The following is a 72,089-nucleotide window of genomic DNA, read 5'->3' on the forward strand; positions in this document are numbered from 1 at the left end:
GTTAGGAAAGATTACACTTCCACTGTGTTTCTCAACAGGTGTAATTCTATTTTATGCAACTTTATTTACGTGGAAAGAAATCTAGGTCAGACTTCTTCCTCAGAAGAGTAAATCCTCTGTAGGAGACTGAATCTGATGTCCGCCTAAACCAGCATTTTTATCTTATAGTATAAAATAGATACCTATATACCCATGAATTCTGTTCTTGGTGACAATTTGCATGATATGCTATATTTCCTATTCTTCAGCCAAGCCCATTTCAAATAGATTGATCTACTAAAGATCTGATATTCATCCAGCCCCCTTCACTTACTTGCAGCAAGGCAAATATCATTTTTAATGAACAGTGTGGTTGTATCTCTTCACCTTTCCTTATCTCACCAGAACTTTTGGGATCTTATTTTTATCTTTTCTGTGTTTTTATTGAAACATTTAGGAAGTAGGGATTTCAGCATTAGGAATTTCAAGCACAAGCTGAGAAAACAAGCATAATTATCAGAACTATGGAGTCTCTTCATACAACCTTGTTCATTATTCCTATATTGATGGTATTATGTCTGAAGTAATTTGATCTCTTGAGTTTAATGCCAAGGCAGAGACAAGCAGAGTGGATTCCATGGTGTGGTTCATTCTAGTGTCTGTCAAAAACGGTCTGTGTCAAAAATGTGCTAATTTTGTTTTATTTTAATCCCGTAGTTATAGCATAACAGCAGTTGGAGATGGAACAGACTTACAGTCTTGCTTCTGATTTGTAGCCATGGACCAGTACAGTGTGTTTATCATATATTTCATGAGTCTTGTCCTCTCAGATTTTAAATATAGCCTGATTGGTGTCTAAGTGTTGTCACTTGTCAAATTTTTAAGAGTTGTTAGGGGCAACGGCAATTACACAGAGGAACTGCAGTTTAGAAACCTGGTGGGAATATTTCTATTTTGGGCTCCTGTAGACTTTCTCTGCTAGAGGAGGTAGACGAGGTTGACAGTATGGAAGAACAATTACAGAGCTGGAAGGTGTTAGAAGGTCCAGATTTGTTCCTATAAAACCTGTCAGTTCAAGAGATTGATGTTTTCTTTCAAAACAAGCTCCATGAAGCTGTGAGTAGTCTCTCTTTTCTAGCATACCCATGTGCTCTTGAGAAAGAAAGAGAACCACTGAACCACAGAACATAGTTAAAGACTTGTATACACTCCAGCACCATGGCATGGTTTACCTTTATACAGTCCATTTCTCTGCTTAAAAAGAAGAACTCAAAACTGAGGCAATCGATCTTTGTACATGGTACTTTAAGGGATAAATAGTGCAATAGCTTTTCTGAGTGAAGACATTTTCGTGAACATGAATGGTACATTATTAAATCTTTAGATGATTTATTTTGATTTATTTTGAAGTGATTTTTTTTAAAATATGACCATATAATCATGCATCTATTTACAGTGCATTGTTTTCTGAAATCTAAAGGCACAAACACAACCACATAGCAGTGACTCTGCGAGGATCACTGACTCAGGGCTATGCACAGAGATTTTAGAAAATGAGACCTTGGATGTTCTTATATATGGTGAGCCCCTTATCTCATGCATTTGGTAGTGAATCCATGTGAATCCCTCTGTAATCTCCTGTCTCTGATGCCATGTGTCACAGTCTCCTTTTGGTTCTAACACCTACAAATTGTCTGACAGCAGCATGACTAACACTCAGTTCTGGGACCAAGTTTGCCTTCTGATGTGAGCTGAGTCTCTTGCCTTCTAATCAGTCAGAAAACATCTCCTGGGGTGTAGGAGATGGGAGCAAGGATGTGGCTGTCTTTTCTCCAGGGCATCAAGTTCTCACTAAGGCAATGCCTGGACATGGGAACAAGGTTTCATTAGTGTAGCTGTAGCATCAGTCACTGGTTCCTCTAGGCTCTCCAAATGTGTTTGGTTTTAGGGTTTAGAGTAGAACTACCCTTGGTTTAGATTATGCGTGTGCTGAAGAGTGCTGCTGGTGGGCAGAGCATTCTGTTCTCCATAGCACCGAGACACAAACCAATAAACTAATTTAGCATATGAGTCCAAAGGGCTTCAAGGTACCTATTCTTATGACAAAAGATAGGTACATTCTGAAGCATTTTGCTTAATAAGAGCATTTTAAAATATTTTTTCATATTTCTTGCACTTGAAAAACCATAAGCAAAGCTGGTAAGGCTAAGAAATAAAAAGGAAAAACCATGAAAGAAATATGTAAGGATATTTGGGATTCTAGACATAAAGTATCTGCAGCACTTATTTTATGCAGCCATGCCAATTTTCACATGTGTAAAATGGGATTTTTTTATTGTATTTTATGAATTGACTGTAGACTATGTAATACAAGCAGAACATAAAAGAATAATGAAAAGAACAAGACAAAACTGAGTAAGTCTCCTAAAAGTTTTTATGGCCTTTGTCACAAGAACAAACACACTTTACTTTTGAACTGTCATTACCTTCAAACAAACATACAATATTAGAACAAAATCTGTTCAGAATTTTCTTTCACTTCATCTCCACAACAAAAGCATTAGGATCAGTCACAAAATGTATACAATGATGCTGGTTACAAACGACACAAACTGGCTATTCATTTTGCTAACTAAAATGGGAAGTTGAAGGGGTAAAAGTTTAATTATTTTTGATGCCAAGTATAAATTCTTGCACCTTGTTAGTATTTTAATGCTATTTTACTTGAATAATCCTGTAATGATGCAAAGATAAATGGTAAGAGTATGCTGGCTGATGAGCATAAAAAGAGCTGATGTTGTAAGAAATATACAGCTTGGGGATGTGGCATTTGTGTATAAGTCCATTTGGTGGAAAAAAAGCCCATCTTCACCACAAAGCCATTTTAGCTTTGCTGGATACAGGAGCAGTTGAATGATTTGTGTGATATAGTCAGAATACTCTATGATAAAAATGAGGTATTGATTCGAGGAGATTTTAATTTAGATTAGTTCACTTAAAATGAGTAATAAATTGAAATGAACTCTACTGAGTTCAAGTTTAGAATGAATGGTCTTGCCACCTCATTGAAACCTTAGGTAAGGAATAGTTCTTGTTAAGACCCTAACCCAAAGCATCAATTTTAAATAAGAATTGTACAAATAATTTGGACAAGAGAATGACTGAGGTGGTATCTGATTTGTAAATTAATTCTAGGGAAAGGAAAAAGAAGAAAAAATTATTTTCCTAATATAAATCAGAAGCAAAAATGTTAGTAATTTCAATACTATGCTTTAATATTAACAGTTCTTCATGTATCAAATGCTGCGTTAATATTTGATAAAGACTTGCATATTGATACTAGTATTTCTTTCCAATAGTACTTTTTTTCTCTCTCTCTTCGTCTTTCTGGATAGGATTTTTAATGAGTTATTGCTATACTGAAGCCTTTTACAATAGCTCACAGTTCGGTTTGCTAAGAAGTCTTTTGTTGATTTAACCTATTTTGCTTTGCATATGGTTTATCCATGCTTGTTTGCAATGGGCATATTCACCATTCACACTCAGCCTTTCAATGGATCTAAGCATGCGTTCACACACTTCAGTATATGATTTTTTTATTGACTCATTTCTAAAGCCTCCAGTTCTCTGCTCTTTTTTTATTGTAGTTTTGATTAAATTTTTTTTCTATATTCATTTCCCTGTATATTGCTGAGTTCATTTTCTACATTTGTTGAGTTGGAAATACAAGTTCTAAAGTAGATAACAGAATTGAATAAAAATAGGATGTATTTTACTTCTTTTTTTTTTTCCTGTAATAACAGCTTGCTCTTTGATCTCCATCTTATTTATTTTATGGGATTTTTTTTGTTGTTGTTGGCATTGCTAATAATAAGTTTTCATCTTAGAACTGATGGTCTTTGTCTGAGTGTCTTGGTTTAAGCCATACAGCCACTTGCTCACTCCCCTCACAGTGGGATGGGGGAGATAATCAAAAGGCTAAAAGCGAGAAAACTTATGGGTTGAGGGAAAGACAATTGTCTTTGTCTCAATAGGTAAAGCAAAAGCAAAGCAAGGAATTAATTCACTGCTTCCCATGGGCAGGCAGGTGTTCAGCCATCTCCAGGAAAGCAGGGCTTCATCACACGTAACAGTGACTTGGGAAGAACAGTGCTATCACTTTGAATGTCCCCCACATCGGGAACACACTCCAGGGTTGGGGCATCCACTGGGCCCACCATCCTCTGGGCAACCTGTTCCAGTGCTTACCCACCCTCACAGTGAAGAATTTCTACCTAACATCTAATATAAACCTGCTCTCTATCAGTTTAAAACAATTGCACCTTGTCCTGACTCTATCTGCCCATATAAAAAGTACTTCTCCCTTCTTTTTGTAAGCTCCCTTGAGATACTGTAAGGCTACAATGAGGTCTCCCTGAAACCTTCTTTTCTCCAGGCTGAATAACCCCAGCTCTCTCAGGCTGGCTTTGCAGGAGAGGTGCTGAATCCCGCTGACCATCTTCGTGGTCCTATTCATGTGGCTTATTTCCAAGTAGTTGCAGAGAGCAACAAGGCCCATCTGAACCTTATCATAATGCATGTATAAGAAAATATACATATTCCACTGTCCATAGCATGGTTACTTTGGTCTTTTCCTGCCTGTATGTGATCACCCTCAGCTCCCAGCTCATCTCTGCTTATGGAGCTGCCCTGCTATTGCTGCCCCCTGACAATGGGACTGGGATGTGATTGACTTCAAAACAGTGCTGACTTCACTCACATGTTCTCATGCTTCCACAGACAAGCACCAGGAGTTACATATACTGGTGGTCTGTCCAGCACCAAAGATGCCTGAGTTCAGGTGGTCTGTCCAGGGTTCCTAGTGGAGGACAGGACACCATCTCTTGAGTTCTCATCTTGTCTCCTATTTTGGGAACCATGTGCTGATTTCTGCATGTGCCTTTCTGTACTCCTTCAGGCCTGATGGTCCTTTGGGTCTCCACCCCATCCCACCTCTCTGAGTTGTCAGTATTTACTCACTGTTCTTTGCCACCTGGGTGACTTGTGAAGCTGTGCTTTTCTACATGCTAAGATTATGATGAGCTGCTGATCTCTAGGTGTCTTTAAAACATGGTCAGATATTTCTATTTATTCCCTGTTCACACCAGTTGCAACATTCCTATTACTTTTCTCTACATGTTCTTTGTAGGTTTTTTATGGACTGAACTCTTGCAGTGGTGGTCAAATCTAAAAATGTATCAGGGTGCCACTTCTCCTCCCCATGGAATAAATCAAATGGCAGTAGCAAATTTTAGACACTTTAATTTAAGAAGAGATACATTTCCAGAAGCAGAGATAAAGGGAAAAATTAAAAAATTTTCTCAATGTCACAAAATAAATTCAGGTCTAGACTTAGAATGGATTGTATTTGGCAACAGAAAAATACCATCTTTACTGTCTGACTCAAAGTCTAACAAGGATTCTGGATGGGGAAAAAAAGCCACTAGCTCTTTTGACAGCAGTTTCTGTGCTGCAAATGCAATATTCCATGTAAAAAACAGCATTACAAAGAAAAGCATTTATTTTAAAAATTGGCATCCACTTTTAACAAGATTTTTAATTGGGATCCAGTATAATTTGATCCTTTCTGTACCAGAAAGTGGATGCTATCAATCAGCTTTACAGTTTGTGTTATTTCTAGAGAATGTTATGTTTCTCTGAGGAGTTTGTGACCATACAGGTAAATTAAATATGTCCAGGAATATTCTTTTCTACTGAGGCCAACTGCTATGCCATTACCTGCACCCATCATTCCCAAAGCCGATTAGCCATGTGCAGACTGCCCATGGGAATGACTGCTTGGCCATGTCAACTTTTGAACCTTGCCTGGGAAATATTTAGGAGGAAGCTAACTGGCTTTGGGCAAAATCATGGCAGAGATTTGTTCTAAGAGTTTACCACTGTAAATGAAAGAGTTGTCATTCCCAGGACTTTTGGCACAATTTAATTTAGCAGTATAGACATAGTCAGTGTGGACTCAGTTCTTTGAAAAAACACAACATATCTCAGCATTTAGTGTCAGAGAAGGGGGAAGACATTTACTTCACTGTGTCCAGATGTATTGTTTCTAGTTAGTTGTTCTTTTTTTCCTCCTCAGTGTCTGCTTCAGTCATATTATCTCCAGAGTGCATATAACACTATTTAATCTTCCTTCCAACTTTCTTGCAGGAGATTATTTAGTTATTATTTAGGTAATAATTAGATTTTCTCTAACATTAGATCAGATCCAATGTTAGTAGATATAACTTTAATTTTAATAAGAAAATATTCCTATTTCATAGATAGAATGAGCTAATTAGTAGAGAAGATCATAAAGTCAATACTTTTGAATCCCTTCCTCAGATTTTATTAAATGCTAATTGCAGAACTGCCATTTGCACATGAGAGTTAATAGGAGGTTTAACCTTGCATGTTTCCTAAAACTTCAAGCTTTTCTTAATTTTTTTTCCTGCTTTTTTCCCTTCCAGACTAAATCTTAGCTGCAGGTAGCCAATCTTCATTCTACTGCCTTCATTATTTAACAGAGAAGCAAGTAGATCTGAGATTTTTCAGATCTATATTTGACAAATAATTCTTTCTCCCAGTGATAGCCTGAAAAGTGTTTTGAGAGTGATTTGGAGACAGAGGTGATGCTTTGCTGGGACTGGGGGAAAAAAAATCTGTTTTTTTCTTTTTAATTCCTTTTGTTCATTTGCTCTTTTTAAACTTCCACTCCTCTTAAATCAGAAATTAGGGAAATTACTGTACTTACTCATCCTCATCTTCCAGTGCCTCAAACAGTTGGATGTATTTCTTAACAGAATAAATCCTTATTTCCTAGTAGTTTTCCTCCAAAACTCAGAACATCAGCAACAAGGAATGTATAAAGTCCTTGCTAGGTTTGGTGATAGGAGCAATAGACTCCACATGTGTGGCAATTAGAGTAGCACTAGAAAATGAGACTGGATATATAGAAGATCTGTTCAGTCTCTTCAAGCTATGTGAGCTGCCAGATATAAAATAACTAATGGAGTTGCCAAGATACCAGGATCAGGTCATGATTCATGCAGCAGACAGCCATATTAGGAAATACCTTTAAAAATAACTGCAATTTGAAGGAGGGATATTTTTATCTATAATAACAAAACAACAGGTTTGCTTGTTATTTACCCTGAATGATTTGCTAAAAGACTTCAGCTTTCTGTGAGAATAAAGCAGAATTAACTATAAAGTCATACATAAAGTCAGTTCACAACAGCCATCTGTGAATGGAAGACTGACATCCACAAGAAAATTCAGGTGTCTGGATAAATCTAATGGAATCCAGCACCTTCCAGTTGATTCCCAGACATCTGGTAAGATTTTTTTGCACGCATATGGATATACAACATGATAGATATTGTTTCTGCAGGCCAAGGTTCATTTGTACCAGAAGTACAATAGAAAAATACCTATTTTTGGTCAGGAATTTCTAAATAATATGATGATTCATACTGGGGAGAGGATCTGCAGCTGCAGCAGAGCTCTGCTGAACGACTTCTTGTGTTAGCTGGGCGTTAACCAGTTCGAGTGCCTTCTGTGCTGAGCTCAGGGATTAATGGCCTTCTGGGATGGTTTCTTGCTTTGGATGCAGGATGGATGGTGGGTATGGTGCCCACCCTGCAGGCCATGCAGCAGAAGGGCTTGTGGTGAGGTTGTGTTGCCTTAGCAGAATGAGTAACTGCCCCTGATTTTGTAAAAGCAGCTTCTCAGCCTTGTGGGCACTGCCCGCTAGGAAGCTGCCAGGCTTGGGCAAACATCATTGCAACTGTCTGCATCGTTTACAAATGAGGCTTTTAGGCAACTGTGCTCATCCCATGGCCAGTGGAGAGAGAAAAGCACTGGAAGAGGCTGAGCTGTGTCCTGTCACATGTGCTGCTGTCATCAGAGGGGAGGAATGAGATGCTGGCCTCAGGATCCCCACTTCCCTGGGAGTGTTGTGGGGAGCTATTCTTGTACTTTCCACTTGGCACCTTCTGCTGATCACTTCTGGAGACACAGTAGAGGACTAGGTAGTTTGTTTGCTTCTCCCTGTTCTTAGAGTTTCATTTACTTATGAAATACCTCTGGAATTTCTATCTGTTTCCATTGATTTTATACAGCACTGAAGTGATTAGCTTAGATTACATGCCTTAATTTTAGATACAGTCAAATTATATCAATTCTTCCTTAAAATCTCAACATTTCTACTCTGGGAAAAGCAAACATGGAAAAGGTTTTCACTTCTTAACCTGCAAGTAAATCGGTAACATCATTGGGACTCAGCATGCATTTAAAGGTTCATTAGTGCCTTAATAACTAAAATGATGCTGAACCATTTTGGCAATTATGATAACACAACTGTGCATGAATAGAATATTTTTCACCACACTATGGTGTACACTACAATATGCTTTCAAAGTAAACCTCCTAATACTTGCTGCTTAACCTTTCTCATCTCTGAAATTTGTAATTAGTTCAATCAGGGACTTTTCTGTTTACTTGAACTGGCTTTGATTTGAACAGTAGTTAAGATAGCATTACGCAAATTCATGGCAGATGTGCAGAAAATTACTTTTCCCCTGTTAAAATATTTGTCCAATTCCTGTCTTCCTATTCCTAAAAAATACCTATTTCCTTTTTCAACATTACCTTTCTTTTCCCAGCCCTCTAGATACATTTTAAAAGAGATAAAGAATTGACTTTTAACTAGGGAAATAATTTTCCCTTCCCTGCCCTTCAAAATACCTGAAATGCTGGTCTGCCAGCACCTTTTAAAAGAGTTCTCTGAGATGGAGCCCTCCTGCTCAAAGTTGTACACCAGAAAAGTACACAGAAAAGTGGGAATTCCTGGAATCTGGTTGTCAGAGACCTGTGCCGCTTCTGAAGTTACAGCAGAAATGCTGCAGCATGAAAAAAATGCCATTTTCTATTTAGAGGTAGAACAAAAAGTCTGAATCCCAAGTTAGTAATCAAATCCTTCATATGATGAGTTTGGGCAGGTGGTCTTCATGGATTTATGTTCAGTTCATACTTATAGTACTTAGAAAAGAATTTCAGTCAGTGGGAAATAGTGCTCAGCTATTACTATCAATTGGATACTTTAATTCTTTAGCCATTTGTAAAATCAATTCCCATATGTCTTGGTAATTAAATGTCATTCTGCCAACCAAAGTAGTGGTCATACTGCAATGCAGTGGAGGAAAAATATAATGTGCTGGTGTAAGGAAAATTTGTCTGGCTTCACCTTCCTCTTCACACAAAGTTTTGAAAATATTGTACCACGATTCTAATAAAGATCCAGAGTTATAATGCAGATACAATATCTCCAGGGGTGTTCTCATTCTGGTATTATAAGCATTAATACCTGTGTAATAGCTGGAAATCTTGGAAAAAAAACCCCCACAATTGAACATGTATGTCAGTGTACTTTGCTTCTATTGCATCTCTCCTCTATGCAAATGTGTATGTTTTCATCAAGAAGTTCCTTGTGCACTACAAAAAATTTATCTGCAAGATAATCTTTTCCCCTGATGTCCTTTTGCAAGAGCCCTGAGAAGATTCTTTCTGATGTCTCTCATTTTAAAAAGTAGCTTTCTAGTGCAACAGAAGCATTCGTGGAAAACATCTGCTTTCCCTCAAAGCCTGTTTTTACTGTCGGGAAATGAAATCCACACTCAAAAACCTTTAATCCAGAAATCCAAAGTTCATCTGATTTATGCAGGCATATATTTACACAAAGTTCATATCCGTAGGTTTAAGACACCGCATAAGCACTCAATATTACCATATCCCATGGAATTACCAGCCTCATTCCTGTTCATTCATGATATATGGGAATGAGGCATCTTTACTTCTGCAGCTTCTGTCATTATAAACATCAATTGCTGCTTTCAGCCATATCTTCTTGTTATTTTCTTGCTGTCGTCTGTAGTCAACAGTCCATCCATCACCGTTGCCTTGATGATTGCCAGAGCCCCTGCATCAAGACCACACTGTCAGTTTGACATCCTGTGTGTGGAATAACCTTCCCACTGCAGTAGGGATTTCCAGCAGCTCAAGTGCCGAGGGAATAGGCTATTCCTCGGTGAGGATAAGCATGCAGATGAAAAAGCCTCTGATCTTCCCCGTGTTACTTTTGTGTTTTGTTTTATTATTGTCCATTTTTGTTTGTCTTTCTGTTCATTCTGATTTTTCTCCTATGCTTGTGTTGCTACTATAACACAATCTTTCATCAAGGGATACCTTTAGGAAATAGTGAACATGATTTTATTTGCTCTGGTCGACCACAGTTAGCAGCAATGTGTGATGCTGTCTATATTAGGTCTGATTTCTCAGTAAATACCATTCAAATGGTGCTGTGAACGCTAACTCTCCTCAATTTTCCTTAGTTTACATCAAAGCAGTTTTAAATAGCATGTTTGAACAGCACATTTGCTTTCATCTTTTCCCATATGAGTAACCCCCACACATACACCAACACCTATATGTATAAAACTACTGAGTTATATACACAAAGCAGGATAAAGCAAGTCATGAGGCATGAGTGGACCTGACACAGAAGTAACCATACTATGTCCCCTGGCACGGTTTAGCTTTGGAAATGGCTTTGTGCCCTTGGGTTGCTGGGAATTCCTCAGTGAGGGAACACTATGAGCACTGTCTCTCTACCATGTCTGTACAGCTTGGGACATGCAAGTAGGCTCTGAGGGTTTCCATTGTATTCACTCACAATCAATTAATGCATTTATGTCTTTCATTACATTCTTTTGTTTAAAAATAAACAAAAACACCCCGTGCAACCCAAGCAACAAAACCAAACCACAGATAATTTTTAAAAGTTATATTTTGGTATAAAATACGTTCTTTTTTCCCTACTCCCTAGTGTATATTTGTGTTTTTGAAAGTCTTATCTTGAACAGCTTTTTTTTTGTACTCAGAGCCTTATACTCTTAAGTTACCTAATTAGTCAGTCCCACAGCACGGGAATAAAACTTCCTAGAACATAGAATCTTGCAAAAGATGTGTTTCAAGAGCATCTTCCCTTGCTGCATATTTGTTGCATTTCTCATTGATGTAGTCCAAGACTGCTCAGACAACAAAACTTTTCTGTTTTGATGTTAGGGGAATGGTGTTGCCACAAAGGATTTGCATATTTCCCACTGTAGCAGGGGTTTTCCTGATGCAGTCAGCATGATGCACACACAACAAGGAGATTTACCATTTTTCTTACTCCAGAGCAGTCAGCTGATGCGTGTAAAAGTGAGGAAGCTTGAACATCTGCTCGGAGATGATAAAAATAAAAGTTATATTGGGATAAGGCTCTGCTTTCTACTTTCTGTTATCAAAAATTATAAGAAATCAGGAGATAGTCACTCCCCTTATAGTTACAGTTAATGAACAGCATCATCACAAGTAAAGCGAATACCTGCTCAGTTTATAGTTTTCCAAGTACACCTGCAAATGAAAAGGCCAAGTCCTCCAAGTAACAGAAAGTGTTAAAGGAACTGATAAGCAGTTTCTGTACAATCTTGAAGACAGTATTTGACACAACACAAAGATGAAGAAGTCTCCAGGAGAAAAAGTATTTTGGAAAGGAAATTCAATCCAAATGTTGAAAGACGCTGAATTATGATTGTGCTAATGAATACAATTTGATGCAACTATCAGAAAGGAATATTACATTTAATACCTCCATGGCAGAAAGTGCACCAGAAAATAAAGGAAAAACTGCACTTCATTACTGGAAAAACGAGCAGACTCATTTCCTTAAGAGAATCAATTCCTGACCTACCAATAAGTGGTCTGCCTGTGCCCATGGCATCTGTGCATGCCAGGAATTTATCAGTTCCTCTCAGAAAGTTTGTGACTAATTCTGCCATTACTTGGTCAGGTAAATTCCAATTTTGGTAAATACATGTCATTCAAACATATGAAATTGACAAAAAAACCAAAAAATCCAGCAGCACAGATGTCAGTTTGCAGTAAACAAAAATGTCAGTCTCTCCAGCCCCAAGTTGAAGCTGGTGTGTCCAATTTTGGCTAAATCATCTGATGTTTTATGAGGAAGAATCCCAAAATAGTTTTGATGCTTCTTTTAGAGGCATGAGAAAGCTCCCAAAAGGAAAGTCTTACACAGCTGTAGAGTGGGGATCTGCACAGGTGCACAGGGTGGGAGCAGGGACGGAAGTAATGAGATGAGGGAAACCTCTCCCACTGTAGCAGAACCAGCCACTCATGCAGATCTGGCTTTGTGTGTAAGCAGAGCTGCATGACTGCCAGAAGAAGGAAACTACAAGAAGAGAGAAGAAATCAATTCAGAAAAAGGAAAATGGGCATCTCCTATGCAATCACCTGATTCTTTTTAATATAATTTTTGCATTAAATGCCCCATGGGCCAAGGATACGCTGACAGCTTGGAAGACAAATTGCCCTCAGAAGAACGAAAAGGACAGAAGGGCAACGCCTATTGCGAGATTCTATTATTGCCTATCTCCAAGGTCATGCTCAAGCTACAAATACTGAGACTGGCTTGAAACTCACAAGACTGAATGAAAGGTTAGATTTGTTATATTACTACCTGACTCCTCTAGTAAGGAGGCATTTGTGTTACATTCCCAAATTTTTTTATGACCATTAGGGTTGGACCTTGTGGCTGCCTTTATTACTTTTACAAAGAGGGGCTGAGATTGGCACTGAGTCACCTATTTCCAGAGGTAAATTTCCAAAGATAAACTATAGACTATTTAGAAGAATCAATGAGATGCTGACAGTTGTCAGCACCAGGTATGCTAAAAAGTGGCAGTAACCTGACTTTGGCTTTGCAGAAATAAAAAAAAGTGCAATTTCAAAGCAAATAGGACTGGGAGCAAGCAAGGCTTCTGTCAGATCCACGTTCTCATTTCCCTATGGCTCTCTCCCTCTTCCCAAATGGCTGTATTTCTTTTCTTCTGCTCAAAGAATTTTTAGATAGTTTGAAGAAGAATATTCTCCTTTATCAGCAATTTTTTCTTGCCAGGTGTCTTTTGCTGAGGAATTTTTGCAATATGAAAGTTTCTCTGTGTCTATAGAAGATATCTTACAGAGGGAGATGTTTTGTTTAACATAAATTCTACCACAGGCTTAGGAGTTTGGACTTAATTTGCTATCTAGTAATCCAATAATAAAGACATTTCATGGCATCTGGGGCAGAAGGCTGCCCTGACAGAATAATACTTTTTTCTGTTCCCATTATTTCCCAGATATGAACCAAGACCTATTATTGGTGGTGGTGGTCTGAGCCCAAACCAGTTTTGCTGAAGTGAAATGCAGTGGTGCACTGATGCGAAGGAACGCATTTCAACTCACTTCACATTAATCTATTAATCTCTTATTTTTACCTTTCATTACTTTATTCTTTTTGGGTGCTTGTCAGCATGACTGCGGCACTTGCAGAGTCCTGGTGATGTGCTGCAGCAGGAGTTTCACTGAGCAGTGGCCCCGCTTGGCAGAGCCTGGCGAGGCACCAAGGTCCGGCCACATGCTGTGCCGATGACACTGACTGAGCTCTCCTGTGCCTGGCTGCTGTGGATGGGGTCAGTCAAAGGGCAGGGCTGAGACAAAGGGTTTATTAAAGTTTAAATGACACGGTTGCTGTGAAGATATCTTTTATTTGTTCTGACATCTCTACTGTCAGCAGGAATGACTAAGTGCTCATCACTCACCTGCTTTCTGTAGGGCTGAGGTAAATGGAAATCTGGAAGGGTTTGCTTGGGGCATCCAAAGAGAGCCACTGAGTTTGATGGTGTTATGACAAATGCTAACAAACAGGCAAGGCAAGGGGTGCCAAAAGAAAGCTTAAAGGACACCAAGACACCTTCACTACTGATGTCCACAAGATGCCCTTCTTAGGGAAACTTTGTGGTATGTGGTGAGGGCCTCCAAGCAAGAATCCATTTTGGACTTGCCAGGAGGGAATGGGCTCTCCAAAAGACAACCAGATCCCTAATATTCACTGAAACCTGTGGCTCTGAGGATCAAAAACTGAATTCTCAGTGCTAGGAGAATGACTGACTACAACTGTAACAGTATAAAACAACTTTGTTTTTTTCACGTCGTTTTTGTGCTTCCCCAAATTCTCACTTACTCTTGTGTTATCTCATTCTCATCCAGTCCCTCACCAAGAGGTTTCCTGAGGTGCTTAAACATATTCGTCAAGCTTTCTGAGGTAGAAATATAAAACTGAATGTTGTCAGGATGCCCTTTAGGCCATGTCTCCTCTGAACTAAGATGAACATTTGTAAAAGAAAAATTAATCTGGTTTCTCATTAAACCTCTGGGGCTGAAGAGAAACTGTCCTGCCTTACCCCCAGGCTTTCTCTCTTCAAGGCTTTGCAAGTCAGTAAGTACCATACCACTCCTAGCTCCAAAGTTTTTGCTAGATCAAAGCAAGGAGATTTAAGGACTAATTGGAATTTCCTTTGTCTCTAGCAAGAGATGCTTCTTGCTCTCAGTCATGCAAAGCAGCTGGCAAATATATGTATTTCAGTAGATAGCCAGCCAAATGCAGATGTCAGAGACTGGGACTTGTAAGGCAGAGATCTTCATTATGGGTGCTTTTCTCCTGTTTCTTGCTAAGTGCCAGCAGTGAAACTACAGCCTTAAATTGAATGATATTTTGCCATCACCTTGAAGAATGTAAAAATTTCACCTGCAGAGTTTGAGACTTTTCTTCTCTGCTAATATGGGCAGAGAGGGAAGGGTAGATTTCCTGAGGAACCAAAGTGAGGAATGGTTTTCCGTTTAAAAAAAAAAAAAAGAGCCTCTTCAGTGGCTTTATAAAGCAAATTTAATCTCCTGTTTGATACCCTGGCCATGGAAAAGACAAAGCAGTGTATACTGTCTGTTTGCTATTGCTAGGTTAGATCTGTCACTTATTACAAGTAAGTGACTTTAGATGAGGATTTTTATAGTGATAACAAGGCATGTACTAGTTATTTGGGATGTCTTGCAAGTAGATCAGACAAATAGGATAATCTTGTATCTTGACCCTTGTTATTTGGTACTGTAAGAGTTAAAGACTTAGATACTTATTCTGTTCTAATAAATAAATAATATTTTGTATCACATCACAGTTACTGTATGAGCATTTAGATGACCTTTTACTTTTCTTCATTAAGACACAGGACATATTTGACTGTAGCTTATTGAGATCAATAAATGCTTAATGTGTTAACTTCTGAGTCTAATTTTATGTGACACCTTGCTGAGCTAGCAAAAGGAATGGAGGACAGATTGGGATGTGCAGTGATATCTGAGAGGTATTTATATACAACAGCTATGGATTTGTGGCATGTTTGCTAGGGTTATTAAACTACTTTCACATTGCTAAGTCCTCTAACTACCTATCCATAAAATGAAGAAAGGGTCGTTTTGCAGAACTTGATTTCAATAGATCAGAATTTAGTTCCTATCCATGCTATAGATTTTAACTGTGACTTTGGGCAAATCACTTATTCTCTGCCTCTCACTTCTCTGTATGCTAAAGTAGGGATAATAACTTAAAGATGAGAATGAATATGCCAGTGTTCATGTGGCATTCCCACTGTTATTCAGCTCAGGGTCCTACCTCTGCCTAAGCTAAGATGGAGTTGACCAAATTATATTTAGCTCACAGTTTATTTCAAAGTGAATTTTTTGCTCTTTTAATTTTTAGACACAGTCATAGATGGTGATTGGCCTGAGACTGTTCCCAAAATGGTCAGTCTGTACCCTGACAGACTTGAACACCTTTGTTCACCCTGCCTTTGTTGTGCAGTCTCTTCTTTCCCAAACATTAAGCCAGATTCTAACTCATTTCAGAAGCTGAAGTCTTTCTGGCTACCCAGCATTGCCAAATAGCCACCAGAAGGACTTCATTTTATCGGTGTAACAGGGCACAGTTGGAAGGCAAAGAAGACCCTGGATAAGGAATTCTTTGTTTTTTCTTCAATGTAAATTCTACATTGCTGATGATTTACATAATTCAGTCTGGTCTACAGCATGCCAGGGGGCATGAGTATCTGCTTACCTGCACAGTAGTTAGCCCAGGTCATCAGCAAACACGTATCAGAGTTATCTTTTATTAAAAATGAAGACTGAATCTTCTTCTTCTAAAGGCACACAGAAGCCCAAAACGTTGCTGTTGAAAGGATTATCAAAAAGCCTTTGTATAATTGTGGTGTGCTATATGTAATCACTAGGATGCATTTGCTGCTGTGATGTAGTTCCTTGCCATTTACAGCTGGTGTGGGCTCATCTGCGTTACCTTTATACAAAGTCATCTTCATGATCTTATGCATCTGGAACAGGAGTTGTTTAGTATCACTCTGGATCTCTTTCCCCCCATGACGTGGGGCGGCCCAGTTCTAGTTCCATTTCCATCTGAGGAACCATTTCCAACGGCTTAAGTGGATAGGGGAGGAAACTCCAGCGCCAGGGGTTTCTTCAGGTCCTGAGCCTGGAGGGGAGAGGTGCTCTCCCCTCCTCCCACCCACGTGGCTCCATGGCAGGCACAGAGACAGCACACCGGCGTGGAGAGGAGGCAAGAGAGAGTTTATTGTTGGGGGGGTTACATTTGTAGGGTTAAAGGACTCACAGAGTAACCAATTAGAAGTCTCAAAGGGCTTACAGGAACACCCAATCACAGGAAGGGGTTAACAAGGTCCAATGAGAACACCTTAGGACATCTTCCCAGGACATTCCTGCATGGAATAACACTTGTCATGGGGGGTCTTGGGAAGAAGAAAGCATGAGTTAGCAAAGAGACTACAAAAAGCCATTTTGAAACATATTTAAACCACAGTTTTCTCATATACTGCAGATTTACTGCCACATATGACTACATCACAGGGCATGGAAGAGACCTAGGAAGTCATACCTGCGCCCTTCTCTCCTTTTCTTTCTTCATACTTGATAAATGGCTCCTGCAGATTGCTTCTCTTTTCCTTCCCCAATGGACATGTTCCAAAAGATATTTGAGTAAAATCAGCAATATTTCTCCATAGCACCAGGTCACAAACACCCACCACATGATAACTACATGATAAAAGCCCCAGCAAACCCCTAGATTTGCCATATGCCATTGCATATCAGTGATAGATGCAGTGATAAAGCAAATAATATTCTGGTAAATATTTTGCATTTAAAATCCCAGAAAGCAATGAAGGCAGCAGGAAACATGCTGCTCTGATTCTGTTAACAACATAGTTGCTGTCTCTTGTCCATCACAAAAGCCAAACTGCCTCAGTTACCCATTGAGTGAGCCCTCATGTTACCTGAAGTGCTAGCAACTAAAATCTGTACACTCTGAACCGAAGTTGCGTTTCTTTTAATGCCAGGAAAATAAAACAACAAACCAAACCAAAATAGCAAAAGTCATATTGAATCCATCAGCCTGCCTTTGAATACAAGTACACAGAAAATTCCCAACAGACATTGGATCAGTGCAGAGAGCAGCACTGGAATTACTGAATATAGCTGGCGAACTATAAAAAAAGAAAAACTGGAACCAGTTCTGTCTGTGTTATCTCAGATGAAACCATCTTTTCTGTTGGAGAAACAAACTATCTAAAAATGAAAACAGAGATTAAAAAAAGATATATTGGGCAAGAAATGAGCACCATTCAAGCATATTTCATCCTGAAACAGGAGCCATGATTGGTAATTGTTTGTTATTGGCAGTTTAAGTTTTTTAATTAGAATCAAAATCCCATTTTACTGGATTCATAAAGGGAAACAAAGAGCTTAGAGCTGTCCTGAGGCAATTCTGTGGTCTAGAGTGGCTCAGGGGAAGTCTTTAGAAGCACCCCTAAAATTAAACAGGAGAGTATTTCTGCAGAGAGGACTATTTACATTGACGGGGACAAAGCGCTTGTTGAAACTGTTCAGATTTACAGAATGTAGTGTAAAAGAAATGGTTGTGAAACCAAATAAGAACTAACAAGTACAGTTTACCAAGGGCAAACTAGATGTTTGGTCAGCTCCAGCCTGTGCCAAGACTCTCAGAGATGCAATCCCTACGTCCTTTTGTGTTTCAGAAGCAATAAAAGGAGAGCTAAGGAGAGTCTCCATTCTTTATTGGATGTGGGGGAAAGCATAGTGACAAAGGATGAGGAAAAGGTTGTTATTTAATGCCTTCTCTGCTTCAGTCTTTTACAGTAAGACCAGTTGTTCTCCAGGTACCCAGCCCCCTGAGCTGGAAGACAGTGAAACAAAGCCCCCATAATCCAAGATGAAATGGCCAGTGACCTGTGATACTACTTAGACACACAAGTCCATGGGGCTGGATGGGATTCACCCAAGGCTACTGAGGGAGCTGGTGGAATAACTCACCAAGCCTCTCTCCATCATTTATCATTGGTCCTGACTAACTGGGGAGGTCCCAGCTGCCTGGAAGTTAGGAAATGTGACACCCATCTACAAGAAGGGCCAGAAGGAGGATCCAGGGAACTACAGGCAGCCTGACTTCGGTGCTGGGGAAGGTGATGAAGCTGTTTGTCTTGAGTGCCATCACATACCACATGCAGGAAAACCAGTGGAGCAGGCTCAGCCAGCATAGGTTTAGGAAAGGCAGGTCCTGTTTGTCCAACCTGATCTCTTTCTATGACAAGATGACTTGCCTGGTGGATGAGGAAAAGGCTGTGGGTATTGTCCAGTTGGACTTTATAAAGCCTGTGACACCATTTCCCACAGCATTCTCCTGGAAAATTGTTTGGACTGGTGAGCAGTTTCTTGGGTGAAAAACTGGCTGGATGGCAGGGCCCAGAGCGTGGTGGTGAACGGAACTAAATCCAGCTGGCAGCTGGTCACCAGGGGCGTTCCCCAGGGCTCAGGATTTGGGCCAGTTCTGTTCAACGTCTTTATCAACGATCTGGATGAGAGGACCAAATGCCCCCCCCCAAGTAAGTTTGTAGCCAACACCAAATTTGATGGGAGTGTTGATCTGCCAGAGGGTGGGAAAGGTCTACAAAGGGATCTGGTCAGTCTGGATTGATGGAACAAAGCCATTTGTATGAGCTTTAACAAGGGGTAATGCATCAGGTCCTGCACTTAAGCCACAACGACCCCATGCAATGCTCCAGACTTGGGGCAGAGTGGCTGAAAAGGTGCCAGGCAGCAAAGGACCTGGGGGTGCTGGTCAACAGTGGATGAATACAAGCCAGCAGTGTGCCCAGGTGCCCAAGAAGGCCAACGGCATCCTGGCTTGTATCAGAAACAGTATGGCCAGCAGGACCAGGGCACTGATTGTCTCGCTGTACTAGTCACTGGTCAGGCTGCACCTTGAATCCTGTGTTCAGTTCTGAGCCCCTTACTACAAGAGAGACATTGAGAGCCTGGAGAGAAGGGCAATGGAGCTGGGGAACGATCTGGAGCACAGGTATTATAAAGAGCAACTGAGGGAGCTGGGAGTGTTTAATCTGGAGAAAAGAAGGCTCAGGGAGGACCTTCTCATACTCTACAACTACCTGAAAGGAGGTGGAGGTCAATCTCTTCTCCCAGGTAATAAGTGACAGGACAAGAGGAAATGGCCTCAAGTTGCACCAGGGGAGGTTTAGATTGGATATTAGGAGAAATTTCTTCATGGAAAGGATTATCAAGCACTGGAACAGGCTGCCCAGTGGTTGAGTCACCATCTTTGGAGGTATTTAAAAGACATGCAGTTGTAACATTTAGGGACGTGGTTTAGTGGACTTGGTAGTGCCAGGTTAACAGCTGGACCCAAGGATCTTAGAAGCCTTTAGCAACTGATTCTGTGATTCTGAAGCTGTAATATGGAGGGAAACGGTGACCTTGCTACTTGCAGGTAAGCTGCATGTTGATGAAACTGCTAATGGTATTAGTGAGAAAAGTCAAGACAGCATCTTCTGAACAAGTACACTTCAAATCAGCCTTTGCCTTACAAAAATAGACTGAGCAAGTATGCTGCATCAGGTCCCCTCTAGTCCTTTCAGTAAATTTGTGACTGGAGAAGACTCTGCCCTCATCTGTGAAGAGTTTGCTTCAGTTAAGCTTGGAATAAAGATAAGGAAGCACTTTGTGTGTGTTGTGTCCCCTGAGGGAGAACGGTTGATGCACATAAGAAGATTAGAGAAACAACTTCAGTGAATTGATGTGGGTTACATTCATCTTCATACTAAACTTTATATTAAGGCCCTAATTTCAGCTTCCAATAAGAATTAGTGTGTAAGGTTGGTGCTTCTTAAAAGCTGTACTCCAGAATGACAAATACTTATCTTAACCTGTTAAGATCTTAGTGCTAGGATAGGCATGTCCTGATATAAGACTAAAGAAAATTTTGATACAGGATCCCAAAGTTCCTGCTGAGATTTCATTATTCTTTCACAACTGATTTCTTTGGTCAAAGTCTACTTTGTGTTCATGATTTCAGACTCCCAAATACAAGAAAGACATTTACAGACTGAAGCAAGTCAACGGACAGGCCACCAAGATGGTCAGGGGCTCAAGCATATGACTAGAAAAAGAGATGGAGAGCCGGATTTTTTCAGCCTGTAGAAGAAATACCTCAGAGAGATCTTGAACTGCCTAATGGGAAGGTACAGAGAAATCAGAGAGACTCTTCTTGATAGGATCAGAGGGCAGCAGATGCAATATAAAATTTGGGAAATTCCTCTTTGATATAAGGAAAACTTCTAGCATTACAGCAATCAAATATTGCAAAAAGTTGCCTCAAGAGGTGTGGAATATACATCCTGGAGAGATCTAAAACTCAACTAGAGTTGAGCAGCCTACTCTAATTCAATCTGCATTGAGCTGTATGTTGGACTAGGTGATCTCCACAAATCCCCTCCAAGTTAGATTGTACTGCGAATTTATGAGTCACATCAAGAAGATGTTTTCACTGGTGGTTCAAAAGCTTGTGGTTTCCACACATTGAGATGTTGTCTTTCTGAAGTGTCAGAAGAGTGGAAATAGGAGGGGGAAGTTGTAAGCCTTGCTCCTAGCTTCTGTTACAGTGGGTACGAGCATGACCTGCTTGGATCCTTATAGTCCTGAGCAATACCCAGACCACACTCAGGCAGAAGGAAGGGGCTGAATGGCAGCACCACTGGTGATAACTAAATTCAGCATTTGGAGTATAAAACTTCTGTTTATTTAGCCCCTTAAAAGTTTTTATTCAGGTCGAAGGATAAGGTTTTTTGGAGGTCTTGTAAAATACTGCATATTTCAGGTGCAGCTGCTGGTTCAGACCCTTAGGAGGAGCAGAGAAAGTGATTAAGGCCATTTAGTGCAAGTGTGATAAAATAAAAGATATAAAAACACTGCTAAGACCAAGCCTACTTCTGAAGTCTGACAGAAATATGTCAAGTGAGGTAAATGGGAGTAGATAAGACCTGAGAGCATTTTCCTGGATTTTCCTTTAAGGACTAAACAGTACTCTGTTTTTCAGGTTAATCTTGGTGCTTCATCTCATTCCACACTGTCATGTTCAAGGAAATATTTATAAAGCAGAATAATTCACAGCACTCTTTTCTCTCCTATATGAACCTACTTCTTATTTTATTCCTTTTCTCCACACTCCCCATATGCATTCACTAGCCCAAATTGTGCTTGTTACATAACCTGTCAAGTTATCTGTGTAATGTTGTGGTAGGGATTTAGCTAGACAAAAAAATTCCCATGGTGTGTAAGATTAGAACAGAATGTGTATGTGATGGATTTGTGGACTGAAAACTCATTCAGTTCTAATTTGATTATGAAGGCAAGGTTAAATGTGAACTATATTAGCAGAGTATAGGTATGACTCTTCAAAAACCCATGAACTTTAAAATCTCTCCAAACCTGTGTTTAGTGAAGCAATATCACATTAAAAATGGTATGTCCTTCCTCTCTATTTCTTCCCTTAAGCAACTAAAATTACTAAATACTTCAGTAATCAGCTTTCCTAGTGCTATTTACTTTTCTCAAAGCCAAATCTTCTGGATGTTCTCACAAGAAGACTTCATGTGCACTTTTTGGAAGACTAGAGAGAGTAAGACAATTACTCTCATTAATGACACAATTACTCTCATTAATGTCACAACTTACTGTCAGTGATACCAATGCCACAGAGATACACTGAAACTTTCCCAGAAGTGTCCCAAGCTCTGGTGTCTAGTCTGGACATGGCAAAAAACATAGGCTGGTGCAAGAGACTATGCAGTAGCAGGGAGTCTGAAGATCACTGAAAATGCTCTCAAGCCCCTGTCTCCTCTTTCTGCCTTTGGAGCAGTCAGGAAATATAAGCCAGGAAGGACAGGCTTAATGTCATGTATTCGCCATAAGATTTATTACCCACAGCCATCCTCAGACCAAAGGTGTCCTGAGCATGGAGAGGCCACTAGGGTCAGCTGTGAATGGGGCATGTATGACTGGGTGAAACACACTTCCCATCCAAATGTCAGGTCTATAAAGGAGAGCAGTGTAATTAAGGCTGCTACGCCATATTTCATGTTGTTTTCAGATATAAAACCAATTCATCTGGGGTGGTCTCCTAAGACCAAATTCCCCACAAGTCTGATGATGAACTGACTAAACTTCGAAAAAAGTCTGGATTTGATTCCACTGTAGAAAGAAGTAGGTTTAGATAGTAATTTTAAATAGACCCTTTCACATAATCAGAATCAATTATTCCAGTCTGCTGGCTATTGCCACTTAAGTGACTTTCTGCAGGTATTTACCTCTAAATAGCAGTATGCATTTCTCTGTTAGAGAGCAGCATGACCACTGACATGGGCTTCAAACCTCTTTTACATATTCCACTACAAGAAAAGTGAGTAAATAAATCAGTGCTTATGACCTCATGGTGGTCATAAGCATTTCCTGGTGTGCTCTTGTTAATGATCAAGAGTGATGGAAAAACATTTAGCAAGCAAACTGAGTCTTAAAGTCTTCTCCCTGCAAATCTTATTCTCCAGGTTTCTGTGGGAACTAGACTGCATTGTGCTCTTTGGCTGTTGGAATGAAAGCCTTTCAACCAAAAAGCCTTTGCACTTTCAACACCAGTCAGAGTTGTCAGCAAAGTTGACATGACTACTGTTAGATCTGCTATAACTCTTTTTATCTTCTGCTCTTGTGGTGTAAGGGATTGTTTGTAAACTGGGCTTGAACACTGGCAGCCCCAAAATTTGTACCCAATATGCTAACTGCATTGTCTCATTATCTGTATTTTTGATGGCAGAGATTTCAATCTCCTCTACTTGTCAGAAAGTTTGGTCATGTGCAGAGAGGGAAATATGATACTTCTGTGTGGATTCACTGTCATTTCATGTCAGAAAGCATTGTGTTTTGAAATATCACCTATTGATCCTGGATCGAGGGCAAATTCACACAGCTTTGTGCTACAGATTGTGCCTAGGTAAAGAAGCTTTGTTAAACACGTTTTATTTTCAGTAGGGAATAAATAATTGGTGACTACTACAGCTCTTCTACCAAGTGGGGTAAGTGTTAAGCATCAAGGGAGCAAAGCCTGCACTAAAACAACAGCATAAGTGGGTATGAGAGACGGAAGTTCTTTCAAGTGCTGTTACAGGCACCTGGGAGATGCTAAAAGACAGAGAAAGCTCTACCTGAGCATCTTAAGTACTGGCAATTGCAAGACAGGCAAAATATATTTTCCAGGTTGTGTCTAACTGAACAATAAGAGGTAGGTTGACACATAACTGTAAGCTTCAGCATCATCAAAAATAAAGCTGCAAAAGCATCCCTTTGAGCAACCTCATCAGTATGTTTTCTCCGCATTACTAACAAACCCCAGAGCTAGTTCCTGCTATGAACTGGTCAAAGCTTAAGAAATGTTGGCATCTCAACAGCTATTCAAGATGTGAGCATGTAAATGATAACACATGGGTCATGACATTTTCTGTTCCTTCTGGTCAGCCTGATATTCCAGTAAGAGTATGAGAACTCAAGGACTTAAGAGCCTTTTGACAGCACGCCAGGGTTGTTGAATACCCAAGTTTTTGAGTAGTATGACAGAATTCAGAGACACAGAAGTTTTTTTTGTTTGTTTAAGAAATAAGAGCAATATTAGACTGGGTTTTCTCAGTTTATCAGAGCATTTTTAAACCTCATAGAATTAAAGGCAGAGAGGTTGCTGGAATGCAGTAGATTTTTTCCCTTATCATGTGTTTTAATATAACAAAGCAAAGCACAATTTAAGTTAAAACTGTGCATAAAAAATGTCTCTCCCTTATTTAACCAAAGCTTCCTTCTTGGTACTAGTAGCATTATAATCCTGTGAGTTTGGTTTGTAGGTTCTTCCAGGAGAAAAGGCTTTGCTAAAGTTAAATAAAACACTGAGGGAAAATTCCACCTTTTTATTCCCTAAGCAAAGAAGATAAAACCCCAGACTTTTCACCTTTTGCAAATCCTCTTTGAAATAGCCCAATGAATTCAAATGGTTTAATGGTTCAAACTGAGAACAAACATACCCAGTTACTCTTTTGAACAAACATGTAAAACATAGAGCTACAGCGATAAGGTAAGGTTACTGAGGCACTTTGTGCTTACCAGAGCTTTAGCCTCTATTACTTGATGGACTCCTTACCAGTTTTGACTTTTCATTGACTTTCCTCACCTTTAATTTAAGACTGCATTGACTTTTCTTGTCACCTTAATCCATTTCTAACATTAAATTGCTGCACAGCTAGCTATAATGCTACTCAGTATTGATTATATTTTTTCCTCTCAATAATGTTTTGTTACATACATTGAAAAATAATCAAAGAAGCTTCCTAGTGCTTTGCTGGTTTTTAGTAGTTAATAATTCCACTGATTTTTTTTAAAAAATGGGTTTTTTTCAATGTTTCATTGCTCACTTAACCCAGGTCAGTGTTTTGGTGAAGAGAAAGCTGTAAATGAGATCTGGTGCAGTTGTTATGCAGAATGTATTGATCCCTGGGGTTTGATGTAAGTGGCAGCTGCTTGAGAGTAAATCCTTACCAGGTCCTGGTAGTGGCTTTCCAAGACAACAAAATCTTGTTCCCATGGTGGATGCACAAATGGTGTCCAAGTTGGGTCACCACAAAAGGAGTGCATGACAAGGAAGAATGAAAGCTGTCTCAGCCCTGGGACTTCCCAAATGTATAACCTACCAACAGGGAAACACAACATCCCTGGGTATTCAAAGTTCATACTTAAGACACTCTGAGCACTCTCCACTAATGACCAGCTGCAGATGAGCTCCTCAGGGATGCAGTGATGCTAGAGAAGTGAGACATGTCCATGTGTTAAGGTTTGCACAGAAAGTGCCTGGAAAACCAGGTCTAACTTACTCCATGTCCTTGTGCTAAAAAGGTGACAATATTTCCTTTCCATGCATGGTTTTTTTTTTTCATGTCTGTTTTTACACCAAGGTAGGACATCACCTCCACTATAATAACTCAGGCCTGATTAATAGACATTTCCTTTTATGGAAGAATTGGATTTACAGAAGTAAAAAGATGAAACAAAATACAGTATTCTACAGGCAACTACTGTATAGAATAACACTGTGTTAGCTGAGGCTTAAAATACTCTGGGGAAATTTAAAAGTTGCCTGAAGAATTACACAAGGAAAGATAAAATCTTTTTTTCCAGCCTCAGGATTTAAGCTTGAATTTATTGTTCCATGACAGGGTGTCTCCTCTCACCATTTAGTGGATCATAAAAAGAAAACTTAATTTCTCTAGTAAAAAAAGTGACTCATGCTTGCAGCCCAGGCTCTCAGTTATGTGCCTGGCTGGATAGGTCTTCAAAGCTTTTTTGGTAGAGAAAACATGGAACATATCCATGATAATATAAAATGTTTTCTATTTTTTTTTTTGTAGGAAGACAAATACTTTGTGTATTGCTGTCTCTCTCCTTGACTGCGTTGTCACTATAAAGGCTCATTCCCTTGGTTGAACATTATGCAGAAGATGCAACGCAGGCCTCATGGAGAAAAAATTACAAATTTCATAAGTCTGCAGTCTCACTGAAGGCCAAAAAGGCACACCTTTGGCAGTCCTCAAAGTCAGCCTGCTTGAGTGGATACATTATGAAAAAAAACCCAAAAAGTTTAAAGATACACAATACACAATTCCAGCAGCACCTTTAAAAGAAGATTTTAGTTTGTTGGGTTGTTTTTTTTCTCCTTGTGTCTTGTTTGGTATCCCTTTTTTTTGTTAAGGATGAGTCCTCTCTGACTTTCTTCTTTCCCATAATACTAGAGTAGCTGTATAATGCAACCTGGTCTGTACAGGTAAGTGCTGACAGGTATATGGCTATGTGCCTGTTCCTGGCAGGGCATTAAAGCACTCTCAGAGAAAGCTGGTTTGTGCAACAGCCTTCACCACAGACATCAGATATGACCTCACAAAAATCTCTCTGATTTTCCTCATCATATTCCCTCTCCTGTCCCTGGTCTGTCCAGCCCTGGTAGAGCAGAGCCTCCTAGGGGCTGGGCCCATCTCTGTCCACAAAAACCTGAGCTGTGCCTGCTACAAACTCTACATGCTAGGAGAATACGAATTAATGACATTAAACTACTATTAAAAAGCCTTATTGACTCACATATTTTATACATTATTGAAGCCTATATGGTTCCTAAGCCTCTCTGTCACAGTTAATACCAGCTTTCAGTCATATCTTTGCAACTGAAACTAGGCAGGGGACTAATGGATGACCAGCTATTTTCTGCTAATACACTGTAGAAATGAGTGTGCCTGGTCAATTCTTAAAAACACTCACAGTGAAGAAAGTATTCAGAGAAAGTAAAAACTATTCTTTTTAAGAGAACATTTTTTTGTGATCCCTGATTCTGCATTTAATTCTGTAAGTGTAGTTTAAAGGGCAGAGGGAGTTGTTAAATTTCATTTCACATTCACACTCTTCTCCTGTCAGCACTCCTGTGGAATTGTTGCTGCTGCTTATGCATATTGAGGGGAAATGCACCCCTTTGCAGGCAGAGTACAGCTCTTCAGCTCATTCCCAGCCATTTCCTAGGTGTTTGGCACCATGATAACATTTTAGCCCATAGGATTTCCCATTTTATGCCCTTATTATTTTTTCTTCCATCCTACAAAGGATCTGCCTTTGCAAAAACTGTCTCTGTGGCAGAGGAGAGCTGGATGCGACATCCTCATAAGCTCATCAGTATTTTCTGCTACTCCTTCAAAGTGCACCACATCCTTCAAAGTGCACCACACCCTTCAAAGCACAGCATGTCCTTCAAAGTACTGATAACACCTGCCTGTCAGCACATGAGAAAGCAGGGCAGGCGCCAAAAGTTAAAGATCCAGGTTGCATGTTGCCGCTCAGAAGCACACCAGTTCCAAGCATTTTGATGTCAGAATTACTGACTAGACCAGGAGCTAGCCCAGAGTGCCTTATGCCTCTGTGGATTAGCAGGTTGTGCCATGATTCATGAATTCCTACTCTTTCTTATTTAGACAGAAGGTACATAAACTGTTCCAGTCAGCTTCAGTCTCCAAGAAGAAAATTAGTACAGAATATAACGACACAGTAGGAAAAAAGAAGTCAGTGATCACCAAAGCCTGGATGGTAGTTCTGCCCTTGCAATTCAGGAGGGGTGCCCGTAGCCGAGAAGCTCGTAGCTGTACCATGCAAGGAGTCATATGGCATGTGTCCCAGCAGGACACCTTTCATTGCATGCCATAGCAGTTTCTGTGGTGTGTGGTAAGGAGAGACAGCACAGCCTGGAAGAACATGTGGCAGTGCAGTTTGGAAGGCAAAGCTACAGAGCCCTGCTGTTAGAGTGCAAGCTATGGGGTAAAATGTCTCCGCTGCCACTGGGAATGTTTCACAATACAACCCTTCTACCTTCTGTTCACTCATTTCTTTAACCCTTTTTCCAAAACTCAAAAGTCAAACCCTAAGACTGTAGTGAAAAGCAGATATGCCTCTCATCAACATAACACCTGGGATGGAAAATTCTGAATGTTCTCTAGTAACCCCTCTGTTGTGCTCCCATTCCAGAAACTGTTCCCACCAGGCTGCTATCCAAAGCTTCCTTTGCTGCAGTGCACTCTTCCTAGACACTGACTGTCTGACACAAAGTCCAGGCAGAGAGAAGTTGAAGGAGGCAGTTAAGCAACAGGATGTCTTTAATTCCTTTCTTGTTTAAACTGTATGTACTCAGGTGAGAAAGGATTTTATTTTTCTGAGCTGAAAGAGATTATCAGAAAGCTTGAGAACATGAAAGAATATCATAAGCTGGAGATAGTTCAGATAATTTTTTGGTGATGAAAGTTCTAAATTACTTTAGTAAGAAGTAAGAACATATGAGTGCTTGACATGGACCAATATGTGATGGCTGGAATGGTTTTTTCTCTTTGGTTTTATTAAGTCCCTGTTATGAAAAAAGTTCATTATGCCATATTTTCAACAAACATGGAGCAAAAGGCAGGTTTTTTTCTGAGGAGCTTTTATCTAACACACAGGATGAAGAGAAATGGGAAGGGCTATAAACAGAAAGGATATGTAAGGATATGTAAGTATATGCTGGCATTGAAATTTGAATAGGCAGGTAATAGAGCATTGATGAAACAAGCCAAGTGGGGAAAAACAGAAGAGCAAAGAAGAAGGGAACAATAGTCAAAGAGGATGAAAAAAAGAAGGAGAGCACATCTGCTATGGCTGGGGGGAAGGCACTGGGGAAGGTGTGTTGGGGCATACTAGCTTTTCCAATAGAGGAAAAAGTATTGAGAGCAAAAACTGATACAACCTCTTGACATTGAAAAGAACCATATTGCAGACCTACACAGTCCTTGTTGCTTAGGCCACTATTTGCTGCCATGGTCGGGGATATCTGTTTGCTTTCCTCCAGAGATGATGAATTACTGTTGTGATTTCTCACACTGAGTAGGCAATATAATCCTCGATTTCATATGCAGTTCTCATAATCACATCTCAGAGAGGAGAATACAGAATTATGTCTATGGCTTTAGTTACAGTAAGAGATCATTCCATTGGTGTAAATGACAGATTTGTTGTGCCTTAACTGTCCCAGTTCAAGTAATTATAAATACTTCCATCATTGTTTGATGGTCATCTCAGCACACTATTGGCACTTAGCCTCTTTGTCAGTGCTGAAAGAGGAAAGTTCTGCATTTGCTCATTTCATGATTTCTACTCCAAAAAGTCTTGTTTCTACAAACTCCTTATCCTTGTGGAAAGTGAAAAAGAGAGTACTTTTAGGGGACCAGACAAATATATAATTTACAAGCTGGGAAATGACTACTTTAAAATTTAGAGGAAAATGAATGTACTTATGTTCATAACATTTCAGTAGGGGCTACCCAGTACAGCCATGTACTTGCCCATATGAACTGAACTCCATCAAAAACCAGTCAGGCTTCGAAAACTGACCACTTACATGACAAACCCTTTTCCATTTCACAGTAGTTCCAAGAATGATTTAGAGATAGCAATTTTTGGTCAGTTTTCTTGTAGTTATTTTTCAGACAATCAAAAGGACAAAAAGTTAATAAAAGCAGACAAGTCTAGAAATTGTCTCTTGACTTCTCAGCCTCTGTATATCGCAGTAGCATTTCTGCAGAAATCCTTCTCAGCCAGTCAGATAGTATTCTGAAAACAACCTTGTACCAAGATAATATCCCTGAGGATCAAACTAGACAGGAAGGAAGAACAAACATACATTCATATACATAGCAGGAGCATTAAAGATTCAGCTCCTTAGAGCAATATTCATAACTACAGGTAAATATTTGCTCTAAATTCATCTTCAATCTATCATGTTTAGGTAAAATTCTCTTAGGTCTCTAGCTTTTGCTAAAGATAAGTGGTTAAATTCTTTTGCTTGAAATACATCTACTGCTGCTAACAAACGCAGACTTTTCCTCTGCCTCCCCACTCCTGCCCTGATCTTTACTACTCCATACCCAGGTTACATTACTGTGGATGGAAGCTGCTCCCTCAGTCCTTTCTTAAACCTTTTTACAACTTTCCCTCACTTTTTTTTATAAAGTATCATTATTTTGGATTACCTCCTTCTTTCCTTGTATCTCTGTATTTCACTGCTCCTTTTTCCAAAACATAATGAAATACTTTCCATCCTTTCAATTAATTTGCATGATAGCCTCAGCAGTCCTCATGCTGACTGCTGCATCTTCTTTTTTCCAATCGCTCTTATGTTGCTTCCATCCAGCTTTTCCACACCTCTACTACTCAGCATAACTTTCTTCATGGACCATATCACTTTTCTCTTTAAATTTTCTCCAAGATCCACTATTGCTCTTAAAATTCTTGTCTTTTTCTCTACCCTGACCCAAACTCAGAACTGAATCTGTGTCCTATATGGACATTTCTGTCACCCACTCATTATCTTTTATGTTGTCCTTGACCATAAAACTGTGCTGCAGAAGTCGCTATTATATTCAGGTCTGTGTCCTCATTTTATTCCAAACATTTGGAAAGATAGTTTTTTTCATATAAAGGCCACACTATTAACTTGTTCTCCCTAACTAATGAAAAGAATACTCAGGTTACCTAACAAGTACAGCTGAGTTGCCTTTGGTAGGAGATAGCTATGCTAAATTATACCAGAAGAGAAACTAGCCAAAATACAAGTTAACTTCTCCATTTAGAATTTCTTACTGTGCTTTGATTTATCTGTGCCTTATCTTCTGGAGTTTCAGCTGTGAAGGGCAATAATTGCCTTTATCCTTGTACTGAATACCGCTGCTGTGGTCTCAGTTCTTTCAAGCTGGTAAATAATGAGATACTCATGAAATTCTTAGCGGGTGTTTTGCGTTAATATCTCATCTGATTTCAGTGGGAGGTTTACCTGACTAAGATCTTCCACAAAGCAGAATAATTTCTTGTTCCCCCTACCAGTTAACAAATGCCAGTTTAATACGTCAATCCATCATCACATAGTTATGTGTTACATGTAGCCAAAAGTCCCAATAATAAATTCTAACCTCATTAGGATGATAAAACAGAAAATTAATGTGAACCTATTGTAAATAAAACTTAATTCCCTAAAAAGCAAGGCCTACTTATACCTTAATAACACAATGGTTCTTCCACCTGTCAGTCTAGAAACTCAGTACTGCTTGGTATGACATAATTTATTTTTTTCTAACAAAACTGTTAGTAAGGTGAGCCCTACAGCTCTTGGAGAGAGGATTGTGGAGTGGCAAAACATTAGGCCAGTTCCACAGAGAAAACAAAGCTGCACTATTATGGCCAGGGGCAGAATTGAAGTTGTTTTTTAAAGCACTGGAGCATACATTTTGAAGTGCAACCCTTCCTTTTGCTAACAGGTGAATGTTTAATTCAGTTGCTTGGGCAAAAATAGAGGCACAGCAAGACCTGACTCTGTTCAAAGTTCTGCCATGAAAAGGGGGCAAAGTTCAGGCATGAAAAGGAGGGAAATTTGACACTTCACCCTGGTTCTGGCCAAGACAGGGGTGATTTTTGCGGTAGCCAGGAGGGGGCATGGCTAAGACACAGAGGTTATTCTCAAATAACCTCACATCAAAACAACACCACAAAACATTTTCCAGGGACAGGGGAAGGGGTTCTGTACAGGTCATGTAGTGTGGTGGCACGGTGAGGTATTGTTGGGGGTCTACGCGTGGTGTAGTGGTGAGCACTCGCTTGGGAACGGTTCACCTCTTTACACTCTGTCATTTAATATAGTTGCTGTTACTGTTCATTTTCTTATTCCGTTGCTGTTTCCAGTAAATTGTTCTTATCTCTACCCATAATCTTTACCTTTTGTGACTCCAATTCTCTTCTCCATCTGGCTGCAGGGGAGGGGGAAGGGAAACGGGGGAGTGAGCTAGCAGTGCGTGGTTTGGAGTGTTTTGGTAGGAACATAAAATTGGGGAATACCATTCCTAACCCACAACACACATCCTGTTAGGAAATGTGGAAATTAGCTACCTGAAGGAGAGATGCTTCTCTTCCCTTTACAGCGAATGGCTGTGTGACATGCCAAAAGCTTTTTTAACTTCAGGATATGGTGTTACTGGGTAACACCCCATACGCTGTACCATGAACTATGACACTAGGCAGGATGTTCAGAATGGGCCCCATTCTTCCCTTGCCATAATTATTTTTTCATTTTTAAGAGCACCTGATCTGTTTTATTGTCATGACTCAGTGGTACCTTGTGACACAGACACACAAAAGTCCACCTCAAATCTTCTATCATAACTCATCACGATGCAGTGCTATATGAGTTATGGGCTGTCTTGACAGTAGAGAATACTGCTCATGTCTGGCAGAAAGAGTTTGCCTGACGGCTAGATGAAAGATAAACAGGGCTAGCTAAAAAACCAAAGAGCTATTTGCCAAATGTGAATGGAGTAAATCCTCTTGTGATCCACGCTGCAGAGCATGGTACACATCTGATACTTACATGTATCAGGAAGAGGAGTGTCTGCCAAAAGGCAGGGAAAGCACATGCCACCATCACTTTCTTTCCCAGATGCCTTCATCCCTTGTGGTAATTTAATTTTTCTCTTTCATCCTCAGTAAATGTTGAGCTTTGCTAACACTAAAAGTACATTTCATTATGCTTTGTGATAATTGGCCTGTTAGTAATTTGAAGGTCGATTAGTTTTTTGTTACCTTTAATTACAAACAGCCACTCTTTAAGTGTTGCTTTAATGCCAATCTGCTGCTCTAGTCAAGAATAATTTAGAAATTTCTCTTGTAGTTGAAAGAAACTGCTGATGGACAGGCGATCTGGCTGATGGATGGATCCAATACATGTTCTCTCATGGTAGATGATACCAGCAATGAAAGGACCATGCACTGCTTGCAATGGCAGGGCTTGTTATGTCAGTTAATTGCCATTTGTTGTTAATCAGTTACATAAACCAGCACATATAGTCTCCATTGACCTGTAAGAGGGGTAATCATTATTTGGCACAGAGTACTGCTCCCTTTAGTCCCTGGGCTCTTGACAGAAGATACAGTCTTGTTTCTGATCCTCTCCTGATTCAATCTGAATAGTGATGGAGTGGAAGCTGTAGTGCTCAAATAGGGCTTGGGTAATATCTCTCAAAATCTTCTGGCTGTCCGTTGTGTCTGCTATAGATAGCAAGCAGAAAATAATCAAATTACATACATTTTTATAATACTTCAAAGAAAAGTAAATGTTTACTGACAGAAACTTGTACCAAGAAGTTTGTTTGAAAAGTGTTTCTTGTCCTTTTTATCCTTCTTTCAGGAACCTCTATGTCAGCAAAAGATTGTTCATTCAAATGTGGTTGGAATATGCAATTTTTGGCAAGAGCTAAGCTAAGAGTAATCACCATAGAAATTCAGTTTGGCAGAAGACTGGAGGAAAGCAGAAATACTTAATAAAGATTAGTTCATCCAGTCAAAGAGTAGCAGCAGTGCCAAGTGATTTGGGTGGCTGATAGACTCTCTGTTTTTGGGAAGTGGGGACACCATGGAGGACTTCACCACTGAACCTGTCCTTGGCCAAATACAGGTGGATTTTTTTTCTTAAATAGACCTTAATATATACAAAGCAAACATATGGATGAGAATATTGATCTGGGTAGTGCACAATTTGTCAACTGGGATAAGAATTACAGTTTAAAAATATTTTATAATATTAACTATTCCCATGGAGTTTTCTCTACATTCCAAACTATGTTTAAAGATTGTTTTATGACTAGAGATGCATCTGCAATGCAGATTTGCCCTGTAAGTTTTTGTTATAGGGATCAACAGTTTTCAAGTTTGACAAATCCTCTCCAGAATCTATTTGTGAAAAAAATCCAGTCTGAGCCTAATTCTTCTAATTTATTTAAAATACCTTGTGGTTTACTTCCTTGCTTCACAGCCTCTATAATTTTCAAGTTTTGGACTAAATAGAGGTCCCTGTTGTTTTGGCAAGATTTCTGAGAGGAGGATTTGAGAGCTTTTCTCGTTATTGTTGTTGGGTTTATTTTTCCAACAAAATCATGCCAAGTTTTTTAACAAGCAACTGATATACAGTCAGTTTCATCCAAATCAGGAAAGACTGACCTTTACTAGACAGCAGCTGAATACTTACTCCCTGCTTACAGAAATTTACTGACCTGTGGCAACGTGAGCAGACAGAGCAGTTTGATTCATTGTCAGAGACCAAAGATGAAGGTTGTGAATAGACTCCACTTTCTCAACTGCTAAAATTCTTGCTTTCACTTCATCATATGCAAATTCTTTTGATGTTCCTGAAAAGAAGAAATTGATGGGAAAAGAATATTTTAAGGAATAGAAATGATGATTGATAGAGGAAAATGAATCATGAACCTTTATTCACTTCAGATGTATAATTTTTATAAAAATATTTAATGCTTTGAAAGCCCATCTATTTCAGAGTTCACTGTGCTATTTAATCCTATCTCTTGTTATACACTTGTACATGGAAGGTATAGACTCATGCATGTTTTAGGAGATACCCTGAGGATTCAGTTTACATAGGATGAGCTATTTAGCCAGAACATGTCCTAGTTTTCACCAACATATTTTGTGAGTGCAGATTCTATGGTATCATTTGAACACCTCTGGGGCATTTTGTCCTCAATACATTCACACAATAGAGAAGCATCTATTTAGCAGGGAAGGAAAGGTGAATGTAAAGATTAAAATGGTTTGACTCAGGAATCTTAAATGAGATTAGATCCCAGGTCTGGTTATTGAGTAGCCAGTGGTTGTTTTCCTAGACAAGCCTTCTTACAATACATGATGGTGATGACCATCATTCAGAGTGAGGACAATTGTGACAGGATGTGTTGCAACATGAAATTCAGAGTTTAATTTAAATCCAAATTTGAATAAGAAGTTTAACAACACATCATCCCTGGAGTGAGGCCTGGGAAATTGCAAATGCATGTGAGCAGCTATGAGCTAGGATGCTCATCATGATCCACTTGGATCAGTAAACTGAAAAATATTTTTAATTCCACCAGTTATGAAGTATAATAATGATGAGCACAGTATTGGTTAATTTTGTCTTTCATACCTTAACTGATACTTATTTGTAATTGTTAATGACCTCAGTGTTGTATGCTTTGTCCTATCCCTTTATTACAAGAATGATATGCTATATGGAGTACTGACTTAATAGAATATGATGCTGACATGCTCATGCTCTTTTAGAGAAAACCACGGACAGTCAGTACCTACATGACACAGTCAGTCACAGGGGCTGTGGAGCTGATGGTCTGGGACAAGGCTGGATGCATGAGATAAGAGCCACCTCCAACACCAGCTCCAACACCCAATTTCTCTTCAGAAAATTCTGGGCAGAATGCTATTTAGGAGAGAGGAGCCTGGTTTCAGAGCCCTCTCCAGGAGGACAGTGTGAAAGGTCTTGCTGCAAGGGGGATCAGAGCACTGTGATTTTGGCATGTCAGCACTGCTTGTGGAAGCTGGGAGTCACTGCTGAGAAAGAGACTCAGGGGTGGCAGGAGTTGCCAGATCTTCCTGGTAATTTGATTTGTTTTCAGTAATGAAGACATCTTCTGATTTTTTGACAGCTAGAATACAGCCAGTTGCTGCACCCTTGTCTAGGTACACTTCTACATGGATGTATCTCTATCTCACAATCACTGAAAGCAAAACAACGCTAGAATGAAGCTTTACTGTAAAACAATATTGAAAACATTATTTCTTGAAACAGAAGTAGGTGCAAAGTGAAAGAGAGAAGTAAATAGCCATGCAGAGAGTCATACTGAGTACCCATTAAAAACCTGCACCATTAGAGCTACCTTTCCCTTTAATCCTTGTGTTTTCATGGCTAAGAAGGAGGTTGCATTATATTATTCAGTGTGAGGAAGGCAAAAACATGCCTCTGTGAATGCTCAAGTCATTTGGCCTTACAAATCAAATGTTCAAGCCCATAGCTGACAGGATTAAATATTGCTAAGCCTAGTTCTTCTTGCTGCTGATGTACCGAGAACTGTCTATTCCAGTGCACTTGAACATGACTGGAAAGGTCCGATAGCTTGCTTTTCTAACTGGTGTAACTAAAAATCTTTCAAACTTCTGTCTCTTGCACTCAGTCCATTTAATAGAAACAGTTCAAGGCACAGTCTTTTTCTTTTTTTTTTTTTTCCACGAAGACTTTTATTTCACACAGGTAAAGGACATACACGATGAATGAGGTGAGCAGGCATCTCATATGCCAAAAGGGTGATAAAAAGCAATGCTGCACATACGACAGACAAAAGCAACTCAGAGCTCATTAGCAAAACACCAATACACTGATTTTTACAAAAACTGGCATATGTGTAAACCTAGAGTTTACAGAAAGCAGTTTTGATTAAAATTATAAGTAAAGTATGATCAGAATCTTAAGAATATTGGAAACTGATCTAGAAGTGTGTTATTATAATTTTTCAGCACATATAAGCATTATGGAGAAAGAGATAGAAGAAAACAACCCCAAAATATAAGTTTATTGATTCTGGAATCAGGTCCTACCTTCCATTAGCACAATCAAAATATCCCTTAAAATGGTGATGGTAGTTGCCAAAACAAAGATGGAAAACACAAATGTGCAGATTGGGTCTGCTACTTTGTATTCTGGCTAGAAAAATATGAACACATCACTTTGTTAATTTCATTTTTGTTGGTTATTGGAATTTTTAATTAGTTAATATCAAAGAATAATATATTCAATTCATCTAGTACAGAATGAGTGCTGGCCTCCTTTGTCAGGGAGCCTCAGCCTCAGCACAGAAAATGAAGGTGCTACAAACGACAAAATGGAGAGACACTGGAGTATCCGCTTGGAACACTAAGAAGCATGTGTTACACTCTCAACAGTCATTTCAGTTCCCAAGTATAGTTCTCTTTGACTAAATTACAATGTGTATCATTAAGACAGAGGAAATATTTACAGAGTACCCGACATCACAATGCTGTGAAAGTAACACTTATCCTTAATTGCAAGGAAGGCAAGTGAACGAATAAAACTAACCTTAAAGAAGATGATAAGTGCGCTAATTAGCACACTAATGCTCTGGAATAGGTCTCCAACTGCATGCACAAAGGCTGCCCGCAAGCTGGCATTGCTCAGAGCTGGCTTTTCTCGAGGGGCTGACACGTGTTCCCTGGCTTGTGCCTCATGGCTGTGCCCGTGGCCGGTCTGGTGCAGAATCAGGCTTACTCTGAAAGAGACGTAAAGCTGCAAATACCAGCCGATATACTACATCTCTGAAAGCAGTGATGTCACACACATCATCACCCCTCTCACTTCTGAATGCTGAACAGTAAAACCTGACACATTAAGTAGAAATACAGAGTGGCTAAGCAGATAATTCCTGCGTGTTTCACTGGTTTGCATACAAACAAGAAAGTCTGTGAACAGGGTAATTAATGAGACCTCATTTTCTACAGAGTTCTTGAATATTCTGACATCGAATAAAAAGTGAGATGGAGATTAATCTTTTCCTGGAATTTTGCCTTCACAGTGTGGCAGCTAACAGAAAGTAGGAGAGCAACTGCAACTTTCAATGAGAAGCATGATCTCTCTTCTTGACTCCTTTCCATATCCTCATGAACATCATAAGTACTTAATATTTTTGAGGCCAATATCTCTATATAGTTTTTTATCGAATTACAGCAGCAGGCTCAAGTTTCAAATATTATATGGAGAGGAAAACAAAATAACTTACAGGATGTTGGCGAGCACAGCAAAAGTGGAGGTAATGAGCATCACTGTAGTATCAATATCATAATCAGGGTGTAGCAGCCTCATGCTAGCCAAATATGTCAACACGCCAGTCACCATCCAGACAATTATCATAGACATCAAAGCTCCCAGAATTTCTAGGAATTAAAACAATCTGATTGTAACAGTCAGAACAGAAATGCAAGAAATTTTAAGATGTTGATGGTAATGGTTCCAGACTTGTTGAGCTTTATAGCCAGGAGACTGGCTTCTTGTGTGCTGGCAGACAATGCATACAAAGAATGGGCTAAACCCCTTTCTGGTCATAGCAAATCCAATGACTTCCCAGGGCAGCCTTATGCATGTGATAGCCTAACCCTATTCTACCTGCCCCTACTTTTGGCTGCTTTTCAGTGTTGAGTTCATGTGTCATTCAAAGAAATTGGAGAGATGAAAAAGATCATTTGGGCAGTTCTGGTAGGAGCAAAAAGAACTATAATGAGAAGGAGGGATAAAAGAGCATATCTTGTGTAGTTTCCTGGCCCCGATAGTGTGATGTGAAAACTCCAAAGACCAGCCCTCCTTCCCCAACAAGATTATCTTGATCACAGGAGCAGAAGTTGGAGGGAAGGAGAAAGGCACGGCTCACTCAAACCCACTGGCAGACATAATCCCTGTCCATTACCTTCCCCTCTTTCTGCACACTTCTTATCACTTCACAGTTCAGAAAAGCAGTAACAGCCCCCAAAGAGGTCCTGCCAGCAAAACTTATCCTGGAACTCATCCTGCCAGTGCCACAAAATCATTTTTGTGCCACCAGCTGTAATGAGAACAAAAGAAGTTATTTTTTCCCTGGGGCAGCAAAATTTAATTTTGTCTCTATTGGCTCTGAGTTGGGCTCAAATAAATCCAGTCCCCAAGGCCACCTTTTATTGCACTGCCATAGGAGAGGTCCAGGGAAGTGCACATGAATGTGCAGCATGCTTCTAATAGGATGTGGGACTAATAGTTGCCATGTGACTTGAATGGGTAAGTGAACACAACTGAGAGAGTACCAGGGAAAATGAAAGCTCACAGTAAAGTGAAAGGAAGTAGATAGCCAGAAAGCATTTGCACAGAATTCCACTGACAATCCCTGAAAACAGCTTATGATTTTGAATATATTTTTATGAGGGTCACCCTTTTTGCAGCAGTCCAGGCTCCAAATACTTATCAAATAACCATTTTTTTTTAAAACTGGCAAATAACAAATGAAAATGCACTGACAGGGGAATCTAGTGTTGCTTAAAAGTAGAGAGAAGCTCAAATAAAGCACACAATTTTTTTCCTGCAGGTTAGAGCTTGAAACTGCAAATTTGGCCCAACTGAAGGCGTTGATGGCTGTGCTATCATGGGCATGAGAGCATCCAACAGCTTTTGTGAACACCTGTGTTCATATCTGTGTGGATGTGTGCATATCCTCCACAACAGAATATGTTAGAATTCATCTTTACCTACATAGGTGAAAATACATATTAATTTTCAATGTGTTATCTTAGCAAAAGTTTAGCTAAGTTTACAAACCAGTTCCGCAGCCCTCAGTTCTCAGAGTTTCTTTAAATTTCTTTCTCTAAATTTCTTTAGAACTACTAGCACTGACAGAGTACAGCAAACAATAGTGTAGGATTGTGTGGGAATCTGTGAATCATAGCAGAGGGAAACTGAGGTGCAAGAGAGTTTTTGTACCTGGAAGTAGGTTTGGCTCACACTATCAGTCTTACTGCTTCGTCTTCAGTCTGTGTTGCTGAAAGTAGCTGCACTGGTTCTGGCTTGGAGGGCAGGAGGCATTCACATGGCTTCTGCTAAACCTGAACCGTGTCATACAGTCTTTTCATGGCAATATCTATCAGTCTGAGAGAAGTAGTGAACAAACAGCTTCCAGTATCATGGAGGGCTGCACCTGCAAGACCTCGGTAGTCAGTGAAGAGTGACTTTGTCACCTGACTGCCCTTGGCTACTCTATTAAGGTACCCATCTGCATATTACACTGGAAATATAACTGGGAAAATAAGCAAGAAACAGGATAGCAATCATGGAATGCAATTAAGTAGCCTCTAACATTTGATATAGGGCTCTCTTTGCAGACAAAAAGGCAAGAAAGGATTGATTTTGAACTTCTGCATTCCAATGAAAAAAAAATAATATAATTCAGACTGAGGATGAAGTTACATGAGGTGGCTGAACCTGCCTACATCAGCAAGAGAGAAGTCTCTCACTTTTTTTTCCCCCAGGCTAAGAGAGTATAAACACAAAAAGTTATGAATGATTTACTGATGGTAAGTAGGAGTTCTCTAAGGCTGCAAAATTCAGCTGTGTGTTGTCTCTATAATACCAGTAGTGCTTGAGTAATACTGAACTTTCCTCTCACCCAGTTTGTTTCCAGCAGAGTTGATAGAATATACTTAGGGAGCTACATAAAGACAGGATGAGCATGGCATATGTCTTCCCTGGTACTTTCTGTGGCTACAAACAACCTTGGCCTACAGACATCCTCAGTCAGAAGCTGCTTCTGGGCCTTAATACTGAACATCCCTGATGTTCAGTATTTATCACCTGAGTCCTTGGTTCAGGTGCACAGGTGTCTAGAGTCATTTGAGATACACTGGCATCTCCATGTTTGGCTTGACACAAGATGTATAATTTATCCATAGACTTCTGGAGTGGCAGCTGGATTTCAAACAGCACGAGTCATTCACATACAAGCAACTAAACTGAGTCCCAAGACATCCAGCAGGAGACTCACTTCCAGACTGAGACAATTAAATTGAAATGTCTACCTGCAGGTGTGAGCTAAGCTACCTTTATGAGCAATGGATGTCAAATTAATGGTGATTACTCCATTGGCTGACTGGGAACACTTACTAGTTTCTTAACTATGAGCGTCTGATCACATTTGAGATACCCTGGTCTTGTGCTTGGCATCCTTGTGCAGTCTCCTCTGGGACTTGTGCGACAGCTGTCATTCCCATGCATAAGACAGACATTCTAGGGATGTAGCACTACACTTCTGTGTTTATGCACCTGAATGGAGTCTACATTTCTGTTGAATGTACCAGACCCTGTATTTGTATGTGCTTGTGTATGTGTAGCATTGATATTTAGGTGTCTAAATCTTGAACAGACTCATACTCCGAGAAACTTTTTCTCATGGTTAATGTTTTGCTGGTGTCTTGTCTTTGTAAAAACACTTGTGTTTGATTATCAGGCTTTTGGTATTAGGTGTCATTGGTAAAAATGTTGATTTTGGTTAAGGGTAGAGTATGTTAAAAATCTGCCTGTGTTTGCATCTGATAAAAACAAGCAACGATAAAGAGAATTGCAGGGAGAGGATCTAGAAAAGGGTAAATGTTAAAAGATCTCACTTTTCTACAAATGTAAAGTTGACTGTTTAAAATAATTTAATAATTTTCTTTATAAATAGAGGAAACCTTCATTTTTATGGATATCGCTGCTTTGATAGAAACTTGTGTTTCTATCATTACTTGTTGAAGGCTTAGTCCTCCTCACACTCAATTCAATGAGGGAAGTTGCTGTTACCTCAGCCAAAGCTAGCACCAGCCCAAAACTATAGTAAATAGTGATCTGAAAGACACACTTGTAGATAAGAGATGCTCTTTACTTCTTTGAAGCTCACTGTGTTACTCTGTTTATCTTGAGTCCTGGGGGCTTTGAGAGCATTAGTGCGCTGTCTCTAAATGTCTGCAGAACTGTGTTGGACATCAGCACGTTTTCCAGTCCCTGGCTATGATAATCTTCCTTTCCCATTCCACATGTTCATACTGTGAGATGTTTGCTACCTGCTCGGTGCCACCCAAAAGTTAGTTGTTTGGTAGGAGGTTTGGAGGCAAGCCACAGTGAGAAGAGGCTGATCAAGAAACTCGTCAGGTCCACCAGGATGTGTGCTGCATCCGTAACCACTGCCAGGCTCCCAGCGATCTGCCCACCTGTGTGAAACACATTTCCATATCATCGCTCTGGTCAGAAGTCTGAGTCAACCAGATCAGACTCAAGACCTGCTTTGCTGGGAATAAGAGGAAACACTCAATTTTCAGTCATCATACACAAGACTCAAACCACTTCAAAGATCGTTTCGTTTTCTACCTCATTCATGTAATAAAAGGCATGAATTAATAGAAACACATAAGCCAAATTTCTTTGTGAGAAAGAGAGACCTAAGAACAATAAGAGTTGTGATACATTAGTTCTGTGGTTATTTTACTGTTGAACTGTTTTACTGTGACTATTTTAGTATCAGATTTGTTCATGAAAAGCCGTATTAAGAATCACATTTCCAGTATTGTCCCACTATCTTTTCACAGAACACTGATATTTTTATGTATGTCCAAACATTCACAGATGTAGCTTATGGGATTCATTTCCTATTTGTTATAGGAAAATATGCATGTTCTTCCTGAGGTTTGGGTGGCTGGATGCCTGACTGTTTATTTGTCACAGGAAACAGTAAAACAGGAATACATGGAAAGGTCCCAGTAGAAGGCCTGTGATAAACAACTAACCATTTTAGTGAGGGCATGGAGAAAAATGTTCTGTTTTCAGGACTAATCTATCTTTTTTCATCTGTAATGCATGATTTAATTTTCCTGTTAAAGCTCAAAAAATGTGGCTGAATATAATTTTATTTTGCCAGGGTGTAAATTCTGAAGAAAAAACCCCAAACACCAAACTCAAACCGTTTTAGGTTATTGTAATCCACATTTCTTTTACCCACTAAGCCAAATATCCTTGTTTTGCCAAATTCTTCTAACTGTGTCTCAGGGCTAAGGGCAAGCCCAAATGAACTAAAAGTTTGTTCTAAACTACCCCCACTGCTGGTTGCTGTAGGAGAAGACAAGGATCACAGGCAGGACTCATTACATGTCCTGCCAACTCATTACAACAGGAGAATCTTTTCATCAGAGTGTAAATGTAGAAAAATGGAAATGTGAAATAATAGAGCCAAAATATCTAGTTTCTGCATTTGGCAATACATTTACATTCTTCAGTCATTTAACTAATTTCAGCTCACCCATTTCTCCTAACCACAATCCATATGAGAATCAATGAATCCTGACAAACTTCGTAAAATTACTCATTCAAACCTTTGGCAGGATACCACTGTCAAAGGGACATGTAGGCACATCTCTTGTTTCCTTATAGATGCAAGGTCTTCATGCCAGCAGGGTGGACTGTCTGTTTAATTTCCTCCTGTATGCATATTTTAGATTAGAATACCAAACATCATATGTTTTGTCACCACAGGAGAATGTATTTTGCACATATAAGGCTTATATTATTTTTCTCTGTTGCCTCTCATTTACAACTGCCTGAAAGCTAATTCCCAGAAGGGAGGAAGCATGGCTGCAGAATTTGGGGGCACCTCATTCCTTGCAGTAAAAGGAAAAATTCAGCAGAACAGATATTTCCCAGGACATGCACAGGTATAAATACACATATACTTTTTGGTCATGACACAGGTCTTAGACTTTCACTGTACACAGTGTAGCTGTATCTCAAGTGGGAGTCAGTTTTGCATAGCAAAGGGAAGAAGGTTTGTCTGACAGCGCACAGATGTTAACAACCAAGGCAGCAGCTATCTTTCAGTAAACAAATATGTAAAACACAAGCTGCATGAAAAACCCCATCGCATTTTAGATACTGTATTTCCATATTCTGTGGGACAATATCTCAAAAGCTTGCTTCTAGCCTTCTACCTTTGAAAAATGTTTGCAAATTTTTACTATATGTATTGTTGGTGTAACTAATGCCTTGGGTGAATTTCTGAGATCTCAGTCTGCTTATCTTAGCGCCTTGGTCAAATCTTTATATTCTGTTCTGACATGAGGATGCAAGCAGGGTTTGTCTTTCTTTCTAGTGCTCAAATGGAAATGAAGTACTTTGAAATCCACATTTGGTCCATAGCCACTAAAAATCTTTGGAAACTACTTTCATATCAGGGCTTTACATTGGGTGCTATTGGTTTGACTGATATCTCCAAATCTATGGAGATTGTGATGGGTCTGCTTTAGAAGAATGAAAGAGAATTGTCCTTCAAAGACAGTTAGTGCATCAGGCTCAGCCCTTCTGGGACAGCAGTAATGGCCAGCAGAGATGGCTTGAGTGAAAATATCATGGAAATACCTAGGCATTCAAAGAAGCACAACGTTTCAACCTCTCTGAGAGGGATGCAGTTCTGTTTCTTCCGTTTAACATAATAATGCCCACAGAAGCCGTTTACACTTAGAGTAGAAGGAAGGGGAACATATCCTTTACTTTCAAGAGTAAAGCCTGTGTAATAGTTATAGGCTTTTACTGCCTTATATCAATACTCCCAACAAGGGGCCTTTATGGCTTATTATTCCCTACAATGGATGTTTATAGCTTTGTATACCACAAGCAGTAGAAATTGTCAGTCACTCAATGGTCAATCATCAGGCAGAGGCAGTCTTGCTTAATGATTAAAAAAATTAAATGTATGGTTCATAATTACAAAAATCTCCATAGAGTGCTGTCTGTAACTGCAGTTAATAACTGGTTTGTCAAAGTTTAATGGTCTGAAGCAAAATGGTCTTCAAGCCTGTTACTTAAGCTGTCACTGCAAAAAAGCTGTATGATTCATTAAGCAAAATGAAACATTTAGTTAACATATCATCTGTCCTTCCAATTATCCTCTAGCATTGCTGCATTCACCAAACTTAAGCTTACTGATTATATGGTTTTGTTAATAATGCATTACTTCTGGCACTGGAAATTACTGCATGAGGATTAGCAATATGCATGGGTTTTCATGGGGGAAATGCACGTGACCTACAAACAATGGGGCTTCATGCAGACGGAGAGCGTGGGAGGGAATAGTTTGAGAAGTCCCTGCTGGGTTTGGCAGCCAGAGGAGAAGGCAGAAATGCAACAACTCTTTCAGTGCCTCCACTTCTCACCTGTGGGGAAGACAAAGATTTTCTCTTTCATTTTCATGGGGCTCCAGAGGTCCCTGAGCTAGAAAAGTATGGGTTTCAGAGGCCTTCCTGGCTGATTTTTGTTACATCACCTGGAGCACATATGGCAAAAGTCTGTGGGATTCCTCATGCCTTCCCCTACCTCACCTCACTGTGGAGAAGGGCAAGTTAAAGAGGCAGGAACTATCAGGTGGATATAAATATCACAGAATCCATGGAGAGAGCAGATCAGTGGGACAAAATGAAAGCTAATTCTCTATGAGCAAGCCAAATACTTATATTGGATATTGTAGGATGGGTCCAGAAGTGAAAGCTAATTAGGTAGGGGAATAATCTTCCGTTGATCCAGAGACACTCCAGCAGGCCAATTTAAAAAATGAACGTGACCGATATAAATACATTGACTTAACTGTAGAAAAACAGATGGCAAATCTGGCCCTGGATTTCCCTGGATTTTGTGAAGACTCTTGCATTTATTATCAGATTATGCTGCTAGTAACCTTCATCAATGCTGAGTCTCGTTGGCCTGGATGAATATGTAAAATCCTTTAATCTTTAAAAAAAAAAATCCAGTTTATTAGCAACCTTTTGTGACATGATGCTAAGACATGCTAGTCACTTTTAGTCAAGTTTAAAGACCCGGGAGAACAGTTCAGACTATTAACTGATCTTTGTATTCCTACCCAGATGCAATCCCTGAATGAATATATAAAAATACTTCGATAATTTCACTTAACCCCCCCCCCTACCCCTCCCCCATGATTCTTTTAATGACTAGTGACAAAGGAGGTTTATTTAATCCCAGGTGGGTTCACCTCTGTGCACTGTGGGTCCCTGCAGGCACAGTGTATAGAGAAGGCATGAATGTGGCTGTGCTGGGCACCAGACTGAGCTCTCTTTGAACACACATACTCCCCTGTTATCTCAGCAATCATGAAGAAGATGCAAATTACTGATGCTACACAGAGCTTCCTCCTGGCTTGATGCTGTTCCCTCTTTCTGTTCTCATAGGCCTGTGAGTAGCCATGACAGTGATATGCTGGATTAGCTTCAGCAACTTCTGCTTCCTGCTGCTGCTTATCTTCATTTAAATTCTTCTGAAGCCAGCTCATCCTTCAGGATAGAAAGAAACAGAGGTTAAAAAAGAAAAACCCTGGTTATTTGGGCTTCTAGCCCTGCAGACTCAGAAACTATGTAATTAATTTTTTCAAAGGATAAAAGCAGAGTTGGAAACAGCAGCACAGGCCACAGAAGAGTCTTGCTCACACAAGCAGGTCTCTGTGGGAGGGAGCTGCACATGAAATGACTGCTCTGGTTGTGTTTCCCAGCTCTTTGGGCTCTCCTGTATCATTTAGCAGTTTATGAAATGCAGGGTGGCTTTTTTAGGCTGTGTATTTCTTGCACACCATATGATTTTCAAAAAGTTGTACCTCATGCAAATAGTTACCAAATTCAGCATATCATGGAGACAATTCTACTGAAAAATTCAGGATTTTATTCCCAATAGCTTTGTCAGGAAGACCAGTAAAAAAAAATTAAAACTTTTTCTCAAATATAAATGGCTAAAGATATTTCTCTCCTTTCTTTACATACAGAACTATTTTATCTCAAATTTCCAGATATGTACAAAAACTATCAATATTCCTGCAGAACCTGAGTATAGAAAATACTGGACCAAAAAATTCAAAGGTATTTAAAAAATCAAAGAAATAATTTTTTCATAGTATGCTGACCCCTTTGTGCCACTGCTTTCATGGAACGGTGAGAAGTTCAGTAAAAGTGGCTCTTCAAGCATTTCTTCATCACAAGGTCATTTCCCAGCCAAAGCTGCTCTGCCAAAAAGCCTCAGTGTTTTCCCTGTCAGGGTTCCTGCACAGCAAATACATAGTGGGGATAGAGAGGTCCTGGGCCATCGCATTACAGCTGTGGGAGCTCCTGGATTACCATGGCATCTGGGGCTTTCACTAAAGTAACCCAGAGACTGCCCCAGGGGAGCCACCAGGGTGGTTTGGTGAGCAAGGATGTTCCCTTCTCTTTACCTTTCAACTGAGAAAAACCCAAAGGCTCACTCTATCCTAGAAAGCTCGACTGAAAACCATTACATCTCTCCAGATAAAACATTTGTTGCCAGAGCTACTCCTGATGTGATAACCGTGTATTGAGACTGTGGCATCAGAAGGCGAATTCTGCTGAGATGCACATACATGACATACATATAACCATGAGCTGCAGCTCTTTGAGGTCTGTGTGTGCAGGACCTACCCAGGAACACAGCAAACTCCACTGCTTTATTTCAAGTCTGAAATTAGCCTGGGTGCAGGATGTGGGACTGGGCTTAGCTGCCCCAGTAATAACAGGCTCTTTTCCCCATTCTGACTTCAGACTTTCCTTTGGGGCACAGAAGAATCGTTTAAGTGAAGGAAACCTGTGCTCCAGGAAGTAAGATGGATCCAAGTGGCTATCTGTAGTGTTTCTGCACTTATCATTGAAGTGTCAAGATGCCTAAAATCTTGCTGGAAAGAAATCAGCTGGTGGCTGCCAACCTGCAGTAGTCAATGTCAAGAAAAAAACTGTACTGAAATCACAGGCTTTTTCCAGCTGCTTTTTATGGGCAGCCTGAGAGGGCTGCAGCTGCTCAGCGGGTCTGAAGTCCTGCCAGATGCCCCAAATCAATGGGCGAGAGGCAAAGGCACCTGCAGAGATATGGATGCCTTGGCCTTTCGTGTTCATCAGCACCACAGAGGTACTGGCAAAAGGAGAAAAGCTGACCCACCTTGGCAACCAAGCCCTGCAACTGTAGATAATCAGTGTGGATTTGGTTTTGTAAATATTATTGAGATGTTCCAAGGATGAAACATTCCCCTGAGTCAGCCCGTTTCCCAGCCTGGTTAGCATGTGGTCTCTGTTTGCTCAGTGAAGGCGACTGATTCCCCTTGTATGTGAGGAGCTTGTGTGAAAGAGCAATTGGTCAGATTTAATGTCTGGTGCTTGGAGACAGTGAGTTTTCTTAGTCCTTTTGTCAGGATTTTTCTTTATTTTCCTCACAACAATGAATAAATGGGAGCTGGGCTGTCTGGGGAACGGGCTGCCCATCTGGCAGCTGGGGTCCCCACTAGCCAGTCCTTCTCCAGTCCTTTAGTTTTACATTCATCAGGGTCCTCATGTGCTCTGTGTCACTTTTGTACAGTGTTTTCCTGATGAATTAGACACAGAAGGTACCACAAATTAATTCCTTCCAGATGGCTGAATAAAATGCTGCAGTTCTCTCACTCTCCCCTGGAGATCAGGGCAGGCAAGATTTTCTTTATCGTGATCTCTCTCTGGAGTTAACTTCCAATGCTTTTCTACAGTTTGCATGTAAAATTAATTTCCCCTTACCTCAATTTTCATCAGCTGGCATTGAACGTTAAAGTCATCTTAATTACATGAGTCACGATCAACTCAACAGCCTGTCAGGGCAGGGATGGCAAAACTGCAGCTGCATATTTCTGAGCCACCAAATCCTTTCCTCGCTGTTAACAAAATAGGTTGATCTGTGATCCCCCTCCCTTTTTTTTTTTTTAATCTTCAGGTCTCTTTATCAGCTAACAAAACCATGGGGCATCACAGAGGGGCAGGAAAGCACTATCCACAGATATTTTTGGACAGATGCAAAAGCAAACAGAAAAAACATAAACCCACAAATGTCACTTTTTTCTGTCTAAAGGGCACCTAAATAAAAGTGCCCCAGTTGCCAGAGGTGGCGAGCATTCACTGAACTCACAGAACAGCATCTGGCCTGATGAATTGCAAAAACTCCTGCCAGCTCCTGTGCATTATTTTTCTCTTCCAAAAGCAGCCTGCCACTAATTAAAAGAATCTAAGAGGCAATTTTATAAAAGCATGAATCAAAAGCTTAAGGTGCAAAGATCAGCTCTGTTAAACCAAAAACCCCTTCAGAGTGTGTTAGAGCAAGATGTAGCCTTTGAGTATCAGATCTCTGCACCTGCACATTACAGAGTCACAGATTAAAAAAATAATCTTTTCTCCATTTCGAATTCTCTTTTCTTTGTAAAAAAGATAGTCAGGGGAATGTCAGAGAAAGGCTCCTACTGAGTCATACCCAGAAGGGGGGAAGTAAAAAATATTAATACATAGTGCAGATTCCACACAAATCATTAGCAACAGCTTTTTATTACAACTTCCTTTTGTTTGTTTTCACTTGATCTGCTGGGTGCCTTGATCTGCAGGCTGATGGGAATAATTGCCATCCTCCTAGACCATTATGAGTTCCCCAGTCAAAAGAGCAAAATTTGGAATCACTGCACTTCCCACAGGAGATCATCTCCCTCACAAGGGAAAATAGTAATTTTCTGGTGCCTGAAAGGATAATGAAACTGCCTTCAGAGAAAAATTTATCAAAGCCACAGTCACCTTCCTTATTCTGGCACAATTCCGATTTTGATTTTTAATATTTCCAAGGCATTTAAGACCCTGTTAATAGCCTGGCTGTCCAGTTTCTCATTTTCCTTATTGTGGGCACAAAATAAACGCAAATATTTATATATTTACATACATTTAGATGTCTAGTAATTGGGAATTTGTGCCTTGGTTATTTTATTTAATCACATTTTGAGGGCCTGGCCCCGTATATATAAATGTATTGTCAATAAATTTCCTTCTGCAAAACAGTAAAGCAGTAGTTGCCCAGAGATAGACCAAAGGTGTATGTAGCCAAGTATCCAAACTCTGTCATGATCATGAAGGAATACATAAGGACAAAGTACCAAAAATGAACATGTCCAGAGAGGGACTGCTTCCCGGTTACACAAAACTGGAGGCTGGGAGGTGGCTGAACCAGAGTTCCTGTCTAACAACCCTTTACAGGTCTTTATTCCACAAACCCAGCTGACTTGAAAGTGTTGAGTTCCACAGTTTAATTATGATTTGTGTAAAAATAATACATCCTTTGTTACTCTGAAGCTGTCTGCCTGCTATTTTAATTAGTTCTTGTACTGTTAGAAATAATGAATGACTATTCCCTGTTTACCTTCATCACATCATTCATGATTTTATGTATCATTGTTATACCTCTGAACCATCAATTTTCTGAGCTGATGCCCTAGCCATTTAATTTCTGTTTCATACCACTTACTATCTTGGTTCTAATTTTCTTGCTGAGATGAAGTGGCCATAATTGAAGTGGGCATAATAGAGATGGCATGTGGCCAGTACTGGGCAGACACAGTCTTAGACATTAGTCCTTTCTACAGGGTCCTAATGTTATCAACAGGAGGGCAAAGGCAATGGGATTGGTTTTGCTGAGTCTGCTAAAATACTATGTGCTACTGGGACCAGCTGGCAAGCCAGTACAAAGGAGATATAACCACAGGGCCCTCAGCTAAAACACTTCAGAAGTCACGAAAAACGCCTATAGTTTTCCTAAGCATTGACTTCTGTAAAGCATAATGAGTGGTGGAAAGCCTTTATTTGATGAGGACTCTTTGATCTCGTAAGAGTTTTCATATTGCCTGCAGGAAGGCAAAAAAAGAAGAAAATATTCCCTACGTGCTTGCTATACAAAATCACTCTTTACCTGAAGAAATCATCTCCCAGGCTCGCTTCAGACTTTTGCCTATTGGTATGAGCCTGGCAGACAGGAATCAACCATGAGCCTAAGACTGATAGGCAGCAATATCTACGAGTCGCCTTAATGCCCTGTGTTAAAACTTTTGCATGAAGACAAGCCCTAAGGTTTTAACACATCTTTTTTCTTTCAGAATTGTCCCCCACTCATTTTTTTCTCTTGTCTCAGAGACAGAATAAAACTCAAAATCTTGAGACTAAAAGCCTTGAGTTTCACTGTGTGATGGTATTCAAATTCCCACTATAATGACATATAAAGGACATAATCAGAAATTCAGAAAATCATGCTGAATCAAGCCAAAATGTAGTTCACAGTATAACTGGCACAATCAAAGGTAAATTCACAGATTTATGAAGTGGGATATTGAATAGTCACTGATTTAATATTACACTGATCTATTGCTTGCAAGAAATAAAATCATCTGGCCTGTCTTCATTCCTGGAAACCTCAGGAATTTGGTTGAGCTATTATCTAGACTGTGATAAGTGGTTATCTAGATCACTAGATAGGTGATAATAAATAAAAAAATAGCATAATAAATGGCTAATCATTGGAAAAACTTATCTCTCTTACCACCATAACTGATGATGAAAAGACCATGGAAAACCATCTTAGACACCTAGTTCAGACCTAATTTAAAGAGAGATGATACAAATATCTCTTTGAATGACTTACAGGCAACACTTATTGCATGAAGAGGGAGGTTCTGAGCGTTCAGCTTCAGACCCTGTTATCATTATGGTTCATACCCTTCCTCGAGGCTGGTGGGAAGTGGTCTCCTCTCCTGAAACCCATCCTGTGTAATGTCTTTTTCTGTTACCTGTAGGAAGAGGTGTAGTGCACCTGGTCACGTTGGCAGATGATGCCAACCTGAGGGTGCAGCTGATAGATTAGAGGACAAGGTTGCCATAAGCAGGCTGGAGGAATGGGTCAACAGGGCCCTTCTGAAATTTTACAGGGATGGATGAATCAAAAGTAATGCACATGGGACAGACAGACTCGTGAGACCACATCTAGAATGTGTCCAGTTTTAGTGTCCCTAATGTGAAAGATCAATAAAGTGGTGCAGGTTCAGTAGAGGGTAACTAGGATGGTTAAAGGCTGGAGCACTTCTGCAGGGACTGGACTTGTCCAGTCTAGAGAAAAGATGGCTCCATAAGCACCTGGTTGCAGCCTGCCAATATTTTTGAGGAAGCTATTGAGAAGATGGAGCTTTATTGCTGTGCATGGAGGAAGAATGAGGTCATTGGTCATTAAGTGAAACAAGTTCAGATTGAATATGAGGAAAAAAAGAAAAAAGACTGTGAGGTTAATTCAGTATGGGAGCAGATTGCCCAGAGAGGTTGTGCAGCCTCCATCCTGAGAGATTTTTTTCAAGACTTGACCAGAGACAGCCCTGAGCAACCTTGTTCAATCGCTTGGCTGACCCTGCTTTGAGCAGGAGGTTGGACCAGAGACCTCCTTGAGGTCCTTTCCAGTGTGAATTATTCTTCAAGCTTACAACTGGTCTGTTTTTCAGAGGGCTCAGTTAAACCCCATCCTCTTGTAAGCCTTTCAAGTTGAGCTTGGGAAACCTCAATGCATCCAAATCTGCTAGTGACTACAGAAGGCCTGGCATGTGCAAAATACCCTCCTCAGCCCTAAGTACAAGGAAAGGGGTTTGCTTTCAGGCTTCCTACTCACATGGTCAAGATAAAACCAGTTTGTTCTGTGTGTATCATAATGATGGCACATATCAAAAAGAAAGAAGCTGGAGGATGGCAAAGAAATATGCAACCTGTATGCAAAACAAAGTCTGTAGAAAGCATTAGAGCTGTTCATTAAGCCTACACATGGGAAATGGAAAAATGTGTTAATTTATACCAAAGGCTAAGATGAGCTTATTGCTACTGATTGGCTTAAGGCACCTGAAGCTGTGCAGGCAGCTGGTCTGTGTAAGCCCAAGCCCAGTGGGCTACATGCCCTGATGGGTTGGCTCTGACCTGTGGGCTGGCACCCTGAGTCACTGGGCTGGCACCCCAGGTAGTTGGGCTGGCAACCTGCAATTCTGGGTTGTAATGGGGAGCAGGACTAACCCTGGGCTGCCAGCTCTTCCCAAAAGGAGGGAGACTGGCTCTCAGTCCCTATTTCTGGTTATTTCTGGGAATTGACAGACTAATTAGATTGTGCAGTTAATCAGATTTCATCTGACAGAAAAAGCCAAATGGAGGTGCAGCACAAAAGCCACATGGCTGTATGACAAGTCCTCCTCATTTTGGAGAGCTGTGTACCACCTCTATCACTCAGCCACCTCAGGACTGCTACTGGGAAACCCTCCTGGGACCATCCCTCCAGCTCAGGGGCTGTTGGAGGTAGCTGCAGTCATCAGCCCAACAATTGCAATTGCTGCAGTGATTCACCCCAACTAACTTCAACCCTAAATTAAGAAATAATTATCAGAAACAAATCAACTCCTCCAGAAGGTGAGTCAGTTCAGAGGGGAGGATCAGCTGCCAGGTATTCTTTCCCCTGGTGTGCATCCTACCTCTCTTCTTACCAGGAATATTCCCTGTTACCAGTGATCCAGGGAAACCAAGGGCTTCCTCAGAAGGCAACCTAACAATTGCCCCTGTCTCAGGGTTTGTCCAGAATTGTCCTTGGTGTCCAGAGGTGGTGAGGGACCAAAGGACCTCAAGCACTGAAGCTCTGATCACAAAACTGCAAACTTTCAAAAAAACTCTGAGGGTCTTCAGTAACTAAAATGAACTGCAGAATCATATGGGATTTTTCTGAAATATAAATATTACCACAAAAGTCATTTTGGACAGTGCCATGTATATTTATGGAGCCACATAGTAATATTTAAATAATAACCCAGACATTCAAACGACTAAAATATGATGGCAGTGACCCCAGTATAAGAACACGGAGAGACAGATTTCCATTTGAACTGACAGTGTTTACGCCAAGTTTCTGTCCCACGCGTTTTAAGAGAGCCAGGCAATAAATAACCTGAAAACCAATGAGATAATGGAAATGTCAAGAGGTGCTAAGCTGTAACTGAGCAGCTATTTTCTTTTAAAAATACTTTCTGGTCTGAGTCAAAAGGAAGAATGAGAATAAGTTAAACTGCAAAACTATTTTCTGATGGACATTTATACTAATTTTTTAACCCAAGCTACAGGATATCTTACGTTTTCAGAGGATCTTTCTTTACTCAAACAAGCATTTACTCACAAGATCTCTGGCACATGAGAGGTACTTCAGCTCTAAGTCCAATAGACCATCCACAGGAATAAAGCATCGCCTTTCTTTCAAACCAAATGGATAATTTAGACATTCAAGCACGAAGGAGCTTTGAATCAAACATGATGTCAATAGCACAATTATAATTCAACCTAAAATTGCAGCATAATCCATAAGGTTTTGCATCCTACAATAAATCTACTAAGCTTATAAAATACATAGCAGGAGACACTTGCTTCAACAGTAGATTGGTTCAATCCATCACATACGCAGACACATCAGACTGCTGTCTAGTAAATGCTTCAAACATTTAATAAGAAAGTTTGGGAAGGAAAAAAATCAAACAAAACATTTTGAAAGTAGTAAAAGGTACTCCCTTTATACACTGTAAAACTTTCTGGGCTTTAACTCCTGCAGCCCCTCAGCAGATCGGTGATCTCTTATTGCTCAGAGACAGAAATGGCAGTGAAGGAAACAAAGAGTTGTGTTACCTGTCTAGGGCCAAGGAGTACTTCTTGGTGTCCCTCTCGCTCACAAGACAAGCTCTTTCAAGACCCTTTTTGGTAGCCATAAGGAAAGTCGATGGGGTTTTGCTTGTTTTTGTTTTCCCCCTTAAATTCTCTTGTCTCTGTTGGAAGAAGATATGGGCAGAAATGTCCTCTTGAGTTATGCAGAAGTCTCTGCCAAATAGTTTTAAATGAAAATGTTTTAATAATCTTCTCAATAATCCCACTGCGAGAGAAAGCTGCTTTCCTAGTCCCGATGGCGTCACTACCATAACAACCAGTAACTTGCTGAGCACAGCAGATTGGATGTTTCGGGCCTCATGCCTTGTTTTTCTTTTTTCCCCTCCATGTTTGATGCTGGATATGCTCTTTGGTCACGCGGTGGGTGCGTGCTCTTGCAGTCGTGGGCTGGGGGTCAAGCACAGCGCGCACACATCAAAGTCCTCACACGCGCTCGTATGGACGTACAGAAAGGGAGAAGGAAGGTGATTAAAACAGCCCATTTGCCTGGAAACAGTCAAACCCCTGTTTGCCTTTCTGCTTCCTTGGCTTGTGAGGAAAGCAAACCTCCATCACTGTAGCTTTGTGCAAGCCTTTTAACGTAAGCAGTTGCTCTGAAGACTGATTTCTACCCCTGTCATATTTGCTCCTAATGGTTTGAAACAGAAGAGACTGTTTATTATTGCCATTTGCAACACAGGTTATTGAAATCTTTATTTCAGCAGGAAGGACTGCAGGTTGTTATTTCTGCTTTATTCAGTTTGTTAGTTCTGTCAACAGCCACAGTCCCTGAAGGGGAGGAGACCTCCAGCCTCACCTCTCTCACAGCCTGACCTCAGACATTCACTTCAGCACTAATGGGAAATTTTGCACCGGTGCTGTCTGTGTTTTACTATATTCTTGGCAGAAACAGACTGTGATTGTGATCCCTCCCTGTGCACAGCCTTCACAGAAGAGATTAGCACTAGGCAGTGAGCAAATGCTGGGGGCCACGCTTAAATTTTGCAGTCTTTTTTACCATGGGTAGCCTAATGTGGATATGATGAGCTGGGATCTCCCCTCCCTTCCCCCAGTTCGCAGAACACATACTCTGTCTGAGATTCATGAGGGCAGGGGGCACATTTGTACATGATATAAATGCAAAAAATTGGATTATGTTATCAGAGATCCACATGTTTCCTCCTGCATATCAGCTGTGCGAACATTTCCCTGGAACCTGTGAGCCAAGTAGCTGACTGTATCTTGGGTGCTTTTATGAACAGCCACAGCAGAAATACATGGATTTTTTCCACAATGTGCTATCACCTTTGCCTCTCTAATGCTTTTTCCTTGAGAGCCTTTTCACAGGTGCTTATACTCACCTATGCAGCCTTATTAGTCTCCTTGGTGGAAGAGATCGATTTTATGACTCATGTCTGGAACTTCCTAACTCCTTCTGAACATTAGAAGGTTGGTCTTTTATGTTTTTTAAAGTTGCTGCCACTTAAAGTTGCTGGACCTGACAATGTGGAATGCTGGAAAGGCTGGTTTGAGAAGAAACTCGCATCGAAGGGTGAATAGTGTGGACCCAGGGCATTTGCAGAAATCTTACAAAACAGAAGTACCACACTTCTTACCACCCCAGAAAGGCCATTAAGTAGAAATTGTATTCTGCTACCAAGAGGGAGTAAAGCAGGAAAAAGAAGATGGCCTTCCAGCTGTGCACCCTGGAACCTGAAAAAGGCTTATAATTCATGCTCAATAAGGGCTTCTGCTGGCTCCTCTTCCCATCAATGTCAGTGTTATTACAGTGTCTCTCTGAGCTTCTGAACTCATCTTTCCTTTAGAAATTACCAAACAGCAACATCCTGTCACAGACTGGAGATGCCTGAAAAATAAACCTGGCCTAGGACCTAATTTACAGTGGATCTCAGCCTTTCTAAGGTGCTAAGCTGAAGTATCAGGTCTAAGTACCCTCAATTTAAGGGAAATTTAAAATCCACCTCAGAAGGTTACAGATAAAGCCATTTTCTGTTTCAAATCACTGTAACCATGTAACTTTTGTTAGTGAGATGAGTTTCCATCATTTTGCAAAAGGGTCTTGAGCCTCAGGTGCATACCAGCAAAACAAAGCCATAGATCATTCACAGTATTTAATCTAGACTTCTGTTTTGTGTTTATTATTGTCAGTGCTGATGGTTGTGCTTCTCAGGAGACAGGCTGTGAGGCAGAATAGAAAGAAATCTCTTCAGAACTTTCCACAAAGACTTGGGTTTCCTCTTTATACAGTCTCTGAAACTCATTAAGAGAGAGACAGCAGCTGTCTGTGGAATTTCTGTTTCAGAAAAATTATTCAGACCATCTCAATAAATTCATCTTAGCCTTTCAATAATAAAGCAGTTTGTTTCTGAGTCTACATTAAAAATGTCACATATCCAATCATACCAGTTCTAATAACCCTAGTCAAGGACATTTCTCAAGATTTACATCCAATACAGACTTGTGAGGCATCACACTGGCTTTTGCAAATGAAAGCTTCTCATAATTATTATCCAAAATCTCCATTAGTTAAAAAAAGCATATCCTTGATCCCATTTTAACTTTAATCAGCAGCACTTTAAATATGGGGAAAAAACCCCATCTCCTCTATCTTGTCATTATGGGAGTAGATACTGACAGCTTAAATGTACAGAGGAAAAGTTGGTGCATCTATTAATTGAAAATGCCAATGAAGTCGATCATTTTTATGAGCCATGAGACATCTTAGAGATCATCTGCAAAGTTCCTCTCTACCTTTCTCTGGCATCAGCTCTAGTAGCTCTATACTGTATTGCCTGTAACCCAGGGATCCTGGCATTTCTGATTTCTGGGGCTTAGTTATTACAGTTTTTATATTCATAGTGAGAATATGCTTTTTCACCCAGTGAAGCTCCAGTGCCTTCCAGCCATCTGTCATTTTGTGATCCAAGGCTGGAGGCAAGACAAATTGAAAGAAAAACCACGTTCTTCTTCTTGTGAACCTATGAATAGAGTAACCTTTTATAAGTGAGTGTCAAAAGGAAAATATCTACCCTGATTTAGATCCAATTTAAAAATCATTAAAAACGTGTTAATGTTAAATATTTTAAAATAATAAATTTTTAAACTTCAATATATTTATCTTGGGTTTGCTGCCAGCATTTCAAAAGAATGGAAACTTTTGATAGTAACTGAACTGAGAGGTAGAAGTCATCTGCAGTGTTTTAGATGGGATTTTAAATTGCACAAACTCATTGGGGAGAAAAAGACTTTTCAGCCACTTGTCAAAGAAATTCAAGTTTGCATTGGAAGTGAGGATCTAGCGGGAGCACAGTGTGGCACTATTTTGTGGTGTACACCTGCACCTCCAACAGTAAAAGTCTATGTTGCTACCAAATGAAGTGGGAATCCTTCTGCAGAACCTGGAACTTCAGATCAGGAGTATCAGACATCTATTCCCCACACAGGAAAGTGTCCAAGTTCAGAGTTTCCCCTGGTGAAACCAATGGTATGAGACAGACCCTCCCTAGACAGGCATCTCTGGAGGAGCTCAAGACCCTGCTCTGGATAGTGAGAGAGCCCAGGGTGCCCAGGCTGGGCAGGGAGCACAGTGGTAAATACATGAGGAGATATGGATGAATCTAGACCCCAGAGCAGGAATCCTGAAGAATACCACAGACATGAGGCTTGCACAGCTACGAACTTCCCATGGTTTGTGCCAGGCCTCTTGAAGGTTTTCTTTCCAAGCTGTGATATGAATATGGATCTATTCTGTATGGTAGCAGGAAAAAAAAAAAACAAACAAAAAAAGGTAAGGTTTAGCATTTTTTTTCCTTTTCATCTTATTTATTCAAACTTTCATTTTGGTCTCATTTTGTTAGCACCAACACTTCAGAAGTGTTCTGAATCATCTTCCCAGTGTTTCATCTCTCATGGTTGGATCCACATCGTACAAATAACCCAGCTCTCATTAAGTTCCTTGGAGAAATCAGACCTTCAGAAGTAAGTAGTACCAAGAAATGTTATTTTGATACAAAGCTGCTTTGCTTTTCTGAGAGTCTGGCAAGCTACTTTGGTGTCTGAGTGTCCCAAAAGTCCTGTTCAGGAGTAGCACAGTCTACCCTTAGAAGAAGTTTTTAATTCTAGGCTGTAGCTTAAAAGAAAAAGACAGTGCAGTTGAAAAACAAACGCTAATGTCATCTCAAATGTTATTGTCAAAGAGTGTGTCAGCTTTTGTTACAAAAATATATTATCTTTCTTGGAGCATTTAGTGGTTTTCTGTCTCTTTTCCATTGCAATTGCAAAGGGCTTCTGCTTGGTTTTGTTTTTATGATGTCTGAAGTTGGTTGGGGAATTAAGCCTGTAATTGCATTGCTAACAAGTATTTCTTAGACACATTTATTTTTCCTTGGGGAAAGAGACTGTTAGGAAGAGAGTACACATATTTTGGCAGCAAAAGAGACAGCTATGACATTTGGCTCCTAAGTTACTACCTGGATATCATTTTAATTGGTTTTTTTTACTAATAAAATATAGTAACTTTACTGCATTAGTTCCTTTATTACTCTTCCAACATATATTTTGTTGTCATGCTCTTCCTAAGCATATTTGGATCATGAAGATGCACTACAATATACATTGAGAGCCAGTTTGTTAAAGACACAAGGAGTTCTGCATTATTTTTCACTGGTGCAAAACTAATTGGTTTTTCTCAGCTACTGCATATATATTTATTTTCCATTTTATCATCTCTATAATTGCAGTTTGAATTAGGAAAAGGACAGAGTGACCTGGTAAAAGCATTTGCAGGGACAATCTGTGCAAAGGCTTCCCAGCAACCAGGATTTCTCAAGCCTGTCGAATTGCAGTGTTGAAACAGTCCTCAGGTCCTTCTTGCCTGGGCCGTGCAGGCACTGGCCATTGCTCAAGCACTTTTTCTTTTCTGCATGAATTCCAAAGTTTTCTTTTCAATAATGTGCAATATGACTGGAAGGAAGGAAACCAGGGCTCACAATTCAAATGCTCAAGAACCATGAAACTTTCAAGTAGTGAGCTGGTTTTTTTTTTTGCTTACTGCCTCTCTAGTTTCTGTGGATGTACAGTGCACTCAGGCACGGGGGCTGGGTGCACCCCTGTTGCGGGGTGAAGGCTCTTCAGCCACACTTGTGTCATTGCACAGGCATGGCATGCCTGAAACTTGGTGAAATGCAGAATGGGTCTTGGAAATTGCTACCTGGGTAAGATTTTCTTTGCAGCCACATATTTTCTCTCTCTTTTTGCTAAAGTAAAACTGAAAAGCCCAGCATAAGTCCAAGACTGGGACTTCAAAGACTGACACTCTTGCACTGCATTACGGCACGCAGCGATGTTCCCATGATGAAAGGGATCCAAATGGGACACGCTACATGTGTTTCAAGGCAGAAAACACTGGGGGATCCTGGACCCAGCATCTCAGAGGTGTAGCACATATGTGATCCCCAGGCAGTGCCCACCTGGACTCCCAGACAGGCCGAAGAGACATTGACCTTGCAGCCTGAGGCTCAACCTGTGGAAATAGTTGAAACACTTCTAGTTTAGGGAAGCAAATCACACTGGATAAGCTATAATTTTAATGGCATTTTCCACACTTGCATACCTTTGAGCTGCCTACCATAAGTCTGTTTCCTGCTCAGATTCTCTGGATACCTTTTATATGGTATATATGAAGCATCTGGAAATTAAATGAAGAGTTAAATAATGGCCCTCCTGTGTATGGAGCACAGTAAAAATTACACAGTGAGTTATTATAACTTTTTTAATATAATAAAGTTAAAGAGACTGAATGCTGGTTTTATGATATGTGATTTCCAGAATGCTCCCAAGTCAGCAACAAGCTATTCATAATCTTTTATTATAGCATTGTCATGATGACTGTAATCAAGTCCCTGAGCTACCTGATGATACCAGGGATAGCACCAAGCTGATTAATAAGAATAAGTCTGCATTTACTATGACATCTAAAGACTCTGGCTCTTTTTCTCCCCCCCCCCCCCCAAATATTAAAAGCCTGTTGATAAATTTGGATCTAGTTTTCTCCTTTAAAAATATTTGTGGTTTGTAGTTATCTGTAGGATACCAACATATGAGCTGATTTGGTAAAATACAAGTTAGTGTTCCTACTACAAAAAAAAATTCTTCACCAGCCTCCCTCCACATTCCCCCACTGTTTAGGATTTTCAAACACCAATAAAAATTTGATCGAAGCAAAATCTGTCAGAAAGGCATCTAAGTGAGACCATACTGATTATTACAGAGGTTGGTTGCACTCACCTGCTAGGCTTTTTTGTGCATATCAATACTAGTACATTGCAGTGTCAGCTGGACCCCAATTCCTGCAGAGCATCTGAGCTAACCTCATAGCAAGGGCTGAATCAGAGGGTTTGCTTTGATGCCCTGTTCCACGTGTTCCTAACATTTCGAGGTGCCGCCTGTGAAAACAGGCCTATTGTTGAGGTTTATGCATATCAATAAATTAAGTAATTGCTCCAGGTCACCTGTGTGCTAGTGCTATGCAGACAGCAGCGTGTCACAGCCATAGGATTTGCATTTGGAAAGTGTAAGTCTTATCCGCTTGCTAGCACCCAAATCAGAACAGCTCTTCCCCCTTTTTAGGCTCATGTCTGGGCTGCATGTTCCTGTAGAGCTTACACAGACTCCTCTTAAAGCCTCCAATGATGGATATTCCTCATGCAGTCTATTTCTGTGCTTAATTACCTTTGCTATTAGAAAGCTTTTCCAAATGCCTAACTTAAACCTCACTGTAATTTAAGCCATTATTTCATAATGGAGAATTAATTCCTTCCCTCTCTACCTCTCTACACCTTTTATGTGTTAGAAGTGGCAGTCGTGCCTCCCTGTTCTTTTCCTTTAGCAAAAGGCTTCATTTCCTTCAGGCTGTTGTTTTGGACCATTCTCTCCTGGATGCTCACCAGCACCTGCATCACTTCTGAGCGGCAGCAGCCGGGCACACCCTCCAGCTGGGGCCATGCCAGTGCTGAAAGAAGAAAGATTTCCACTACGTGTCACAAAGACAAAATCCTGCTTATAAGTCTCCTGGCAATAGATACTTCTCTGGAAACTCTGTAATGTTACTGACTTTGGTTCATCTTGTGATTTACTAAGTGGCCTCTCTCCCCAGCCAGGTCTTCTGCCGTTATACTAAAGCTTAGCCCACTTTGGCTACTGTATATTTGATTAGACAATTACCACCACCTGTGTATAAATACCTTTCACTTGGGCTGATTGACTTGCATCTTCTTTTTTTGTTTTAATAATTTATTCAATTTTTCAAAAGTATTCTGAATTCCAATCCTATTTTTCAGTCCTCCAGGTAACCCTTTCCAGACTGGGGTCATCTGAAAAATTAATAAGCATATCCTCTAAGCCTCTGTCCATAGCAATAATGAAAATACTGAATAATAATGCTGGTGAAGGACAAACCACCATGAAATACTTATTGAATTAAAGTGCATTAGAGTAAACTATTTTCAGTTGATCTATCATGGAATTCACGGGTGTGAATGCCTACCTGTGATCGTCATAGAGATGCTGTAACATACGGCTGCAAGTCCAACAGAAGTAGTGATAGCACAGTGAAAAATTTTGGAAGTTATCCTTATTTTCCATCAGCAGTATAAATCCTTTCTGTAATCATGCTTTGACCAGGGTAACAGATGGTGTCCTGGAAAAAGGCCTCAGGAATTTCTTTAACACCTGTGCCCAAGAACATGGGGAAATGTTGGTCTGTACCTGTTATTTTTCTGAAAGTTTGCTGTTCACATTTACCACATGGAAAGACTCAGTTCAAGGCATTGAGAGTTGATTTATTGTGGGGATTTGGTGGCTGCAGTTCCACACCAGTATCCTGCGGTAGTGAGCACATGTTCTGCTCGCGTGGCTCTGCGTGGTCCCCATTTACATCAGGCTTCCTTCTGCCCTGAAACTCACGGGATCCTTCCCCTTTTCTACAGGGCCTGCAAAGAGGTTTATTTGTTTAAAAATAATTGTACATTAAACTGAGATTAAAAGTCCTTTATTTATTTTTGCATATGAATTAGGCAAAATTAAGGAAAAAATATCTCCTATGCATTCTAGAACTTTTTCTGTTGAAAGAAGTAAAAGAAAAAAAAAGAAAAAATTCTATAAAAACCTATTTTGGTTTCAAGGTTATTTTTCTTTGGAAAAAAAAAAAGTTTCAGAAAAAAAATTTCAACTGGTTCTATTCAATGTCATTTCATCTGCCTCTGAAGTCCCTGTAATGACTTTTGCTGTGGCAGTTTTTGATCAGCAAACAACATATAATGGCTTAATATATGAGTTGTAGCAGTATCAAAACCAAGGAGCAATCACCTTTGGAAGGCATCAGTCAACAGGAGTGAGTTCAGCTGAGAGTCACAGAGATGCTCAGGGTGGGAGCACTTGCCCTGTGAGGACAAGCTGAGGGAGCAGGGGCTGGTTCAGCCTGGAAAAGAGACAGCTTGGGGGTACCTAAAAGCAGCCCCCAACATCCATAAGTTGGTCATCAAAGAGATGGAGCCAGGCTCTTCACAGCTGAGCCTAGTGGGAGGATAAGAGACAATAAGCATAAAATAAAAAAAAAAATAAAAAAAAAAAAAGAGAGAGAGAGAAATTCAGGCTGGATATAAGCAGGAGGAGGTAGAGACCTCCTGAGGTCCCTTCCAGCATGAATTTTCCGTGGTCCTGTGATTTGTACACTGACAAGGACACTGCTGTGATTTTAACTTCCACTTTGAATCTCCTCATGCATTTAGCTCTGAATTGCACATGTAGTCAAATACGTTATTTAGTGTTTTTCATGGTTTAAATAATCTGAACAGCACCTATGACACTCAGTGAAGAGTCTCTGGCTGTAATGTAAAAGTAAACAGCCTGTTTTAAGAAAGAGAAATATGTCATGCAGTCTGAGGAAACATCTGCAATTAAAATAATTGCTGTTCTGGAAAATGGCACTTATTCAGGAAAAGCCACTGGTAGGTAGAAACAGTTGTAATGTATCATTTTCCTAGCACTCAATCTATGGTAGTTTTTCACCACAGATTTGCAGTTTAAAACTTTTGAGTGCAGTGAAAGATGATTTATCTGATCTATATGGTACAGTCCAAATGTTCTGTGATAAAAATGAGCTATTGATCTGAGGAGATTCTAATTTAGATCTGCTCACTTAAAAAGAGTAATAAACTGAAACAGTCTGGGAAGCTTATGTTTCAAATTACTTATCAAGGAGTTAAAAAATTTAGTAACCTGAGCCGGCAATAACTTTAACAGTAGCCAGAGCCCTAGATTTTACTGAGCCAAATTTTCTGAACTATTCACAGAAGTATGTGGATAACAGTTCTTTCTGTTACACTGATGTCCAGAGAGATGCTCATTTGTAGTGGACCTTATGAAAAGAAATGAAAAGACATTCTGGACAGTTCAAAACATAACCTTAGCAGTGACAATGAGTAATAGCTTTTTGGGCATAAAGTGTTGTAAGTAAAGTATGAAGAGGTCAGTCCTATTTTCCCATATATTTTCCATTGTTGAAACTTGAGGTTTTGCCAAGGATTTGGTGAGATTTCTATAAAAAGCTTGATTAATGTTCTATTGCTGAAAATCTAAATGGGTACTTTGGCCATCCAGTTCTTCATAACCACACTTTGTTTTTTACTGATTAGCCTGCATAGCTCTGTTTTTTTAATGAAGTTTATGAAATGAGTATGAATTTAGTGGATTTAAACACTACAGAGGTGAGTGCACAAATTGCTGTAAGATTGCACTCAATTTTCAATAACCCACACAGGCTATATCCTACATGGTTAGGTGTACTGTATGATATTCCCATTAATGACCTGGATAACAGAAAAGCATGGATGTCCTCAAATGTGAAAATAATGAGCAAAGGGGGACTGAAAGCACTTGAGAGAGTTAGAATTTGAAACAATACATTGGAGAAATGATCTGAAGTCAGGAAAATGAAGTAAGGCACAGATAAGAGCAAAAAGTGGTACACTTAGAAAGTAGAACAAAATAATAAAGGAAAAATAACTGGGCAGAAGCAGCACAGCAGAAAAGATCGTTGTAGGGAATTGTAATCTAAACATAACTGGTGTCATGCTGTTGCCAGAAAGGCAGCTTCTATCCTGGAAAATGGACAGTAATGCTCCTCTCACCAGCACTTTTAAAGCTTGACAAGGATTGCCATGTCCTTGTTTAGATGTTACATATCCACAGAGATAAAGACCCTCTGTTTGATGTTAAGAAAAGCGGTACTTTGAAAACATTTTCTGTAGGGCATGACTGAAATACAAAAGGTTTGACTTAGCTTAGCAGGCTGGTAGAAAAGCAAAAGAAAGGTGATATTGCAGAGCTTGTGCAGAGGACAAGAAGGACAAGCAGCAGATTAGGATAACTTGCAGTAAAAGAAAAAGCTGGACAAGAAACAGTCTGGTTAGAATAGTTAAACAAAGGAACAAGTAAACAAGGGCAAAAACGTTCCATCACCAAAGGTTTTGACAAATGTTTAAAATACATATGAATTGCTCCTTCAAAATGCATCCTATAAGGGTAGCCATGAGTTCCAGCTCTTAAGTAGGCTCTTATTAGTAAGTAAGAGGAGTCCTAAGCAAGATAGCAGATAAGATTGCAAGAGATCTTACTCGAAGTTACAAAGATAGACTCCTGAGATATGTAGGATCCATGTTTAATTATCCATGGTAATATTTGCATCAATTCTCCCTGTAAGGAGACTGCCTAATCACCACATGGTACATATAAGATGGCAGAAAATATTTGTTACAGTTTCCACTTTCAGTAAAATAATAAAATATGCATCAGCACAAGACCTGAAGTCCAAAACAGGAGTTTCAGCAGTAACATACAGGTTCTGTTTGCTTTCTATGACAAAGGAGGGCTGCTCCAATGGAGGTGAAATTACGTTTCTCTTTTCAGAGGGTTGAATGTGTCCGGGGCTGCTCTGTGCACATTCCCTCAGTGCCCCAGGAGCATTGCACTACTGTTGCACAAGCATTCACAGACAGAGCATTTGTTAAAAATAAATAGATTTGAAGGGTTTTTGCATGGGGTAATGCTCTAGTCCATCAAACAGCATGGTTGGTAACTGTCCAGATGTTCATGGGAGTCTCTGTTGTGAGGGTCATTGCAAGTGCACCAGATCTGGTGAGACTCCTCAAACCTCTGCTCACTTGTTATGGTCCTGCATGACCACTCCAGCACATGTATGGTTTGCTTCTACTGATAGTATTAAATTATGCACAAAATATCTATCTTGACTATGTACCAAACACTGTGCTAGGTGTCCATTTCTGCATCTGCACAGTTTCCACTATTCACCAGTATCTTACCTATGCACAGTCTGCAGCAGAAACTGCCTTGTCCAGGTTAATTAACACATCTCACACATAAATACTGCCTGTCAATCCATCCAGGCACAGCAGGAGCTGCCCAGGGGAATCTCCAGGCCAGTCTGACGCACCCCCTGGAGGGCTCCTGCAGCAGTTGCCCAACAGCTCTGCTGTGCGGGGCCGAGAGCTAAGGCAATCCCCTCCTCACAAGGCACTGCCTTGGGCAGACCCCTTGTTTCATGCATGCAGAGGCTGGCTGGGAGCTCTGAGATCAGGAATTAAGGGTGGAGTGTGCTGGCTACACACCCAGGCACATCCCTGATCCCCAGCTACACCACACTTACAGCTGTAGGAAAACTTGAATTTCGAACTTAGGCACACTGCGTGTGCCGAGCATCCTCTGCACCAATTATCACCTCATTAATTCCCATGGCACTGCTTTTATTCTTTCCAAAAAGAGCACATTCTCTATGCTTTCACTACTTGTCATCATAAACTGAAGCTCTTTGTTAAAATCTTTGCTTGATGGACAAATTTAGAAGCACATAAGCCTGATGAGACAGCAAATTAATAATGGCCTGCCTGCATTAGGAAGTAACAGAGATGTTGTAGTTTAAATTACTGTTTCAGAGCTGGTAGATAAGACCTGCTGTGTGCAAACTATACTTCCTGACCCAACAGTGATGTCTGTCAGCAATAAGCACAAAGCCTTACTTGTATTTAATCTTTGTACACATTTCCCAGACTGGGAAACTGTACATTTTACTACATCCTTGAAGGTTCTTTCCACTTGATTTTTCCTACATATTTAGTGTGGAGAGGACAGCGATGGTACAAAATTCAGTTCAAAACATTGTAGCTCCTGCTTTGCAACCAGCCTTGTGAGATTTTAATACTTCTCTTAGCATTATCTGTGCAATTAAGTTAAATGAATTTAATCACCTGCACATGAAATGGTTTCACATAGTGACTGGTAGTTTCAAAATAAAAGACCACACTGTATTTTGGAGATTTGGATGGGCTAAAAATAACATGAAAGATATTTAAAGGGGGGGGTGGGGAGGAAAGAAGAAATGTGCCCATTATATAAGAAAATATAGAAATGTCTATTCCAAAGAGATAAGGATAGATTTTTGGATCTGTGATCAACCTATTCTCCAGTTCTTGACTAGACACAGAGTGGAACCTCTGAAAAAACGAAACACATCCACACTGAGGAAAATTCAGAGAATCAAAGATCAAGTAATGCTCTGCTTTGTACATAAAATAAGCCATAGACAATTCCTTCTTTTTTTTTTTTTTCCTTTTTTTATTTTTCTAGTTAAACAGCAAGGTGAATAGTGGCTTTTCTCTTTTCTGGAATTAATTTTTCATTTACAAACAGGGATACAAGTCCCCTCTACTACAGTGTGAAAGTATTAATAGTTTGAGGACAGATATCATGTAATCATAAAATCATAGAATAGTTTGGTTTGGAAGAGACCTTAAAGATCATCTAGTTCCAATCCCCCTGCCATGGGCGGGAACACCTTCCAATAGACCAGGTTGCTCAAAACACCATCCAACCTGGCCTTGAACACTGCCAGGAATGGGGCATCCACAACTTCTCTGGACAACCTGTTCCAGTGCCTCACCACCCTCTTGGTACAGAATTTCTTCCTGATATCTAATCTAAATCTGCCCTCTTTCAGTTTGAAGCCATTCCTCCTTGTCCTGTCACTACATGCCTTTTTCAAAAGTCCCTCTCCAGCTTTCCTGTAGGCCCCTGGAAGGTGCTATAAGGCAACCCAGGAGCCTTCTCTTCTCTGGACTGAACAATCCCAACTCTCTCAGCATGTCTTCAGAGGAGAGGTGCTCCCACCTTTTGATCATCTTCATGGCCCCTCCTTTGGACTCACTCCAGCAAGTTCATGCCCTTCTTATGCTGGGAATCACAGAGCTGAACACAGTACTCCAGGTGGGGTCTTGAGAAAGGGGAGCAGAGAGGAAAATCACCTCCCTCAACCTGTTGGTCATATCACATCACCTGAAACATCAGTGATAGCTCTTCTGAAGAGTTAATTCCTTCAGGATTTCATTTCATATGCATCCACTAGGAAATGCGGTGAGACAAGTGTGTATGGCTAAGAATTTTTGAACTGAATTATAGTAGGGCCAGGAAGAGCTCTTGGGGATGAAGTTCTGAGGATTTCAGTCTCTCCAGCTGTAAAAGCCAAATAATATCACTGGTCTTCTCTGGAAACCATTTTGAGACAAAAGCAACCTAATAGCATTGTAGGAGAAAAACCAAATTGGAATCAGGAAGTCGCCATACTCAAATGGATACTCCATCAATATAAATATCTATTGGCTGCTTGGAAGCTGTTTTAAAATAAATGGAAATAACATGGTTTTGTAGTAATTTAAGGAGGAAAAAACCCCCTCCTTTTTATTAAAGAGCTTTACTCTTTATATGAGCCTAGGGGTTTTCTACAGCTTTCAGCATCACAGCATCTGAATGAAGGATTATGTTTATAGTCATAAACACAAAGAGCTCCACAACTGCCACTCTGCTTCACACTCAAGACTTCACAGATGCAACCAGAAGAGAGTTCCAAAGCTCGCTGGAAATGACTATACTCATTCCAGCTATTTCAGTGGCCTCCAAATCAGACCTGTGCCTCAAGCACAGGCTGCTTGAGCCAAAGTAGATCCTTCTTTTGCTACACCATTGTTTGATCCTCACATTGAACTGGCAGTGCTTTAGGCCTTACACAATACTACAAATAAAAAAGTCTGTACGTAAGTCTTGTGTAGTGTCATTGTCACAATAAGTGGAGGGTAGATGCGGGTAGTTCCGATAAGGATGGGCAGAGAAAGGGTAAACGACCTGCATGAAAGTACCTGAAGTAAAAATATGCCTCCAGCCACACAGGCATCTGCCTTGCAGCCCATTAGAAGTAATCACAGCAGAAGTGCTGAGTACTAAATAGACACAGAGACTGAAATGTTAGACTTAAGCTATATTCATTAGCAGTCATTTCTGTGGAATTTCAGAGTATTTTGGACACCAGGTATAAAAATACCACATATTTTTTGCACATGCAAAACTACTAGATTTTTAAGTGCAAAAATACCAGTGTTGATATTTACATAGCAGGGAAAAGCCATGTTGTTTTCCAGAGCTAGCAAAGGGGAAATAAATACCCCATGAATAGCAAACAAATTTCCAGATTTAAGGAGGATTTGGGCCATTTCATGCATGACTGATGCATGCAGGAGATCCATACACTCATAGCTAGGTGTCTAAATCGGTCTGAATTATTGCAAACGAATCCTAGTAGGAAGGTATCCAAATGCAGTGTAGAGTTTATTTCAATTGCCTTATGCTGGAATATGCTGGGTGCCTATTCCATCTCCTGCAGTTCCCACCTGCTTGCACTTGTGAGCTGTATACACACCACTCTGTCACTTGCTTTGCCATATTTTATCAAATGACATTTCATGTGCTTTGCTTTCTCATCACAGACCAAATTTTATTCTTACTAACAAAATGCTTCTCACTTGACATCAATGCAGTAACACCTGTGCAAGAGAAGCCTGGCTGTGTTTATACTCACTCTGCTGCTGACTATTTAGACCTAGTAAGGGAACTTGGGAAAAGACTAGGCAGTTCTATCAGCTATTAATTTACAGACTATTTCACACTTCATATGCCTTTTCTCTGCTTTCAGAACTGTGTTGCTCAAAAATGCTTGTCAAATTTTAGTGACTTTTGCAGCTTGTGATCACGCTGCCTGCATTAGTTCACTGAATATGGATTTCCAATACCTCTTTTACATTCTCATAGTTTTTACAATTAGACTTCTATCATCATCTGAAATAGCCAGATGACAATTCTGTTCTGTCCTAATTGCTGCGAATGACTTATTGATGCAAGCGTTTGCTTTCCATCTCATATTGCCTTAGAGGTGTTCATATATGACTCTTTAATGCAGTATCAGGAGAAATATTTCTTGGTAAGAGCTAGGGTCTGGTATAGTTTTGTTGATTCTACTTCAGTATAGGTTTACTGAATACTGATAGAGATTCTTGTCCTTAGAATTACTAAGGACAAGAATGTAAAGGTATGGAAGTACCTGAAAATGTACATAGCTGACTAATAAACAGTACTGAACAGTACTGAACAGTACTGGCAGTAAAAAATGCCCAGGCATCTAAGCTAAACTGAAATCAGTGAGAACGACCTATGAAATATATAGCAAATGAAAATAGAAAGTGTCAGAGCACAAACAAGGTACACGTTCATTGTAGGCTTTTAATTCTCTTACATGTCTGAATCATAAAAACGGGAATTGCTGTCACAAGAGACAGCAAAATAAGGAAAATTTTTAAAACAGGAGCTTTCAGAATCATAGTAATTGTATTTGTGCAGGCAACACTTTTACTGTACAGCAAAAACTGATATTTCAGACACTCTTCTATACTGTAAAGTAACAATAGAAAGACTCTCAAGCACTTTTTCCAGAATGGCCAGACAGGTCCACTCCCTAAGTGTTTCAGCTCAGCTGCCCTGTGAGGCCTAATCAGCCGAGAAGGGGGCGAAGCCGAGCTCAGTTAAACTGCTCCAGGGAGCACGAGACCCAGAGCAAGCAAACCAGGGCATGATACACCAGTTCGCTCAGGCAGGGCACAACCACAGTCCAGCTCTCTCTCTGGTGGCTCGTGAGGTGGGTGTGGGTATTTTTTTTTTCTCCGCATCTCGGCTGGACCCAGCAATGGTTTCCAAAGGAGTGAAAGCCGTTGCTGCTGCTCTCAGGGGGAGTGTGCTAACCTAGGCAGAACCCCCCAGGAAGGACACAGCCTTTCAGGTCTCTGGGTGCACAGAGTGTCTGAGCCTGGAGTCAGTACCAGAGGACAGTGTGAGAGATGCCCACATATGATGTGAGCAGGTGAATGATTTGCTGGGCTTAGTGGCAGAGCTCAAGAAGTGGAGAGTCTAAGAAGTATTAGGAAGAGTGAAAGGGAAATAGACTAGTGGAGTCATACCCTTTGGACTCCAAAGGAAGTCCAGCAGGAGATGGTGAAGCCCTGCCCCTCCTTGCCATCAGGCAGATGGAGCAAACCAAGTAATGGGGGCAAACGGAAACAGGTCCCTGACTGAAGAGGTAAAGGGATCCTCTCCCAACCCCCATCACCTCCCCGGGTGCCCTTAAAGACCAGGTACGAGGCCCTGGACCCAGAGAGTCAGGAAGAGGGCAGGCAAGAAGAGGATCTGTCTGGAGGGTCTCCCGGTTGCACCCCATCTACCAGGCAGATTACAACCACAGGTATAAAGAAAAAAAGAAGAGTAGTTGTAGTTGGTGACTCCCTTTTGAGGGGAACTGAAGGCCCTATATTCTGACTGGACCTATCCCACAGGGAAGTCTGCTGCCTTCCCGGGGCTCGGGTGAGGGATATTAGTAGGAGACTCCCTGAGCTAATCCGGCCCTCAGCTTATTACCCACTGCTGGTGGTCCAGGCTGGCAGTGATGACACTAATGAAAGAGGTACCAGGCTAATTAAAAAGGACTTCAAGGTGCTGGGTCGATTAGTTAATGGGACAGGGGCACAGGTGGTGTTCGCCTCAGTTCCTGCAGTAGCAGGGATGAATGAGGAGAGGACTAGGAAAACCCATCTTATCAATAGGTGGCTAAAGGATTGGTGCCACCGGCAGAATTTTGTTTTTTTTACCATGGGACAAATTCTATGGTACCTAGCCTGCTAGAGTCAGATGGGCTTCGTCTATCTAGCAAGGGCAAAAGGACTCTAGCCCATAAGTTGTCAGGGCTGACCAGGAGGGCTTTAAACCAGGTTTGAAGGGGTTGAAACCAGGCTCTCCAGAGATGAGCCTGAGGGTGGAAAGCTGGAGTTAGAAGTGAAATCAGCAGGCCAGCTGAAGTGCATGTACACCAATCAATGCATTATGGGTAACAAACAAGAGGAGCTGGAAGCCATCGTGCAGCAGGAAAGCTATGATGTAGTCACCATCACAGAAATGTGGTGGGATGACTTGCATGACTGGAGTGCTGCCAGTCATGGCTACAAGCTCTTCAGAAGGGACAGGCAAGGTAGGAGAGCTGGAGGGATGGCTCTATATGTTACAGACTCTCTTGACTCTGTAGAACTTGAAGTCCGTAATGATAAGGTTGAGTGCCTGTGGACCAGAATCAGGGGGAAGGCCAACAAGGCTGATATCCTGGTGGGAGTCTGTTATAGACCACCCAATCAGGATGAAGAGGGTGATGAATTATTCTACAAGCAGCTGGCAGATGTCTCAAAATCGCCAGCCCTTGTTCTTGTGGGCAACTTTAACCTGCCAGATGTCTGTTGGAAGCTTAATGCAGCAGAGAAGAGGCAGTCTAGGAGATTCCTAGAATCTATAGAGGATAACTTCCTGCTCCGGCTGGTAAATGAGCCTACCAGGGGTGTGGCCCCACTAGACCTTCTGTTCACAAACAGAGAGGGGCTGGTGGGAGATGTGGTGGTTGGAGGCCATCTGGGGCACAGTGACGATGAAATAATAGAGTTTTCAATACTCAGGGATGCAAGGAGGGCCATCAATAAAACTTCTGCCCTGGACTTCTGGAGGGCAGATTTCGGCCTACTCAGAAGACTAGTTCAGAGTGTACCCTGGGAAACAACCCTTGAAAACAAAGGGGT

General features: G+C 40.4%; 1 protein-coding gene across 1 annotated transcript; it reads right to left on the reverse strand.

Annotated features, from left to right (window-relative positions):
- Nucleotides 1-32,935: 32,935 nt before the first annotated feature.
- On the reverse strand, nucleotides 32,936-54,074 carry SLC30A8 (solute carrier family 30 member 8). Its single transcript, XM_027645692.1, has 8 exons — nucleotides 53,995-54,074; nucleotides 45,557-45,765; nucleotides 41,500-41,646; nucleotides 37,668-37,821; nucleotides 36,971-37,160; nucleotides 36,472-36,577; nucleotides 34,083-34,217; nucleotides 32,936-33,081 (listed from the first exon to the last, which is right to left on the reverse strand). The coding sequence occupies exons 1-8, from the start codon at nucleotides 54,072-54,074 to the stop codon at nucleotides 32,936-32,938; spliced, it is 1,167 nt and encodes a 388-aa protein (XP_027501493.1).
- Between the last annotated feature and the right edge of the window lie 18,015 nt (nucleotides 54,075-72,089).

Source organism: Corapipo altera, unplaced genomic scaffold (assembly GCF_003945725.1).
Source record: "Corapipo altera isolate COAL_440 unplaced genomic scaffold, ASM394572v1 51, whole genome shotgun sequence".
NCBI classification, from domain to species: Eukaryota; Metazoa; Chordata; class Aves; order Passeriformes; family Pipridae; genus Corapipo; species Corapipo altera.

Bases quoted from the DNA above. Each gene is read 5' to 3' on its own strand.
- SLC30A8 (XM_027645692.1), bottom strand. From the start codon at position 54,074: ATGGCTACCAAAAAGGGTCTTGAAAGAGCTTGTCTTGTGAGCGAGAGG. The intron at 37,161-37,667 runs GTAAGTTATTTT...CGTCTCTTTCAG, and splicing joins GCTGTGCTCGCCAACATCCT to AGTAAGCCTGATTCTGCACC. The intron at 36,578-36,970 runs GTTAGTTTTATT...ATATTTTTCTAG, and splicing joins CACTTATCATCTTCTTTAAG to CCAGAATACAAAGTAGCAGA.